Source organism: Amblyomma mixtum, chromosome 2 (assembly GCF_055824585.1).
Source record: "Amblyomma mixtum isolate Tamu chromosome 2, ASM5582458v1, whole genome shotgun sequence".
Taxonomy (NCBI): domain Eukaryota; kingdom Metazoa; phylum Arthropoda; class Arachnida; order Ixodida; family Ixodidae; genus Amblyomma; species Amblyomma mixtum.
The window spans coordinates 245,062,785-245,134,873 of NC_143013.1; the positions used below are offsets into that span (position 1 = coordinate 245,062,785).

General features: G+C 48.7%; 1 protein-coding gene and 2 non-coding genes across 3 annotated transcripts; 1 reads left to right on the forward strand and 2 right to left on the reverse strand.

Moving 5' to 3' along the window:
• The first annotated feature begins 990 nt into the window (after positions 1-990).
• On the forward strand, positions 991-24,078 carry LOC149363306 (serine/threonine-protein kinase PLK1-like). Its single transcript, XM_089573452.1, is given in 8 exon segments — positions 991-1,102; positions 10,733-11,046; positions 13,786-13,985; positions 15,141-15,260; positions 16,190-16,270; positions 17,734-17,943; positions 17,946-18,009; positions 20,355-24,078. Coding segments are annotated over 7 exon segments (1,251 nt in total). The 5' UTR covers positions 991-1,102; positions 10,733-10,744; the 3' UTR covers positions 20,629-24,078.
• An 11,855-nt stretch (positions 24,079-35,933) lies between these two features.
• Positions 35,934-36,005, reverse strand: TRNAQ-UUG (transfer RNA glutamine (anticodon UUG)). Its single transcript has one exon. It is a non-coding gene; the product is annotated as a tRNA-Gln (tRNA).
• Positions 36,006-36,011: 6 nt separating this feature from the next.
• TRNAE-CUC (transfer RNA glutamic acid (anticodon CUC)) lies at positions 36,012-36,083 on the reverse strand. Its single transcript has one exon. It is a non-coding gene; the product is annotated as a tRNA-Glu (tRNA).
• Between the last annotated feature and the right edge of the window lie 36,006 nt (positions 36,084-72,089).

Here is a 72,089-nt window from a genome sequence, read left to right on the forward strand (position 1 = left end):
AGCAGTAATCCCCATTTCATTCAGTACCGTATAAAGCGAAGAAGCATCATTTGGGAGCAACTGCATCGGTTCACCGTCCATTATCAAGAAAAGAGTTTGTGTTCCTTAGTATGTCCTAGTATTGGTTTTTGGTTTTATATGACTTAACGTACTGTAAAATATTTTGTTCGTCGGAAGGAGCTTCGTGCTAAGAGGTCACGTTAATCTGTCACTTGTTTACTTGTTAATGCTGCCATTCAGGTCTTGAGGACGCGCATGAAACGCGTGCGGGCCTCACTGAATAAAACAGCTGGAAGTAGCGGCCGTCCTTGTCTGTCTGCTTGTGTTCGTGTCAAATTGTAGCGCTTTTGAAATGACGTATACGCACCAACTATCCCGATCCACCACCCTACAGAAAATGGCCTCAGTAAAAGAAAACAAGGGGAGGATGGCCGCTGGTTTGCTTCGAAGAAGTTGAAGCACACGCTGCGGCGAAGGCGCGTGATGCCACGGTGACAAAAGCGCTCGCGGAAGGCGGTGAACCAGTGTTCGAAAACCATTGGCCGGTGGCCGCTGGTGCTTTGAACTGCGAAAAGCGGTTCACTAGAACACGATGGCATCCGCAGTTCCGGAAAGGTCTTCTGACACCAACAAGGACGTCCCGGACGTCATCATTGATACTCGAGGCAAGAAGGAGTACGTCCGCGGCAAATTCCTAGGCAAGGTAAGCACTTTGACCATCTGCACCGAACTGGTCGATTCCACAGACCATGCTCTTTTAGTTCTCGGCACTGTTACGTTCTGTGCGAGCCGATTGAGACGCGCGCCGGCGTTCTGGGGCAGCGGAGTGAGACGCGCGCCGGCGTTCCGGACCAGCAGAGTGGGACGCGTGCCGGCGTTCTAGACGAGCCGAGTGGGACGCGCGCCGGCGTTCGGGGATGCTATATAAAGGCCACGGCAGAGCGCTGCGCCGTTCTTTCCTGCCCGTCTGCCGAGTTGGAAAGAAGGCGTTCCAGACAACCTTCGGTGTCGCCGCTTGCTCGTCGTTCGTCGATTCGCCCGAAAACGTAACAGCTGGCGGCAGTGGTGGGATCGACGACTCCGGGTTCCGCGGCGGTTGTCGGTGAGTGCCTGAGAGGTCTGTTTTAAGGCGAAAGCTTTTAATGTCTCATCGTTGTTAGCAGCAGTTGTCGACAGAGAATGTCACGCTTTTCAGTTGGTCGAAACGGTCGTGACGTCACAGTGCGCCCATTTCAAACGGGGCCAATTGTACTTTGGCTAGTAACCATGCAACCAATTGAAGGGACCATATAGTGATGCTCCAAGTAAGTGGGACTGAGCTTAGTTAATTGCTTAATTACCCAAATTAGCCTAATTAACTTCTCTAGTAAGGCCATATAAATAAATAAAACCTAGTAAGAAATTGGTCGAGCTCGGGAATCGAACTCCGGTCTTCGGAGTGCGAGACGAGCATACTATCCATTCCGCCATGCCAGCTCGATGGTTTGGAATGAACAAAGGTACGTCTAGTGAATACGGTGTCTTCGCTCACTGCCATCCTCCTCCCTTCCCTTCCGGCGAGGTTTAGGTGTCCACCGAGATATGACAGAGAAATACATTTCCTCTCCTCAAAAACCAATTTACCGACGAGCGAGGCGTAGAACCGAATGGGCGATGGCGTTCTATGGACTCCCTGGCAGCGTTGCAAGACGCTCTCGCGTTCCACTCTTAGAGGCGAAGCTTAACATCTTAACCACACATCAGTGACCACACTTTAGGTCAAAAAAGTGCACCCCCCCCCCCCCCTGAATTTTGACGGGTGTCCACCGAGATATGTGAGACAGTTACTGCGTAATTTTCTTTCCTCAAATACAATTTTCATTTTCTTCATTACGGGCCATCTTCGTCTTTCTTCTTTCACTCCCACTTCCTCCGTTCCTCTACGGTGCGGTTCAGGTGTCCACCGAGATGACAGAGATTTACTGCGCCATTTCCTTTCCTCAAAAACCGTTGCGTTCAAACGGCAAGGCATCGCGCCGAACGGGTGGTGGCGTTCCGTGGACTCCCTGGCAGCGCTACAACACGCTGTCGCGTTCCACTCCTAAAGGCGAAGCTTAAGCTTAAGCTTCATTAGCAGTTAATTAGTATTCAGGCATTACTCATAATCAGTAATTAATCATTAATTAGTTATTTGTCATCACTTAGTAATTAGTACTCAATTACATGTGACGCCACCAGTGCCACAGAAGCACTGAAAGTGGTGCGGAAAACGCTTTCGCCTCTACGCACTTTAGACAGTCAAAGTGCCCCCTGACTTTTTGTTCACCAGGTAGCTTGAAAGGTGAAAATAGACTGTCACTGACTAGAAAGGGCAGTGGGTGGAAAGCAGCCAGATTTTTTTCCTCGTAAAATTTTCGGTCGTAGCAAGATGGATCTCGGTGCGATTGTTAAGCCCGAATTAATGCTCTTAGCCGAAGAGTTGGGCGTAAAGGTGGCGAAAGCCATGAGAAAGCCCGAGATCATCTCGGCCATCGAAAAGTGTGGCGCGGACGCCGATGAAATTTTAGAATCTTGGACCGAGGTGCAGAGGAAACGGAAGAAAGAAGAACTTGAGCTAGAAATGCTTAAGCAAAAGGTTAAGAAGGACGAGGAAGCCATGGCGGTCGATATATCGACAAAATTGGACATGCGAAGTCTCTTGAAGCCCTTTTGCGTCGGGGGAGACATAGGTCTCTACCTAGTAAATTTTGAGCGGGTGTGCAGAAAAGGGGGCTTCGTGGAGTCGAGCTGGCCACAAAGGCTTCTGAGCTTGCTGCCAGCGGAAGTGGCTGACGTTTTGGCAAGGTTAGATTGCAAAGAGGCGGATGATTACTCGTCCGTAAAAACCTGCCTACTGAAGAAGTTCAGGCTGTCCCCTGAGGTTTTTCGTGTAAAGTTTCGAGAGGCAAGGAAACAGCCGGAAGAAAGCTATGCCGAGTTCGCTTACAAGTTAATGGGCTTTCTAGAGAGTTGGCTCCGTGGTGTAGACTCTTATGAGGACCGCGAAAAGGTGCTAGCGCAGATTGCACTTGAGCAGTTTTTCTATTCTATTCCTTCATCCCTGAAGGATTGGATTCAGGACAGGCCAGATGTAAAAACCGTACAAGTGGCGGCAGATTACGCAGACCTGTATTGCTCCAGACACGAGAAAACGTTTAATAACGAAAAGCCTAGCTTTGTCCGAAGCCACGAGCGAGGAACGGTTCGTGCGTTGTCTAAAAACGCAGAGCGTTCGACGCATGTTCCACCTTCAAAGGAAGCGTTGGATCCAGAAAAGCAAAAGCTAAAAACAAAGTCGTTTGAAGCAAGAAAGCCTATTCTTTGCTACAAATGTGACCAGCCGGGTCATGTGGCTTCAGGCTGTCGTGGGCCTAAAGTGTCACCGGTTAACTTGTGCATGGATAAGGCAGAAGACCTGCTTAGGCCATACTTGTACGACATAGAAGAAAATGCAAGGCAAGGCTTTAAGAGACACAGGAGCCACACACGACCTGGTTCATTCCTCGCTAGTGAAGCAAGACGATTTCACAGGCAACTGCGTGTGGGTTCGACAGGCCCTGGAAGATCGTACAATCAGCTTGTCAGTAGCCAGAGTAAAACTAGACGGGCCTTTCGGTGTAGTAGACACGGAGGCAGCAGTGCCCGACGGGGTATTGCCAAACTGCCCGTACATTCTTTCGAACAGAACGGCAAGGCAGCTCGATGACACTCGGGCGTCTCGCTTGACATGAATCCCGTTCTAGTAGTCACTCGCTCCATGACGTCAGCGAACGGCTCTGAGCCGCAAACGCTCGTGACGAGGGCAGAAGCTGATAAGTCAGATAACGAAACGGCAGAAGGGACGCCGGAGGATAAGCTCGAAGAAGCCGACGTAACCACGCTTGTTTCGCCGGAAAGCGCGAACTTCCGTGCTCTGGTAAATGTTAAGGCCACACTTACCAGAGAACAGGCCACGGACCCAACGCTAGGAAAATGTCGAGATAGCCTGGGAAAAAATGTAACACCAAACATCTCGTTTTATGCGAAGAACGGTATTATTTATCGCCACTTTAAGGACAAAGGAGGGAATGAAGTAGACGAGCTGGTAGTTCCATGCAAGTACAGGCGTGGAACTTGCTCATAAGGAAGGATGGTCGGGGCACTTAGGAGTCACGAAAACGAAGTGCAGGCTATTGGCAGAGTATTATTGGCCCGATTGTTTGAAGGACGTTGAGGAGTTCGTTCATTCGTGTGACACGTGTCAGAGGACGGGACGTCCGAACGAGCGACGAAAGGCACCCCTTACCCTGGTGCCGATGGTGCTGGTGGTGATGTTGAACGGCATCACCATCCAGCCGTTCAAACACGAAGTCCTTTGCGACATCCTCCCGCCCGACCTCTTGCGTCGGCTCACCTACTCTGCCTTCGGCGGCCGGCCATACGATGCGCTGCGTGCGGCCGTCTTGGCCGACTTCGGCGCCTACTTCGTTCCGCCGCCGCTCTACGACGCAGCGGACCCGTTTTCGCCGCCGCCAGCCTCTGGCCCTGCACCGGCCTCGCTCGCGCCCACGCAGCCTTCATCAGAACTCGGCCCGCCTCAGCAGCCCCTCGCCGCATCGCCGCCACTCCCGTCCAGCGTCTCCAGCCCGGCTGTCTCTCTCGACGCCACACCTGGTGGGATCCGCACGAGCTTCGCCTCGCGTCCTTCTCCCACTACTATCGTACCCGCGTCTCTGGCCCTGCCTCTTTGCGCTTCAGTGGTGTTGTCGCCAGAGCCTCCTGCAGCCAAAGACGACTCTGCGGCAGCAGCCGTGCCGAGGCTTCCGGCATCTCCATCTACCTCGTCACTACCGCCAACAGCTCTGCAGGCCTCTTCTGTGAGGTTGAAGCCGTCGCCCGCTGATGCTAAAGAGCCCTCGACAACGACCAAGCCTGCTTGTCACTCTCCCAGCCCCTCAGAAGGTCCGCAGAGCATTACTCGTCATCAGGAGCAGGATGAGAAAGCCAACCCGATGACAGCAGTAACAAGCACGGCGATCGCCTCCAGCCCCACTTTGCCTGAAACAGTTCCTGACCCAGTGTCAGCGCTTGCTCTCAAGCTCGACCATGCCCACACGCGCATCAGCACGGGCCAGTCGCTCCGGACGGCCACTCCCGCTTTACCCCAGCACCTGGAATTGAACCCAGCAACTTCCTCCGTCATCTCCACAGCTGTCACCGTTGTCTCGTCGGGCACACCTGTGCCAACCCTAGTGGCCGGACCGCACTGCTCGCGCCCTACATCAGGGGCACCTGAGCCATGTCAGCCAGCCATTTCCACCTATTTGGACGACTTGAAGCTGGCGCTACAGCAGCGACACGACACCACGATAAAGACCACATCTGTCCACGGAGCCGTTTCGACCGCTCCCTTGCTTGTGACGGCGTACTCTGTGTGCCAGCTTCCCGCCGACATCAGCTGCAACGGTCCAGCACCAATGCCACTTGTGCCAGCGGGCAGCCCTACAGTCGGTGACGGCCCCACCATGGCCTCCATTGCCCTACTATGCTTTGTCAGCTCGGCACCCTGCATCATTCGCCCATTGCGCAGCAGCCAGGCTCGTCCACCTGAATCCGCGCCCTCCACCCGACGGCTCTTCCCGGACCCTGACATGAACTTACCGGACCCTCCCTCCATCGCGTGACCTCCATCTGTACCCCGTCGGCGCGTACATTTCGCCGTTCCGTCTAGGCGGGGGGCCCTGTAGCGCCCGGCGACGCTATAAAGCGCCGGCGCTGAGATAGGCGTTACAGCGCGCGCTAGAGGAAAATAAAGACGGACAGCGCGTGCTCGTGGCGCACGCCCGGCACGGGCAGTTCGGAACTAGAAGCCTGCCACGCTGGTCGTCTCTGTCTGATGCTCCGCTGCGACCCCGCAAATCCTCAACAATGTCTTTCATCGGGCTGATGAATTACTACCATCAGTACATTGCCAGGTTCTCGGAAAAGGCGAGTCCACTTATGGATGCCCTCAAGGAAAAAAAGCCCAATAACATTGTATGGGACGGTCGTAAGCGTCAAGCGTTTGAGTCCCTGAAGCTGACATTGACAAAGCCTGTGCTGGCCACCCCAGACTACGCGAGGCCTTTCCTGGTGCAGTGCGACGCTAGCGAAAGGTATGGGCGTGGTACTAAGCCAAGAAAACGACAAAAGGGAAGAACACCCGATTTTGTTTGTCAGCAGGAAGCTTATTTCGAGGGAACAAGCTTACAGCACAATTGAAAAAGAATACGCTTGCCTGGTGTGGGCTGTCGAGAATCTTCGCTGTTACCTTTTGGGCTCTGAATTTATTCTAATTACTGACCATCGACCGTTGACATGGCTCCAGCAACTGTCTCAAAAGAACGGCAGATTGCTCCGGTGGAGTTTAACTCTCCAGGAATATGTTTTTGTGGTAAAGCATAACAGAGGTAAACTTCATGCGAACGCAGACTTCTTAAGTCGGGCGCACGAATAAGTACGCCATCTAGAGTTCTTGTTTCTTTTGGCTCATCTGCATCACTGTACATAGTCTCATCAGGCAATCATTCATGCTTATTCCTCTTTTCAAATGTTCACTACTAATCTTTTTCTTTAGAAAAAATCTGGTTGCATTTAGGAAGACTTTTGGGCAGTATAATGAGGCAAACAAAGGCATTTTCGGTGAACAGAATTGACATCTTGGGCGCCTCGGTGGCTTCTGTGGGGCTTGGTTGTTGTTTGTTTCCCCGTCTGCCCAGCCATCAGCCTCTTTCAAGAATGGGACACCGGTGGCTTCGGCCGGAGGTTCAAAAAGACACCGTCGGGAAACCCTTGACGCCTGGCCAGTGCAGTCCACATCTCTTCAACGGCACGGAGGCCGTCACAATGATGTGTGGGTGAATTCATCCTCGTGCTACAACCCCCTCCTCCAGCCAGACCTCGGAACGGTGCGCTGCTGTGCTGTGCTGTGCTGGTGCTTTCGTCTGTGGACTCCGCCGCACCAGATCTCGGAAGCAGGATTTCAACAGCGCCGAACTGGTCGTCATGACTGTTATTGTCGACTTGCGACTGTGGGGGAGCTCTTCACAGCTGTTGGCATAACAGCGAAGAACTTGTTCAGTTTATGTGGTGGCCTCCTAAAAGGGGGAGGAGTAGTTACGTTCTCTGCGAGCCGAGTGAGACGCGCGCCGGCGTTCTGGGCCAGCGGAGTGAGACGCGCGCCGGCGTTCCGGACCAGCCGAGTGGGACGCGTGCCGGCGTTCTAGACGAGCCGAGTGGGACGCGCGCCGGCGTTCGGGGATGCTATATAAAGGCCACGGCAGAGCGCTGCGCCGCTCTTTCCTGCCCGTCTGCCGAGTTGGAATAAAGGCGTTCCAGACAACCTTCGGTGTCGCCGCTTGCTCGTCGTTCGTCGATTCGCCCGAAACGTAACAGCACCCAGAACGCAAGCGACCAATGCTCCTGTGCAGTGCCACGTTTGTGGTTACACTAGGTTGTGTGACGCCATAGTGCTTGCCGGTGTCTTTTTCTAGTCATTTCATTTTCTTGGCTGATATCTGTGCTTTAGGGCTTCGCATTCTACTTCTCCAGCCCGGTACTGTGCGTCACCCCGTTTCGCTGTGCTGCTACCGCGGTCGAGCTGAAAAATTACCAGTTGATTTTATTTCTTTTGACGTCTGTTGACTGAGCACCTCAGCAAAGTTTTAATCTTTCCCCCTTACGATTCTCGCTGTTGATACAATATGACGGCTGTTCCTACCAAATTTGTTTGCAAAGAATTCATCGGAGCCCAGTCGCCATGGAATTGTGTTTAGCACATCTTTTTTATCTGATTAGAGATATGCTGAGTGGTATATTGCTGCAATAGACATAAGATGCATAAAATGTGCGGTACACTTTCGTCTACCGTGATTAGTAGTGAAATGGTGTGCTCGTGCTTATTCCTTTTCTGACAGAAAATCATTTCCTTAAACCTGGTTGCAAACGCAACTTTAAACTTTTTCTTACCTTCAATGTTCCCGCTAAATGAGTGGACTACAAAGTGTCCTACAGAAGTCTTTCTAATTTCTAGGGAGGCTTTGGCAAATGCTACGAGTTTGTGGACAAGAACACCAACGAAGCTTTCGCTGGCAAGGTAGTTTCAAAGGCGCTTCTCGTGAAACCTGTTTACAAAGCAAAGGTTCGTATTATGTATTGAACCATCTTTCTTTCCTGTTTTGATATGGCGATAACTCCTTATCTTGTTCGTGTACATGATTAACTACCTTATGCCTCTTGGTGCTGTGACTGAGTGGGTATGATGCTGAGCTGCTGACCCGGAAGACGAGGGTTCGATCCGTGCGACGGTGGTCACATTTAGATGAAGGCGAAATGCTAGAAGCCCGTGCACTGTGCGATATCAGTGCACGGTAAAGAACCCCAGGTGGTCGAAATTTCTGGAGTCCTTCACTACCGCGCCCCTCATAGCCTGAGCCGCTTAAACCACATAAATCAAACCGAACCAAGGCATGGGTAACATTGCTTATTTACTATCTATTTACGGACGTGTCATAGTGATGGTTCAACAGCGCAAACACGCACAGACCAAGGAGGAGACAAGACACACACAGCGCTGTGCATGCGTGTCTTGTCTCCTTCTTGGTCTGTGTGTGTTTGCGCTGTTGAACCATCACTATGAATTTACACCAACTAGCCCAATCTGCAGTTCTTCTACTGACGTGTCCCTATGACCCATACAATAAGGATAACAGTACAGCTAAGGCATATTTTGGCAAGGCAGTAAAGAACGGTTGAATATTTTACAGCAACATCGATGTGCTGCGGTCCGTATGTACAATCAGCAAGGAATGAAATGAGAATATCTTCCCCGCAGGAAGCTTATTTCTAGCGCAGATTAATTTCAGTTCGAAAGTAGAAGGTTATCTTTCGGAAGTGCTAATCAACGTTGCTTTTATTCTCTCTCCAGGACCTGATATGTTCGTGTATTAGAGTTGGCCTTTCAATTTTCTTGATCACATTTCATTTTTAACTGATAGTACTTATGTAAGCATATCCCCCCCCCCCCCCCTCCCTACACACAAAAAAATTGGTCGCATTTAGTTTTTCCTGTACAGTCCTCCGAATTGCGCTGGAGACGAAATTATAGAGGCCCGTGTACTGTGCGATCTCACTGCACGTTAAAGAACCCCAGGTTGTCGAAATTTCCGGAGACCACTACGGCGTTCCTTCTAGTCTGCATGTCGGAACGTCGAGCAGGGCTGAGTACCGTATCTAGCCTACCGCATTCTCCAAAACAGCGTCTACACCGAGGACCCCGCTCTCCGGCGTATCGTTTGGGCTCCTGCTCACATGCGCCTTGAGGGAAATGAGGCAGCTGACGCCGCCGCCCACGCGCTCTCTCACCGGATATCTCCCTCCGACCCCAACGATCAGGAACTCGAATTCACTCCAGCTTACTCCTTCACGAACACTGTTTTTTCTTTATCAATCTGACTACGGCCTTTATCCCCACCCATGCAAAATACTCTCATAGGCGGAGGAGCGGCTTCCGCTTCGCCTGTATACTATTACTTTGCTGTGCCCGGCAGCTCTCAGACACTTCGACCCTTCTTTCTCGGGCAGGAACACACACAAGAACCGACGCGTCTGTCTGTTGGCTATTGGTTTCCAATATGTCACACCAACTGGCTCAGACACAAGTCCTCCTGCCTCAAAACGGGGTTGTAGTATCTACTTCGAGCTACAGTTATTGGACCTGTGGTCCGCTATTAGACAATTATATTTTAAAATTCTTGTCTTCAAGTCTTGCCGTCGCCCTGCATTTGTGTAGTGTGTCTCCACTTATGATTCATATCTGATGCTCGTTGTCCACAGATGGCCCAGGAAATCCTAATCCAGAAGAACCTCAACCACAAGCATATTGTTGGGTTACAAAGCTACTTCGAGGATGAACACAACGCGTACATCGTCCTTGAGCTGTGCTGCAGGCGGGTATGAACAGCTTCCTTTGTTTCTCGCGGATAGAGTCTTTAGACCTTTGGTCTAGTTGGGTTTCAATCTTAAATTTAGCGGCGCAAGTACACAGTCCATAAGAAAAATTGGAGGTGGCACTTAGGCTGCGCCTTAAAGATAGGATGCGATATCGTTAATGGGTTGATGCCCATACATGTGGAATTCTCGACTTTACATTCATAGAGTCCCTGGGAGTACTCTTACCACTCCGGGCGCAGTGGTGCAACGGTTGAACGATGCGCCACTGCCCTGCGACGGCAGGTGCTGCCACGTGTGGGGATTCTGCGAACTACGTTACTGTTCCCGAGCAACCACTCGCGACCTAGTCATTAATTTAGCAGCCACCTGCCACGATGGTCAACTTGCTCACAATCAGGCGGGTAGGTTGTGTTGATGTTACCATGTCACACGACCTAGGTGGCGCACCGAGGTTGTATTTCCGGGGATTTCTAGCTCACAACGCCGACACTGACGACGCGGGATATTCTGCTTAACGATTGCCTTAACGCTCTCACGTCAAAAAGAACACATGCTCGTGTGTGTTGTCACTGCAATGCAGTGCAGCGAATATTTGACTCTAGTGAAAAAATTCGACTGCTTACTTCAGTACCTTGGGATAACTCGTTAACTCAGGTGTTGCAGTGGGCAGTCATTCAGAGCCGAATGCCTAAAGTGGAGTGCTGCGCGGGGCTAGATAAACTGTTTTGCGGCATTCTTTTTCCAGTCACTCGCGGAAATGCACAGGCGACGGAGCAAGCTTACAGAGGGCGAGGCAAGGTACTTCATCCATCACCTTCTACTCGCCTGCCGATATCTGGGGGAGCAGCGGGTCGTACACAGGGACCTAAAGTTGGGAAACCTACTACTGAACGAGGAGATGGAGCTGAAGGTGGCAGACTTTGGTCTTGCCACCCGCGTCAACTATGATGGCCAGCGCAAGGAGACTTTTTGCGGGACGCCAAACTACATCGCCCCGGAGGTCCTGTTGAAGAAGGGGCACAGCTTCGAAGTGGACGTCTGGTCGATCGGGTGCATTCTGTGAGTTCTGTCACCACCCCGGCGACAGAACTAAAAAAGTACTGTACGTCGTCATGGAAGCCTCCCCACTGCTTTATAAATACTGCTCAGCACCGGTGAAAGCCAGACTAAAAATTTGAAACGAGATCGTCTTCTGATCAAGTATATTTTTTTCTTCTTCTTTTCATGTATTTTTGTGTGTTTGTATCTGTTTGTAAAAGAGGCTCGGTGCTCTGAATATTGTTGCTCTATGTACCCATTTATGTCTTTCTAATTTCATGAGCTTTTATATGAATGTAATTAATTTTTGTTATGCCTGCAATTTTCTTTGAAACTGAATTGCATGGATCCCAACTAGCTTTCAGCTAGGGATCCAGATGTTTTCACAAGCATGCCTTGTATGAATGTTGAGAAATAAAAATTGAATCAATCAATCAATCAATCAATCAATCAATCAATCAATCAATCAATCAATCAATCAATCAATCAATCAATCAATCAATCAATCAATCAATATTTAGATGTCCGTTTACGCAAGATGTATTGCAGTGCAGGTGCCCCTGCGTGTACTGTTTGACAGTTCGAGCATAGAGACTTTTGGAGCGCTATCATTAAATAATTTTCAATAACTGTTCTGGGTTGTCACCGGCAGTATCACAGGAAATTTCGAGATCATGTTAAACCCTCCGAGGAAACTTTCTCGAATATTCTTTCGCAACATCTTAGCATGTTCATATAAGTAAAAGCGCTACTTTACTATGAAAAAAAAAGCTTAAGTACACAAAGCCGTATTACGTTTGACATGTGATTGGGATAAGGAGCGTAACTAAGAAGGATGTCTTTCGGGGATTGTAAAAATGTGACAGATATCTAAACTGTAGCGACTCCGAAATGAAAGCTACTGTGTAAAGAAGTTTAGTGTAGTCTTTGTACGATAATGATCGGTGATAGTATGCATTGCTCACATGATGCGGATTCTAAACCCAAATGAATCTGAAGGCATCGCTAGAGTTTGCCGCGTACCCGCGCTCTATAGAAGGAAGGCATAGTTAATGATTGGACAAATGTTTATTAGACGTAAAGCTGCATTGAAAACACTGCACTAACCTCCACACCTCAGTACAACATACATGTATATCTCTGCAGCTCAATGCGACAGCAGACCAGCTGTACCCAGCAGTACAAGCACTGACTGCACGCGTTCGCGGCGGAGCTAAGACTGCTATGGGTTCTCGAAGGCCACACGACCAACCTAAGGATTGAGTCACGTGGCACACCACAATGGAAGATGGAGAAGACGCGGAGCATATCTGGACGACTCAGACTGCATGTCGACAGCTCTTCGCGTGTTTTCCCGGCAATTGCCGGCGGGCGCAGAAGTAAAAATATCAGGCCCTTCCGATTCTAAAGCGTCAGCTCCCTGTAAAGGCGAGTGACAGAGCTCTGTTCGGGCTGTGACTCGAGAAAATATTCAATTTGCACTCGGATTCGTGGCGTCTTAGGCATTATTTGCTGCTAGGGACCTCGCGCCGAAGCAATGCTCCAGTATCTCACCAAGAGTGGTGCAATGGAAATGCGAAGCAGGAACAGGAAGACCGGATGGCAGGGTGACTGAAAGCGGTCTCGAAAGAGCTTTTGTTCGCAGGCGACAAGCAGAGCAACCGCCCCATTCCTATAACAGAGACTCCACGGGATGTCCCTGTGCAGTAAAAAAGCAACAATGGCCGCGTGCCTAGGGTCGCTCAAGAGATACAATCTTCATATTTCTGACGTCACAAGCTGTTTTGTTCGGTACACTGCATTTTACGCGAATAACTCCGATGTTGAGTGTTTATTGAATTGAATATTTTGTATTAGGCAGTTTGTATTTTTCATTTATTCATTGTCACTTGAGGTATTGCAGTGAATCATGGGGGCATACGTATTCGACTTACCTGATGCCACTACAACGTTTACAAAAGCGAGCACTAAAGATAACTTTTTCTGCAATAAACCATCCGAGCAACATCCTGTTTGAAGAACTTCGCGTAATAAAATTTTCAGCTCTGCGTGGCTATAAAATCTCCGTTCTAGTAAATAGTGTCATAACAACTAACTCCCCACTTCCGTTGAGCTTGTTCACTTTTCCAGTACGCAACACCAAGACATGCGGCTAACGGTAACTTTAACCTACAAATCCATAAGAATAATTACAGTTAGATTATTCGAATCTGTTGGGACGAAGATCTGGAATACATTGCGAATAGAACTAAAGCTTGCCAGAAGTTTTACTTTCTTCGAAGTTTTTTTTTGCACAATGAAGTCATGATGTGATTTCGATACTTTAATTGAATGTTTGTATTTTGTTGAATGCTTTTTGTGTATCTTGTTTAAATGTCAGTTTGCATTTTCCTCATGCGCTTGTCCAAATGTTGTGTTTTTTATTTGAAATAAGACCGGACAATTTCCTTATATTTGTTCACTGTTTTGCGTTCAAAAATTATTCACATATTTCCTATGATGTTGCCCAAATATGCTGTTTTGTATTGGACCGGATGCTAGCATGTAGGCTATCGGTCCAAATAATTTGTACAAAGTTTCCTTGGATGAGCATATAAAGATTATTCGATTGATTGATTGATTGATTGATTGATTGATATTTTCTAGTTTTCCTGGTTATCGCAGATGTGCTCCCTTCCCAAGAATGAGGTGCAGTGCACGTAGGGTATTGCAAATGAAGTGGAGGGCCGTCATTGGTCGCTGAGGTACTGTCCTCTGCAGGTATACGTTGCTTGTGGGGAATCCTCCGTTCGCGGCCTCGAGTGTGGAGGAAACGTACGCCCGGATAAAGGAGAACAGATACAGCATGCCTCCGACGATGAGCTACAAAGCACGTGCCCTGATCCACAGCATCCTCCAGCACGATCCAAAAAGGAGACCCACCATCGAGGACATCCTGGATGATGGTTTTATTACCTCCGGTACGTATTTAAATGCGCATTCTCATTGCAGGGATATTTTGCGCGGAAGTGAGCGACACTGCTGCCGTAAACGTAGATGTACGGGTACATATTAGGGCGCTTTAATTCTTGCACCACAGGCTGTAGGTGTTCTGGGAAATGTTTCTTCCTTAATAGGTGGTAGATGCATTCTGGCTGCCATGTTCTAAAGTCAACTCAACCAAAAATTACTTCTTGAGGGTTGTGTAGAAACCTTTCACAAGGCGTCTCTCATAGCCTTAGTCGCTTTGGGACGTTAACATAAACCAAACCAACCTTTCACTGCCAGACGAAGAACGCAATGCCATTAGAGGAGGTGTATGTGGAACAGCATAGAAATATATTAAAACACTGCGATTAAATGTATGAAACACCGTATGAGGAATGAAATAGAGCAAACTATAACGAATGAGTAGAAAATGGCAAGGTTGAATAATAATAAGCACGTGGTCGGAATAGGAAGGGAGTCACTTTCGCCTCTTCGGAGCTACAGGCGGTAGTAGCTTGGGGCGTCGATGAATGTGTTGCACTTTGTCCCCGACGCAACGATTGCCATTATACCTGCTGAGAGGAAATCGGAGGGTGATTTAGTGCTGTACCTTCATACCGTGTATTAATTTGTAACTTCATATAATTGAAGTATATTCTGATACGAAGCTGCGTGTGTTCATGAGAAAAGAATACACATAGCAGCAGCTCACAATCAAGAGGGTGCTACGTGTTATCACGTGAGATGTAGGCTGACATACTTAAGAAAAATACACCTATTCCAAAAATTTAGCACCGTGAGTCTAGCGATACTGAGGGTGGGACTGCCACCAGAAGTGAACGGCACGCCACTGTGGCCATTACTATGCAAACAGTGGAAAAAAAAAACTAAATATAATAGGTGCGTAACAGGGAAAACGGGGCTGTGTTCGCCGCTTGAGCAAAACAGCCAGTGTCTTGCTGTTCTCTTCGGTCGCAAGACGGTGGCAATGGCAGTGCAATCTCTGCGTACAAATCATTTCGGCAGGGAGATAGACTCTGTTAACTTGTTAGCGAAGGCAGAGTTGCAGCCCTTCACAAAAATCGAAATTTTCGACCATCGTGCTAGGAAGATGGAGCTCTTCGTTGCGGTGCTCTTATCATTTACAGGGCCCCTGCCTTCCCGCCCCCCTACGTCCTGCCTGGTGATACCGCCACGATTTGACACTCTTGACACCACCAGGACCATCGCCGACCGTCCGCCTCTTATGGCAAAAAACGACGAACGAGGTGAGTCCACCAGAAATAATAATCACTGAACGAGAATAGCCTCGTCATCCGAAAACTCTAGAACGTGTGCCGGCCAACTGGATGGGCATGAGTGTCTTGACGAAACGGTACTCGCTGCGGCCTAGGTGTTCACAACCGAAGTCACAAGAATGCACACAATTGCTGTAGGTCACTAGCATTTTCTATGGCGTGTCCACCGCTAATTGGTGTTAGTGATCACAAGCACGAACAGCCGCCGCGGTGGCTCAGTGGTTATGATGCTCGGCTGCTGACCCGAAAGACGCGGGTTCGATCCCGGCCGCGGCGGTAGAATTTCTTTGGAGGAGAAATTCTAGAGGCCCGTGTACTGTGCGATGTCAGTGCACGTTAAAGAACCCCAGGTGGTCGAAATTTCCGGAGCCCTCCACTACGGCGTCTCTCATAGCCTGAATCGCTTTGGGACGTTAAACCCCATAAACCAAACCAAACAAGCACGAACACTTGTTAATTTGTTTAATACGCCAGTTCTGCGCGTTACGAAAGTTGAAACACGCGTATATTCTTCTGGAAAGTGATTCATGGGCGTCGAATGACTAGTACAAATTGGTGCGCCTGTTTCAAATTTCCCCAGATCTTTCGAAGGGTATTGAGGATATTGTGAAGGAGTTTTTTAAAAAAGTTTTTGAGTTGTACCTCAAAGTTATAGAATACCTTTACAATATTCGTCTTCTGGGAACATTTCCTCGCTCAATATCAATCTTTTTCTCTTAAACACATTCTTGGGATTCCTGGAATAGTTATTCATATTCTCTTTAGAACGAGCCATTATTGACGTAGGAATGCACGCTCATGCTGGGCAACAGAAGAAAAAAAGAAATGTAGTAGTCGTACTTCTGGCCCGCTAACCTTTTACAAAAGTGTCACTTTCATTGCGCGCCTTTGCTTTGCAGAGCTGAAGGCCACGATTACTCCTTTGAAGAAGTGTCAGGGAAAGGATGAAAAACCGGCCCAGAGCCTGAAGTCGAAGCTGCGTAAGTAATATTTCTTGTCCCACTTCAGCTGCACTGTGACGGAGCAGACTGTTGCTTCGGTAATTATAAAATGGGACGACAATTTATTTCCCGTAAAAACATATAATCGGAGGATTCTATATACTGTACCCTTTGGCCTTTTAATACTGATCTGGAGAAAAAACGGGCTTACGTGACGCAGCACGCATAATTTATCCCGAAATTGCTTCGCAAATGTAACTGATTAAGCGTTAGGATTAGGCGCGTTTTTCTTATCGTGCCCCAAAAGCATCAAGTGCGTGCGCAGCGCCTTTGTAAACTGTACTATTGTGTCATGTTGAGTTTGAAACCAATACCTTAATTTTATCGTCGATTTCGTTTAAGGTATTGGTTTCCGCTATTTAAACTTTTTTAATAATGCCTTTGTAAAATGAAATTTGTGCCCCCTACGAATGACAATGCTCTTTTCAATGGGGCTGGCTTACCCCAAGAAATTTTTTAACCCCGCCTTCAGCTCGCTATCTGCCGTCCACGGTTTTGTGTTTTCCGTTTACTGCGCTCTTTTCCCCTAGAAAACCAGGGAAGCTCTGTTGTCCATATTACATGCACTGCTCAAGTTCTATTAACGATTACATTTATAAGGTACGCTATATTTGTACGCATAACTTAATTGTAACAAGAGAGTAATTACTCATTGGCATCCACCCGAGCGCAGCCATACGGCTACGAAGGAAATCTATAGAGTTTTGAGTAATTACTTCCTGACTCCAGCTGACTTCCTACTCCACGTTGGAGGGGTTCCCCTAAACATTTGACCACCAGAGTTCCTACTTCGAGTTATTGATCAATTCGCTCTCGCCCTACCATAAGCTTGCATCCCGGTTAGCTCAATTGGTAGATCTGCTCCGGTGAAGCGGTGGTCCCGAGTTAGAACCCCGGACCAGAACGAATTTTATTGCGAAAGCAATACTACTTGCACTTTCACGCCTTTGCCGTGCCGCGGCGGTGACCACCATTGACCTTCATTTGACCTTGATTGCATTAGATTGGATTGGACTGGATTGGATTAGATTAGATTACATTAGATTAGATTACATTGGATTGGATTGGATTGGATAGGATAGGAGTGGATTGGATTGGAATGGAATGGATTGGATTGGTTTGGATTGGATTGTATAACCGATGCATCACCACAAGTCTAACCACAAGCACCACCACCAGCTACACTACCAGCTGTACCATGGGGTAGGTACGGATATTGCTTTCGCAATTACCGGGCTTAACCAAGCTAAGCCACAGCGAATTTTTCTTAAACTACGTAGTTTCTGAGAAAGCTGCATAGCTTTCCTTTGCAGCCGTATGGCTGCGCTTGGGTGGCCGTCAATGAGTAATTAACTCCCTTATTACAAGTCTACTCCACCTTGGGGATTCCCCTAAACATCTCACCGTCACTTATTCGGTGTTTGACTCGCCGCGCTCTGTAGCTGCAATGCTGGGCCCTGGGCAGCAACGAGAAGGGCACCGTGCAGAGCACGTGAAGACGCTGCAGCGTCTCTTGCAGCAGCTCTTGAGTGCGCGGCCCCCCGAGCGCTGCTTCGATCGGCCCGACGAGGCGGAGGACCCTGCCTCCGCGCCAATTTTCTGGATCAGCAAGTGGGTGGACTACACCGACAAGTATGCCATGGGCTACCAGCTAGCGACGGCAGCATTTGATTGCTCTTCAATGACAACACACGTGTTGTCCTGCTCAACAACAACGTGTAAGCACCTCTGCCTGATCTTAAGGTTTCGGTTAAGGATTTGCTCCGCGAAAGTAGAAAAGGGATATGATGCAACATTACGAGGCATTCTTAAGGGGCAGTCACAAGGAATAAAGGAGTTTGAATAAATATAGAACTTCAGCCGCAATAAGCTCGATTCATGTTGGATGAAACTGGGATGATCTGAAACAAGTCCACAATAAGCTCGATTCATGTTAGATGAGACTGGGGTGATTTGAAACAAGTGCGCATTTTCTATTTTTTCTAGTATTAAAAGCATACGGGTGAGCGCACATCTGGACGAATTTATTGGTGAAGGAAAACGGTTCAGAGTTGCTATTTCTGAAGATTTGGTTTTTTTTTCTGCGGCATTGTCGTGGACCCATGTGAAGAGTTGATAAAAGATTTCCGCTACTGTTCTTTATAACCATGACATGCAGCAATTTTTTCAATGACTCTGCATGATAGTACGTCTTTGTAGTAAAACGCATTAGGGTAAAATGGAGAGAAGTCCAGGTAGTCGAAATTATTCCGATGCACTCCACAGTGGCGTTTCTGTTATTGCATGTGCAGTTTTAGGGTGTTAAACGCAATGTAATCTTCTATAATCAATTCTTGATATCCTTGGCGTGATCTTGATAAACTGTAATCTCAACAATTTTTTAAAGTGGTAATGGTAGCCGGAATTTTCCTTTCCAGCCAGATCATGTTCTAAGCATTGCGGAGACCGCACAGGGGCACTTCTGCTGCTTTCCATGCGTGTCATTCAATTTGGCAAAAACTCTCAGGTGATCCTCGGTAGATCGTTGAATGCGTTAGCAGTCTAACGTTCGTTACATCCGAGGTTGGCATATTAAGTTCGTAGTATCCCAGGTCGTACACTTGGGTTCCCTATATCCGAGGTCAACGCATAGAAGTTCTATACATCAGAGGTCAACCAATGAAAGTTCATATATCCAAGGGTGCATACTCAGGTTCGTTGAAATATACCTGCGCTTAAAAGACACGGACTGAAAGATAGAGACACACACACACACAGTGCTGGACTTACAATTGAATTTTTATTCGGGAAACACTGCTCTTTATAGACACCAGCAGCTGATAAAAAATGGAAGATGGTAACTCTTGGATGATAAAAAATCGACAAACTGTCTCGTCACATGTCCAGTCCTACCTTCCCTTTTGCAAAAAACCGACCGACCGACCGACCGACCGACCGACCGACCGACCGACGTATCTTTCCTGTCTCTATCTTTCAGTCCGTGTCTTCTAAGCGCAGGTATATTTCAATATGGTAAACCAACTCGCCCTACAAACCACTCAGGTTCGTTATATGCGATGTAACACGACAGTACGCAATATGCGAGCGTAACACACTTAAGTTCGTTATATCCTAGGTGGCATACCAGGTGACGCGCCACGGGTGGCAGCGTTCGCCATTTCCGTTTGCGCAGGTCCTTGTAATGCTAACGTATTAATAGACCTGTAATCGCGGATGTACTGCATGTACCAGTTAGTTTCCTTATTCCAAAACACTATCTATGCTGTAGATACGCGCCTTCATCTGTGTTTGCTAATGATTTTGTCAGTGTGCTGCTTCATATTCTTCCCTGTCTCCATTGCAATGCTTGTTCTTAGCACTGACGATAAAAATGCTTGCTCTTGGTGCTCGAAACAAGAAAAAAAAAGGCATCAAATGGCTGAGGATATGCAGTGCTGCTAAACAGCCTCACAGCGCATTCAGAACTCAGCGTTTCTTGACGGTAGCAGAGTGAAATCCTTCGGTTATATTACATCCCCGTGGCACCAAGCGGTTGATCCCTCCATCCAGACGGAGATGGGTGTCTTCTGGCTCATTTTCACCAGGCCTTGCCGCCCGATTAATACTCTTTATTGAGCTCCGTAGATTGAGGTTCAACTTTGGCGTCACAAGGAAAGAAAATATATGTTGCCAAAAAGCCCCAAGGCATGGGTGTAACAAGTTCACTAAGAATTATGGCAGGCAAGCTTCATCTCAAGTGTTCGAGGACTCATTCTAGGGTATGGACCTTGGGCATGCAATATTAATGGCTAGATTTCCGGATCTTGCGATGTAGACTGCTTCACCGTATTTCTCTCGTGAAAAAGTGATGTATTTGGCAACGGCAGAGAGCTGTACTATAGTTTCCTGGAACCGCTGCATGCGCAAGTTGATTTTGAGAAATACGGCGTGTTTGTACTTTATAAAAAACATCCCCCACCCCTCCTTTCTGGCAGCTTAAAAAGCAAACTGCTCATTTTGTTGAGGAAAAATTTGCACATTTATGCAATATTACGCCCGCAATGCTGTCACTCGTGTTTTGCAGGAGTATGACGTACGTGGATGAGGACGGTACTGAGCACTACCACACCCTGGAAGACTACCCCTCATCGCTTGAAAAGAAAACCAAGCTGCTGAACTACTTCTCGACTTTCATGGAGCCGAAGTTGCAGAAGACGGGTCGGGACGTCAGTCCGCGCAAGTGCGACAACCTGGTCAGACTGCCCGTGTTGGGATCGTGGTGCCGCACCCGTACAGCCATGTCTTTCTACCTCACTAATGGGATCGTGCAGGTGGTCGTGACCACGTTTATTCTTTAAATGTCTAAAGTGTTCAACTCAAAGTTTTTTTTCGAGAGGATTGCTCTGTTTTAAGCTAGACGTTGTAACGGTAGTCTGCTTAGATTACCGTATCTCGCAGTTATTATAAAAAGTCGAGAAAAATACTGAACGCGGTGACATGTTTGCAAATGAATAGTTGATGCATACAATGAGTTTGGCGAAAGCGTGAAGTCTGCGCGCGACTAAGCATTTTATTGGCATGAGTGGTTAGCCACGTTAGCGCTGTGACATACTGTATGCAAGGCGCGAGCGAACGAGCCAGCAATCCTGGGGCTGAATTCTACGCGAATTCTGTCCAATCGCATTTTCATGTAAATTTGCGTAGTAACAGTCATCTTTTCGATCGTACGAATTTTTTTAGGTTTTCGATGCAGTGAAAGCCGCGTAAGACTCCAAATACGCAATATATGGAAGATGAAACGTCAGCCTCTTCAAGTGCTCGATGTTTTGGGTAAACTTTCATGCGAAAATTTCACTTGTATTCTCGTTGATTTATTTCTGCGTCCATTCTCGTGAAAATGTGTCAGGCATGAGTGCAAGCATCAAAGGTGGATTGGATAACAAGATGCGAAAGTGCAATCCGTGGCACGTCACAGCTCGTTTCCGCTAAATCGGTCGTGCTGAGAGCACAGTGTATTTTTTATTATTGTGGCTTAGATTATACAACCTGCGAATGTTCGGAGCTACTTTATGCGTGACAAATATTTCTGTCAAAGATGGTTTTCATCGCCTAAAGCACAACATCCGTTTCACATAGCGTGTCTTCTGTGCAGGTCAACTTTCTTCAGGACCATACGAAGCTCATTCTGTGTCCTTGCATGGCCGCGGTGACGCATGTCAAACCCACTGACACGTTTCACACATACAGGCTCAAAACACTTCAGCGCGGCTGCCCGCCGAAGCTGCACTCGCTCCTTCAGTACACCCGCACTATCCTGGACAAAATGGCCACTCAGTCTTGCTAGTTGGGCAGGGCCGCTGCTTTACTCGACTGGGTGGATGCAATGGGCCAACCGTGGTTTCACGTGTGATAAAGATTTACTCTAAGGATGCATTTCTACCGCATGTTTCTTTTATTTTCATACTTGCTTTCATTGACACGTGACTCCTTTGTCGGCACACAGTGAGCTGCGCCGCTATCATTATTTCACAGTGCACATGCATGCATCGTGAACTGGGTAGCCCAATTCTAGCATCGCTGCATTTATTTTTCACACATCACCACAATATCGAACAAGCTCTTCCAAGAGGTGTTGTTTGCTTCTTCTGAGCTGAACGCTGTGTTCTGAGCTTGTATTCCGACAGAGACTGCTCGCAAGATTGACTATTCGGCGACCCGCGAGATGCCGATGTCGACAGGTAGCTTGCTACCAGTTGCAGTCTTCTGAGTACGCGTGGCTGCGCCGCTCCGGTGAATGTGGTTGACCGCCTCCGTGGCACCGGCTTCGACTGCTTGGAGGCCAGGTTCGTGGCTGCGCCACCCTCAGAGACTGGGTCAGGTGGCTTCATAGGCGAGGGCCGCGGCGCTTCCATGGTAGAGGTCGGGCGGTTGGGCTGCCCTGGTATACTTGATCAGCTGGCGAGGGCCCAGGGTTGAGGTAGTAAAGAGGCCACGGCTGCTCATCTGTGTTTGGCTAGCTTGCTCCTGAGTGGGCTGGTGCGGCGGCGTACAGGCGGTTAGCTCCGGTGCGGTGTGGCAGGTGGCAGGGATGCCCAGGTGGCAGCAGGGTGGCGGCTTCAGGTCGCGGGCTGGGCGTAGCGGCGGGCCACGGGCGCGGCGCGTTGCCGAAGCTGGATGGTGGCTCTTGTTGGTCGTAGTGGCGAACGATGTCGTTCTGATGCGCCCTGCTTCTGTTCCATCTGCGCTGGAAAAGGTCAACACAGATGTAACCAACTCCCGCAGCGCGTGCTGCGTAGCTGTTCGGCCCTCACGAGAGTCATGAGGGCTAACGCAAGTACAGTCTTACGCAACAGTGATCGGCATGAGCGGCCCGTACGTTCATGCATCTAACGAGACTGCGTGTCGGCCTGCGCCCTCGCTCTAGTCCGCGCAGGCAGATTTTATTTCTGCCTACGGCGCAAGTTGTAGCGGGACGCGGAGTTCGCCGGCTGATCGCAGCGCTCGTTCTCCGACTGCGGCGCGGGTCGGGCTGTGTCCTGAACCCACTCATCTCGCTGCACGTAACGTTTCAGGTCGCATACGTGCACCGGTCCGCCTGTCGGTTTCGACCGCAAGTCCTCGAGCCTGTAAACGAGCGAGGAAAGCTTCTCTCGCACGCGAAACGGCCCGATCCATTTCGGCGCCAATGAGGCCGCGAACTGTCTGCTAGCATCGCTCAGAACGTGTTGGCGCCGAAGCACCAGATCGCCCACTTCGTAGTGAACATCCCGGTGCGAGCGGTCGTACTGTGCTTTCTGCTGCGCCCTAGCTGTGCTCAGGTTTCGGCGAGCCTTGTGTAAGGCCTCCGTCATCTTAGCGCGCAGCTGCGTCGCGTATTCAGCTCGTGCTGACGAAGCGACTGGCGTCTTCCTGCTGTCCGTTAGAACCCGGTCCATCGGATTTAGCAGCTCTCTACCCAGATTGAGAGAAGACGGCGCATACCCAGTCGAGCGGTTAACGGTCGAACGCAAAGCGAACGCGATCTCTGGCAGATAGGAGTCCCAATCTTTGTGCCTCTCAGAGTACGCGACAAGCATGTGCTTGATGTTGCGGTTGACTCGTTCCGTGGGGTTCGACTGAGCATGATAGGTGGTCATTTTCTTGTGCTTAATGCCGAGTGCAGCGCACGAATCTACGAACACCTTCGCAGTGAAGTAGGACGCGTTGTCCGTTATCAGCTGTTCTGGGAAACCGAACCTGGTGAATACGTCCATCAGCTTCTCCATGATCACTCGTGCCGTCAGCTTTCTCAGGGGGAAAAGTTCAACCCACTTGCTGAAGTGATCCGTGACCACCAGCAGGAACTTGTTCCTACTCGGTGTCGTGGGATACGGTCCCATGATGTCACACGCCGCGATTTGCCAGGGAGTCTGGCTGTTAATCGGCTGCATGAGGCCGGGCGGTCGTCCACCCCGGGGCTTCACACTTTGGCACACATGACATGAGCGGGCGTAGCGTGTTACGTTCCTTTTCATGCCAAGCCAGGTAGCAAAGCGACACAACTTAATGTAAGTCTTGGGGCTGCTTGCATGCCCAGCGATGCACGAGTCATGAAAGTAACGTAACAGTGCCGCTCTCAACACTCGCGGTATCACCACCTTGAACGCCTCATTTGTGTCGTTCTCGGAGGGGATATACCTCAGCAGGACGCCGTCGGAATCCAGCAGATAAGAATCCAGCGCGCACACAGCACTACCAGCTGTTTCCAAGCGCTCCGCACCGACAGCAAAACCAGCTGTCCCCGTGTGCGCGGCGGTCCGGCCGCCCGGCGGCCGCCCGGCTCCCGGAGCCCGTCGAACACTTTTCGACAAAATGAATCCATCTGCTGAGCTTCGAGCAACTCCTTTCTGCTGAACGCGATCCCCACGGAACTCGCGTAGTCCACGTGGTTCACGCTCTCGCCTGGGGTCAACGGTCGGTCCGTGTCCCTTACATCGGCTACGGCTGGCGACAATCCCTCACTCTCTCTCTCTGTCGGGCGGTCGGTCGCGTGACCTTCCTCTCTCTGGACAGGCGCTCGCGAGAGTGCGTCAGCCACGGCGTTGTTCTTCCCTTTTCGGTAGCGTACGGTAAAGTCGTAACGCTGCAGCAACAGGGCCCAACGCGCCAGGCGGCCGCTCGGCGCGCTGAGTCGTCACAGCCAGGTAAGCGCCATGTGATCCGTCTCGATCACAAATGCCACCCCGTCGACGTAGTAATCGAACTTCCGCAGAGCAAAAGCTATCGCGAGACATTCCTTCTCTGTCACAGAATAGTTCTTCTCTGCCGGCGTCAGTGAACGGCTCGCGAACGCTACCGGTCGGAGGACGCCTTCATGCTCCTGAAGCAACACTGCTCCTAAGCCCAGGTCGCTTGCGTCGGTTTGAATCACAAACTCCCTGTTTAGGTCGGGTAGCTGCAACTCAGCCGTGTCCGCGAGCACCTTGGTGAGGTTGCGCAGTGCAGCCTCTTGCTCGTGACCCCAATTCCAGCGCTCGCCCTTCTTCAAAAGCTTTGTCAAAGATGCCTGCAGCGCTGCGCAATCCGGGATGAACTGGCGATAAAAGTTAGCCATTCCCAGGAAGCGTCTGAGACCAGCTAGATCTGACGGCGACGGAAACTTAAGCAAAGCCTCGAGTTTATCCTCGCACGGCAGAATGCGGCCTTTGTCGATCGTGAACCCCAACAGTGTTATTCGGGTCGCGGCGATCTGTGCCTTCTTCGGGTTCAAAGTGATTCCCGCGGACCTCAGCCTCTCTAGGATGTCCCTCAAGTGGCGCAGGTGTTCCTCGAACGTTTTCGAGTACACCACGATGTCGTCTAGGTATGCGAGCGCGTGGTGCCACTTCGCATCTCCCAGAACACGGTCCATTAGGCGCTGATAAGTAGCGGGTGCTCCTACCAAGCCAAAAGACATTCTCTTGAATTGGAAAAGACCTCTGTGACAAGTGAAAGCAGTCTTCTCCTTATCACGCTCATCCATTTCAACCTGAAAGTATCCGCGGCTAGCATCGAGCGTAGTAAAGTACTTCGCCCCACCTAGGTTGGACACTAGGGAAGAAATGGTTGGTAGAGGGTACGCATCCTTTTTCGTAACCTCATTCAGTCTGCGGTAGTCAACGCAAAGCCGATATGTATCGTCTTTCTTTGGAACTAAGACTACCGGGAAGCCTCAAGGGCTGTTAGACCTCTCAACAACGCCAGTATCGATAAGTTCGTCTAAGGCGCCGTCTAGTGCTTTTCTCTTAGCCAAGCTGATTGGTCTAGGATTGCACTTCCATGGCAGTGCATCACCCGTGTCTATTCTGTGCCTCACTAGTGTAGTGAGGCCAGACCGGTCCGTGAATGTCGCGTTGCATTCGTAGAGGAGAGATGACAAACGTGCCTTCTCCCTCTCCGATACGCTGTTCACCTCCGACAACAAAGGGTGCATTGCCCTCCCTGGCACGGTAGAACAGCTTTCTACCGCGACAACATTCTCTGTGGGCCCTCTCTCAGCGGCGACTGTCCGCCCGCATGCTTGTTTCCGGGCCGGCGGGGGTGATTTTCCACGGTCACTCCCCGCTAGCTCCGCGTTCGGAGCCGTAACTGACTGCGAGGCCGCGGGCGCTTTTGCAAAAAGCTTCAAGGCGCCGGTGGTGCGTTCTCGATAGCCTCCGCTGGCTATGTCTATCACAATGCCTGTCTTGGCTAGGAAGTCTCGCCCAAGAATTACAGGAACGGATAAACAGGGAAGATGAACGAGGCGTTGTCGCCGCACGCGTCTTTCCCAGCGAACCACTATCCTAGCTGCACCGCTTGATTGCGCTGTGCCGCTCGCGAGGCGAAAAGTGGTATCGCACTCTCTCAACCGGATTTTGTTCTGGCGGAGATGGTGTAGCACCTCGTCACCGAACAAAGAGGCGCTTGCCCCTGTATCGAGTAACGCGGTGAATTTCTTTCGAGCTATCGTTAGCTCAATGAACGGCGCTGGCAAGTCAACAGAACTTCCTACGCGACATGCCAAGGGCGCTAATAAACCGGGGTTCTCTGTGTACGCCGCGCGGGATCGCAGGTCGATCCCCGGCGGCTGTTGCCGTTTCCCGACCGTGTTTGGTCACGGGCGGGGAGGCGGCCACAGTCGCGGGCGAAGTGCCCCGGTTGGTCACACCTGTAGCAGCGGTTGCTCGGGCTCCGACGGGCTAGGCGCTGGTCGCCACGTTCCGGTCGGTCGTTTCGATCTCGATCTCGCGGTGCGGACGGTGGGGGCCGCTCGTGCGGCCGCGTGTCGGCCTCGCGATCTCGGCTACAGGTGTTCCGCTCTGCGGCAGCGTGTGCTGTACGCAGCGCGTAGCTGAATGGGTCCAAAGCGCGGTCGGACAATTCCCAACCCCTCGGGACACGCTCGTCAGCAAACTGTGCTGTCGCTTCAGCTCTAGACGGACTACGCGCTGAGCTGCCATTCCACGCGCAGCGCGGCTCCAGTGACTGCGATGCAGGTGGCGGCGGCCGATACGCTCGCGCAGAGAGGATGTCTCCCTGAATGCGCTTCGCCTCAGCTGCTAGCTCGTCCAGGTCTCTAAACCTGCCTCCTCTCAGGTAGGCCGCGAAAGTCGGGTGCGCTTGTCGTGTGACACGCTCAACTTTCTCCGTGTTTGTGGCGCGAGGGTCAGCGAGGCGATACAGTTCGTCCATCGCTCGGACGTACTCTAACAAAGACTCGTCGGGGTGCTGGGTGCGGAGTTCCAGCTCCCTCCTCAAACGCCACTCGTAGTTTGCGGGGAGGAATTCGTCGCGGAAGCTTGCGCTAAACTCCTCCATTGTCCTCGCTCGGTTGCCGGTTAGTCGGTACCAGCGGGCCGCTTGCTCCGTCAAAGAGACAGGCACAACACGCGCGAGCAGTTCGGCGTCTGCAATTCCTGTCGCTTGCTGATAATACAGCAGACGGTCGAGGTACTCATTAGCCCCTGTTCTGTCATGGTACCCCGTGTAGGTAGGTACGTCTATCCTAAGACGGGGTGCCTGGGCCGGGGCTTGCAAATTGTTTTGCAACATACCCGCTAAGCTCTGCATAACTTGCATCGCGTTCTGCAAGAGCACCTCGGATGACTGCGGACTAACGCCCCCGGAGTTGGGCGCAGCCGCTGATGGTGTCGAACAATGAGGCCTAGGCGCCCCATTGTGCGCACCACGGAGCGGCGAGGTGCCCGATGTGGTGCCCTCCGTACCAGGCCTAAGTCCTGCCGACGCGCCCGGGAATGCAACTCGGCTATTCCGCGTGGAACACTCAAGATTTACGCCTTCCAAAGGCAAGTCAAGTAGGGAGCCCTGGCTCTGTGCCGCTAGCTCTGACAGCATGAACAAAGACTGGAAGTCAGGCCTATCAGCTACCATCCTTTGTTAGCGCGTCGACAGTCGTTCGCTCCAACAAAGTACACTGCTCAATGCCTAGTTCGCCCCACGTTCAGGTGCCAAGATATGGGGTCACTCGCGTGCAGCCGGCCGGGAAGGCGCGCTTCCGTGCCAGCTATGCGCGGGCGTTCTCGTGTCCCCAACCCGTGGAGCAAAGTCACAGCCACGGCGGGTTCGCACGAAGTAGGCAACGAACAGAGTACGCTAGGAAACCGTTTATTTACCTAGCGCAAGGCAAAGCACACTGCGGAAGAATGTTTTATCCGATAATAGATGGTTCAGCAGCTTACCAGGTCGTCGTCGACCGGCGATGGATAGTCCGGAGAGGCGCGGGCAGAGCGGGGTCGGCGGGGCAGAGCGGCCGTAGCACCGCGGCGAGAGGCTTGACTCGAGAGCCTTTGTTCCCGCGTGAGCTCTCCTTAAACCCCTCCGACATTGCCTCCCCCTTGAGCAACTGGTTGCAATCAAGAGTCGTTCACCCCGTCCCTAAGGCGCCAGGGCGTAGGCGTGATGTCACGTCCGAGCTGAGGGTGAGGAGAGTGGCCGCGTGCCCCCCTCTCCCCACGCCCGGCGGCGGGCGCTTCGTCGCGTGACTCATCGCGGGGCGGCGAGGGATATCTGTATATCCCACAGGTTGCACGACACCTTTGTGCGGCAGTATCTATCAACTTATTGCTGTGTAATGGGCAACGTACACTTAGACGGGGCAGCTAGAGTGACGAACACTCAGACTAGCTTAATATTTGTGCCCTTTCACTAAGTATGTTAAGGAAAGCTTTTCAGAGCTATCAGGTCGCATTCGGAGTGTACGTTATGGTGCTAATCAGCGCTGCATTAAAGGCTTAAATTTTTACCGTGTTTATTACAATTCGTTTGGTATTTCCTGTTTCTGTCACCGGGCTAGTTTATATCGCACTCTTGCATATACGCAGAAAATATGTAAATTTGAATGTAAGCGTACCAATTTTGCTTTTCATTTGGGTTATCTTTAATGGCTTCCAGGAGTATTTCTTTCTTATATAGCTCTCAACACTGTTGTATTTTGAGCATAGTTTTGGTTATTGTGAAAATAAAAGTGAAATAAGCTGCACTTTATGATTTACTATCTGCTTTGCCGCCGCGGTGGCTCAGTGGCTATGGTGCTCGGCTGCTGACCCAAAAGACGCGGGTTCGATCCCGTCCGCGGCGGCTAGAATTTCTTTGGAGGAGAAATTCTAGAGGCCCGTGTACTGTGCGATGTCAGTGCACGTTAAAGAACCCCAGGTGGTCGAAATTTCCGGAGCCCTTCACTACGGCGTCTCTCATAGCCTTAGTCGCTTTGGGACGTTAAACCCCACAAAACCAAACCAAACTATCTGCTTTGCCGTGGTATTTTGATTAGGCTACGGGAGATTTTTCCGCCGCCAAGAGTTACAGCGTCGCTGTGCACAGCATAAACTGCAGGGCGTAGTTAAACGCTACAAATGCAATTAAAGTAATTATAGGAATGATAATAAGGAATGGGTTGGAGAGACTTGGGACAGGCCTTTGCCCTGCAATTGGCGTAGTTAGGTTGATGATGATGACGACGAATAAGGGAGTATTAGCATTCACCCAAGTGCAGTAATACGGCGGAAAAGGAAAGCTATACACTTTTCACAGAAGCCGCGTTGCTAAACAAAAATTCGTCCTGGTCTGGGGTATAGCTGTGCAGCTTTCCTATGTAGTGGTATGGCTGCTCTTATATACTAATCGGTAAATAACCAATATTACAAATAAACCTAAACATTTGGCTAACGAAGCAACAATAAGTAATTTATTGCACTCTCAGCATGAGATATTTCGTGCGGTGGGATACACGCATAATCACTGCGTATGTCGAACTTACTTTGGAGGAGAAATTCTAGAGGCCCGTGTACTGTGCGATGTCAGTGCACGTTAAAGAACCCAGGTGGTCGAAATTTCCGGAGCCCTCCACTATGGCATCTCTCATAGGCTTAGTCGCGTTGGGACGTTAAACCCCATAAACCAAACCAAACCAAACCGAACTTTGAATTACGCTCTTTACATCTGAAAGCAATTAACCGAATGAGAGAACTTTAATAGGGCCGTTTGTGTTCCACTTTGCGTTTAAACTTACTGTCGATCCATTTTCATGAAAGATAACATTAGTTTTTGAGGAAAGGAAACGGCGCAGTAATTGTCTCGCATCTGGGTGGCCACCCGAACAGGAAGGAAGGTCGGTGTGAAAAAGAAAGAGAAAGAGGTGCCATAGTGGAGGTCTCCGGAATAATTTCAACCACATATTTAAGGTGCACTTACATTGCACTTCATAGGAGTATCTGTTCTCGATCACCTTTCCGTTGCACATTAAAGTTTATTTCATCCATCCATCCTAGCCACGGCGTTGCTTTGATAGGCAAATTGCAAGCGACCATTGTACTGTGCGATATCAACGCACGTAAAAAAACCGCAGATGGTCTAAATTTCCGGAGTCCTTCACTACGGCGTAGCCCGAGTCGCTTTGGAAACCCGATACCAAATGTGAAGGCGAATCTTTCTCAAGAGTACCGAAATTTTTCGCCCGAATATAACCCTGTAGAAAAAAAAGTGGTAGTTTTGTAACGCAGTTAAACAGAGGAGACGTGCGACAGCATGTGTTCATTCTTCGCCTCTTTCATTTCTAGCATGTGAATGTACTCGCAAGAGCACTTCACACTCTTCATCTTCACACTTGGCGGCAGCTGGCGCGACGCCCTCCTTCCATTGGCTACAGCTGGCGCTACGCTCCTCCGAACTTAACTGGTACATGCAGTACATCCGCGATTACAGGTCTGTTAATACGTTAGCATTACAAGGACCTGCGCAAACGGAAATGGCGAACGCTGCCACCCGTGGCGCGTCACCTGGTATGCCACCTAGGATATAACGAACTTAAGTGTGTTACGCTCGGATATTGCGTACTGTCGTGTTACATCGCATATAACGAACCTGAGTGGTTTGTAGGGCGAGTTGGTTTACCATATTGAAATATACCTGCGCTTAGAAGACACGGACTGAAAGATAGAGACAGGAAAGATACGTCGGTCGGTCGGTCGGTCGGTCGGTCGGTCGGTCGGTCGGTCGGTCGGTCGGTCGGTCGGTCGGTCGGTCGGTCGGTCGGTCGGTCGGTCGGTCGGTCGGTCGGTCGGTCGGTCGGTCGGTCGGTCGGTCGGTCGGTCGGTCGGTCGGTCGGTCGGTCGGTCGGTCGGTCGGTCGGTCGGTCGGTCGGTCGGTCGGTCGGTCGGTCGGTCGGTCGGTCGGTCGGTCGGTCGGTCGGTCGGTCGGTCGGTCGGTCGGTCGGTCGGTCGGTCGGTCGGTCGGTCGGTCGGTCGGTCGGTCGGTCGGTCGGTCGGTCGGTCGGTCGGTCGGTCGGTCGGTCGGTCGGTCGGTCGGTCGGTCGGTCGGTCGGTCGGTCGGTCGGTCGGTCGGTCGGTCGGTCGGTCGGTCGGTCGGTCGGTCGGTCGGTCGGTCGGTCGGTCGGTCGGTCGGTCGGTCGGTCGGTCGGTCGGTCGGTCGGTCGGTCGGTCGGTCGGTCGGTCGGTCGGTCGGTCGGTCGGTCGGTCGGTCGGTCGGTCGGTCGGTCGGTCGGTCGGTCGGTCGGTCGGTCGGTCGGTCGGTCGGTCGGTCGGTCGGTCGGTCGGTCGGTCGGTCGGTCGGTCGGTCGGTCGGTCGGTCGGTCGGTCGGTCGGTCGGTCGGTCGGTCGGTCGGTCGGTCGGTCGGTCGGTCGGTCGGTCGGTCGGTCGGTCGGTCGGTCGGTCGGTCGGTCGGTCGGTCGGTCGGTCGGTCGGTCGGTCGGTCGGTCGGTCGGTCGGTCGGTCGGTCGGTCGGTCGGTCGGTCGGTCGGTCGGTCGGTCGGTCGGTCGGTCGGTCGGTCGGTCGGTCGGTCGGTCGGTCGGTCGGTCGGTCGGTCGGTCGGTCGGTCGGTCGGTCGGTCGGTCGGTCGGTCGGTCGGTCGGTCGGTCGGTCGGTCGGTCGGTCGGTCGGTCGGTCGGTCGGTCGGTCGGTCGGTCGGTCGGTCGGTCGGTCGGTCGGTCGGTCGGTCGGTCGGTCGGTCGGTCGGTCGGTCGGTCGGTCGGTCGGTCGGTCCCATTGATGCCATTGATGCCATTGATGTGTCCAGCAAGAAGTGAAGGAGATACGGCGTCATTCTTTTCCTCAAAAACCACTAACCGCCAACAAACAGCTCCCACTGTAAAAGGAGCCAGTAGGAAAGCAACTACGAAATACACCTGATCCGTTAGTCCGGCCGTGCACACCATCACAACCGGCCGGTCTGCGAGTGTTATGGGCCTTAGGAACATTTGAGAGAGAGAAAAAAACTGTATTATACAAGGAATTCGGGGCACGCCCCAGGGTCCCCGCACGACCCTACTGCACTCAAGTGTTTATGTTCCTAAGGTCCATAACACTGGCAGCCCGGCCGGTTGCGATGGTCTGCACGGCCGGGTCCTCCGAGCGCAGCAGGGTCTCCCATGCAGTGGCATCTTGCGGGAACCCAGGCGCCTGCCTCAAATTTCTTTCTGATAATAAAGTTTATTTTTCTCTCTCTCAGCCCCAATACAGAAGGAAGATCACAAAAATTAGTAGACACAATGCAAGTCAGCAAAACAGTATTTGACCTACAAGAAGGCACAAATTATAGTTTGTGAGGAGACTCGGAAGTACACGAAGCGCAAAGCAATCTGCCGCACACAAATATAGACTAAACGAAGCCCACCTGCACTGACAAGATTGAAACCACTCTGTAAAAGAGCTTTATCAAGGGCGATCAAACAGTCGTTATCACTATAATACGGTTAATTAACGAAATACAAGAATTAAGCCGCCACTACGGCACTTGAGCAGTGTAGAGAATTGCATTGAAAATGACGCCTACTGCATGTAATTTGAGCAAAAGCTATAAAAAGTATAAGTGAAGTGAAGGCTTAATCTTCCTTTTGCTTTGAAGGTCAGGCCTTGCCCACACAGGCGAAGCCTTCAAAAATTCGCCTAAAGGCTTATTAGGATGCTCTCCCCGTGGCAATCTCTGGCAAAAGGCGAAACAAGTGCAAGCTGTCTCACTACACAATCGCGTAATCCGAACGGCCCTGAAAAGACCATGTCAGATATTAAGCTGATAAGAACAAATACAAACGGTTTGAAAATCCAAAAGATTGACACATAATTGGGGAGAGACTACACTCAGCAAATAAATAGGAGCTACCGGGACCACACTCTGGGCATGGTTCCAATCTGCGCTAGTTACTTCGGCGACTCTGACAAATATAGTGAATGCAAAATGAGCCGCCTTACAGAATCACTCCAGAGGCATAACACTTGGATTCCTCAGCGTAAGTCTATAATTTAAATATCAAAATTGTTCAAAATTTTAATTCTTTAATTCAACCTTTTGGTTCTGCATTTTCACTACGGTTGGCTGAGCGCTGTGCCGTACATGACCGGAAGATTCTATTGTCGAAAGCGTGAGACAACTTCTGGCCGCCATGACTTGACTTGGCGCAGCGTCACGCCCCTGTGCGGTCCTGACGGGCTGTGGTAGAAATAATGGGAAAGCATTATTAGTCCCGTTACGAAAAAGGCCGGTGGCGTGTGTGTGTGTTCTCGCACGTGGTACGGAACGTACCAGCGATGACAAGTAGGGTGACGTTATCAAGCGGCCGCATGACGCACGCAGCGAGTCGATCACCGCCACTTCAGACATTAGAAGGTTATAGCATAGCGCGATCCACTGCCGTGATCAGCTTGCGTGAGGCGCCACTGCGCGTGCGCAGAAACCATGGGGACGCCAGATGGCGCCACGTTCCCGCCAGCTGCGTGCGTGCCTGCTCGTGTGTAGTATGCGTACCTGCTCGTATGGGACCAATCAGTTCGTATGTAGTGGTACCCCGCAAAAGCGGATTCGAAGAAAATTTATTGAAACCATGTTACTGTTTGGATGCAAACACATGGTTCTCCAGTACAGAGCAGACAAAACAACACACTTAAAGGGAAACTGCAGCACTTTTTTGGGAATTTCTCGATATTCAAGGATTCAAATTTATAAAGGCTACATGTAAAGCATGCCAAGTGGTTTTGCACTGGCATTTAAAATATTGACATTATAGACGATTGAATTTTGCGCTTCTCCTCAATGCACCGGAGGAATGCAGGGAAACTCAGCGTGACGTCACGGAAGGTATGATTTCAAATTACCGTTGTCGTCAGCCACACCCTGTCCTGACTCGTTAGACGCTGCCGAACAACTCTCGGCAGGGTTCGCCTTCGATGGCATTGGTTTTTTTCCTTCAAAGCAGGCGTTTTTGCCTTGGAAATGTACTGATACCTTCGATGACGTCATCATGCGCCCCCCACTTGGCGTTGTGCGCTGCGGAAAAGCTTGAAGGGCGTCCGGATTTTAACCAGCGATTACTTCATTATTTAAAGTGCTAGCCCAAAAAGACTTGGCATGCTTCACGTGCAAGTTTCACACATTCGACCCTCTTGAGCTCGTTGATTTCTAAAACCTATGCAGTTTTCCTTTAACTTAAATTCCTTTATACAAGCAACAACGAGATTTTCTTGATGCAGTAAATAAGACGTGGTCTAATACAGCAATGGAGCCGGGGATATTTGGGCTGATTCAAAGAAGCTGCACAATCCTAGGGTGTATGATCAAGCAGCGCCCTGCTGGGATTTGATGCTCTCAGCAGTGCATTGGCTTTAAACAAGAATTTAAGTTCAGGCAAGGTCACAATGGCGTCATGATGCAGAAGACAAAGCACACACTATTAGGAAGCGCTTGCCACAGTGGATTCTCGCGTGAATCCCCATTTGGAAGTGCCTGTGCGTCTACCATGCGTTTCGTTCGAGGGCCACCCTCTCCTGCGTAATATGTAAGTACGTGGCGCGTCGGCCACCGCCGAAGGCAGGCGTCTTCGCCAAGAATGAAAAGTTGCACGTCAAGGAAGCACTACATTACAACGCTGCTAGCTTGGGCATCAGGGGTTGCATGAAGCGAAGCGGTGTCTGCCCCTGTGTGGCTATGTTGCGATTCTCTCAACGAGCGCAATCATAAACTTTAGGATCCACTGAAATGCTCCCCTTGGGGCGGTTGCTCGTGACGCGGAGAAAGAGAACGCTCGTGCGACCAAGCGGAGAAGCGTGCGCGCCACTACGCATTCGTCCAACACATGTTTGCTCGTCTCTGGGAGCCCATAGTGAACACATGTGTCATCCCGCACAACCACCCACCTACTCAGGCGGACTTTTGTGGGAAGGACTCCCCACGCGATGCGCTAGCGGAAATCTTTTACCGCATCGGGCAGGTCGGGACTATGGACTTCTATCCATGCTGGGCTTGAGAGAACAGCCGGGCGAGGCCCAGGTGGGAGCGCGCTCAACGAGAGTGCCTTGCACAATCGCTACGCAGTCATGTCTTCCCACTCGTCATCCGGGAAGACTTACTCCAACTGAGTGGACATTCGTATGGCCCCAACATAGAAAGGCTTGGAAGTCTCCGCAGCAGGGCCTCCGTTGCCGAGGCCACGAGGCGCGAGCACTCACTCATTTTGGCTCACGACTCATCTAGGCTCACTAATTCGGGCCTACACGCGCAATTCAACTTATGGCTCACTCAGGTTTACCTTGACTCAGGACTTCTATAAACTCGCAAATCGTGCAGCTGAATTGTTTCTACGTCCAAAGGCCCAAGTTACGCGCCTAAAACGCCAAAAAAGTTGTTAAAGATACGGTGATGCGTTCTAGCCGGTAGCCAGGCCTGGCTGAAAGGCCTGAGGCCTGTAGTTGCCGCTCGCGGGACGTACAGATCTAAGGCTGCCGCATATGTTCTGCAACCAACTAAAAAACAGCCAAGGAAGAACTGGAGCAACCACGGTACAGCAAACTACATGTGATATACAACGAAACCAGCAGCTGCGACTAATCAACTTTTCTCTCCATTTAGTGATGTTCTACTGATGTCCAAATGTTCTGGGAACAGATGGCGGTTTAGTTGCGAAAAACAGAACGCCCCTAGCAACCTTCCTTGTCCGAGATAACTCGCGATTTCTTGAAAACTTAGATAAAAAAGGCCGCAAGCACAACCGGACGGGCATTTGCAAGTGGTAGACAGATGATAAAGAACAAACGGTGTCACATTGATCTTTATGAGGATGACTAGCGAAAAACGAGACAGGCGGGGATTTTTGTGGCTGCATACTCGAAGTTGAAAAAAAAAATCGGAAGAAAAAGATCAGGTCTCACCGAGACTCGAACTCGGATCGCTGGATTCAAAGTCCAGAGTGCTCACCATTACACCATGAGACCGACTCATTCCGACGCCGGGAATCGAACCCGGGCCTCCTGGGTGAGAGCCAGGTATCCTATCCACTAGACCACGCCGGAGACGCTCGTCACCGCAGCTGCGGGACGTTTTCTCAAGACGCGGATGCACGCGCGGCCGCGTCGAAACGACGGAGCGGCGGTGTAGCAAAAGCAGCTGTTGTGCGTGGGTCAAGTGCTCGTCAGTTTATTACCGTCCGCGGCGTCGTCACCCTTAGAGGTTGGCGGCTGATTTCTCCCTTGAGCTACGAGATCGGCGAGGCGATGTTACCGGACCTCACTGTGAATCATTGTGTTACGCTAGACATACATCAACGCAAACGAAATAAAGCCCTTCATGTTTTTTTTTTTACTGAGCAGCGAATTGCAAAATGCAATGAGTTAAAACATTCCATTATCTAGTTCGCAAGGCTCGAAACTACAGGTTCACTTCACACTTGTAGCCAAACCTTTAAGCAGCTCAGCATCCTTTCCGTCGAACATCCCTGAGTTCATGTGATTGGCCATTCATGGTACTTATTTGTTACAGTTGTATCAGTGAAAGGCTGACCATTAAATGCAAGCTGCAAAATAGGCCCTCCTTTATTTTTTTTTCTTATTTCGGGCTGCTTCCAAGATGCATTTATTTTCAGTCACTTGATGTTGTGTATGGAACCATTGCATGGTTTCTATGACTTGTAGTTTAGAGCCCGTGGAAGCCTTGTTAATGACGCAAACCCGTAGGCGTGAGAGCTTTAACTGCACAACGATGTTGGCCGGGGTCAAAGCCGAATCTGCACTGACGTAGTGTGCACGGCTAGGGCGCAGCAAAGTTGAGCTTATTGAGCATTGCGATTTTAATTAGGAGTTTCCATGGCACAAGTCACCTGAGCCTAAACCTCATTTAGATTTAGGTCTTTTAAAACTTGACGCCTGAATATGGATGCGCAACACGGTTGGCAGGTGGCAAAGTGGAGAGAGGGAAATCTCCATCTTTACTCTCAGAGCGGAGGGAAGACGAAGAGAGGGTTTCGTCTTACTTGCCTGGGGTACGGCGGGAAATAACAAGCGCCGACCAATCGTTAAACACAAACAAAAACAAAAAGAGCCACGTCCCCCAGGTGTGCCTGGGGGACGTGGCTGGGGTCATCGATGAGGTCGCCGCCTGGCACGCCACCTACGGCACTCGAGGGTGCCGCGGAGCACCGTAGCGCTCGCGCAGAGCATCCGCCAACACTGTGTACGTACCCAGAATTGTTCGAGGGGCACTTACATACAGCAGCAGCTCCACAGCTGGCTCGAGCAGCTTTGCGTTGAGTAGCTGGGCTCTTTGTTGGCCGGTCCAGCCGTTCGCCGTGGCGTTGGCGTCAAGCTGGAACTGGTAGATACCCCACGAGAAGGTGCCGTCGAAGGTAGGCTTATCAGTGGGCAATTCCAGCGGCCCCAATAGACAAACCTGGAGAGACGCGTCCGCGTCAAGCGTACCATTTTCGGTTGCGGCCGCAAGCCCGACGGGAGCGGGTGCGAGGTCGGTGGTGGCGTACGAAGGCCCAGGTCCAACGCGGCTCAGGTCTGCCGGCACAAAACCGCGGACCTCGCGCTGGAGCGCACCAACCTCCTTCTAAATGTGCGCAGCCAACAGGGCGCTGAACATGTCCAGTCGATGGGCGACCCATTCGACGCCGGCAGCAGGGAGAAGTCCATGCCGTCAGAACGGCCGGGGCTATCCCACCGCTGCCCCAAACAAGCTACGGAGAAAATCTTTTTGTGTCTTGTTTATTTAATTATTTGTTTATAAACAAATAATTAATAAACAATACACGGGGAAGCTCTCGGCCAGCGGCCATTTCCGTCCGATCGTGATGTCCTCAAGCGTAATGGCACGTACCCACGGCGGGTTATTGGGGCCATTTTCATCTGTATTGTTGTTGTTGCCTCTGCAGCGATGGCACTTACTCACGGTGTGGGATTGGCCAGGGTTTGGATCTGTATTATCCTGCTCGCACTCTCTCGCACTTCTTCGCCTTTGATGAGGTACGTTCCCATTCTCCTTCTTTGGCCGCTACATTGTACTGCACCTCGTTATAACGAAGTCGAATGTACCCTGCGATTGCTTCCTTACAACCATTCACTCGTTAAGCGGGAAGTAAAGTCGTCTTCGACCGCCTCATGCCAACAGGCTCATCCACCAACGTGGAGATCGCGGACAACATAACTTACTTTTGTTCAGTCGTTGAGGTGTGCCGGCGCAGTTGTGGCCAGGGTACTTGGGCATCCCAAACGGGGGCTTCGTCCTTACAAAACAAGTGCTCGCGGCGGAATCGCGGCCGTGCTCCCGCTGCTACCATGGCCCGTATCGGCTTCAGCGCCTCGAAGACGTGGCTAAAAAACTGCAACACGTGTATTTCTGTTTACACTGTTTCTTCAATGCAGCCTTAGATGCGCGTACCGAGCGCCTCCGATGAAGCTGAATATGGGGCCACAAACCGAATATGTCAGCGTTGCCAACGCGCAGCTGTTTGTTTCGTGGCCCGCACAGGCTTAAAGGGTCTTAGAGGAATGATGTCCCAGAGATTAGCCCCGTTTCTTATCGCTGAACACGATACGGACCTCAGTGAATGCGGGCTAGGAATGGCAATTCCTTCATGAGCACCCATCTTGGTGGGTTTCCCGCCTGACGCACAATCGCGCTGTTCACAACGACACTACTGGACGACTTCTCATGAAAGCAGTGTCTGTGGTGTAGAGCAAATACTCTACAAAGAAGGCTATGGCTTCTTTGTCAATGGCTGCCTTTTGGTGAATGGAATAAGTCTTCCTCTTTCTTTTCCCACTGCTGTCTCTCATCTTGGCCTCGTAAAACGAGCGGGCGTCTGTACTGTCAAGCAGACGGTGCGGGCAGGGTGTCCTTTTATTTTTCTATTTAAAACCCTCTCTGACATAAGTGCTGTAAAGCGCACTAAACGCATTATCAAACAGTGAAACCACACGTCGAGTCCCCGAAGGTCTAAACGGAATAAAAAAATGCGAGGACACTTTGGCAACTAAAGTGTTGAGAGGCGAAAGCCGAGGACACTATGCCGTGATGACTTCCGGTGGATGTGACGTCACATCGTTCCCGTGGCTATATTGATACCCAAATTATACATCTTTCAAGAATCCTAAGTGTTAATTACGCTTAATTACACATTTTTATATCTAACTTGGCTCAAATCTGTCGTTTTTCCGACCATTCGTTGACAATTTTCACTATGCCGTGATGACTTCGGGTGGATGTTGCGTCACACGGTTACCGTGCTATATCGACGTCTGCGTTATTTCGAAGCAATTTCGACATTTTTTACTATAATTAATTAAATAATTAATCTACAGTCATCAAGCTTGGCTTCTAGGCTCAACTTTTCCTCCTCTGAAGCAACCATTCGTTTTCTCCTATCTTTTTTAGTTCCCGAGTTAACACGGTGCCAAATATGCGACACCCTCTGCTAATGGACAACAGTATGAGCCATTAAAGGCTTTCGCCTTAAGACGGTACATGGCATCTCAGAAGCACAGCTCTCTCATAGCGAGCCGTGTGCAGAGAGGATATTGGAAAACGGGAGAACTCCAATGTCTGGCAATCTCGCCGAGGCGCAGCAGGCCATGCGCACTGCGCTTCGCGACATTATTCAGCGTACCGCCGACTAAAGTTATGGTGAAGATGAGCGCGTCGGCATCGTCATTTTGTCACCGCAAAGCCGATGAATCGTGCAGCGAACATGCGGGCATCGCTTGAGATGGGATAAGTTTAGCGCATGCTTGGTGCCGTGTATAACAGAGTGGGCTATGTAAGGCAGTTTACATTTGCCGCATCAAATGGCTACTGAACGGCTGTGCACCGTTATAAATAAATATATTCTTAGCGAAATAGACAACGCAGTTGATATCAGGCTTGTTGTATTCCTTTGTATAAAAATTGTAATTAGTAAAAACCAGATACCAATACATGGTCTTGTATAAGGGCCTCTAACGTTAATAACTATTCATTTGTTACATCTATTATTTACTTTTAAAGTGTTCAGTTCTAGCGTGGTTTGGCTCTATGAATTACGAAGGTCTCAACCCAGGAAAAAGAAACGACGCGAATACTTGCGCGTTTCGTGAGATCAATAGAAACAAGACAAAACGGAAGAGTAGCATGAGTAAAATGTCATTGCGGCAGGTGCTGAGGTAGGGGACGGCTCGCTGTACACACTTTTTTTTTTTTTGCATTCTAAGGCATAATTAGACGAACGTCGCATGGTAATCAGAACACGAGTGCGACGGATTAGCCTCGCTGCTTTCCTTTGCCTAATGGAAAAAGCACTTGCACAAGAGAAGGCCATGGCACCGGATCGCCTCCATCGCTATGTCTGACACCTTTCCCTGCTTTTATTCTAATTCCATTGCTCATTAGGGCACGTGCCAATCAGGTACACCCAAAAGTGGAACGCTAGCTCTCTGTTTTGTCAATATTTGGGAAAAACGTTACCCGAAATACCCTCTAATCTCCAGGAAGGCAGTTTTTATTGAAGCTCAGTTCCGGGGGAAAAATCGGAAGTAGGAAATCTTTATTTTTTTTAAAGCGTATTTCAGTTACAGCGTCACATTTCAGGCTCTAAAAAAAGACACTGAAGCTGAAGACCTGGTAAACATTTTGGAACTACGCCTGACTGCGATCAATAATCTTCTACTCTGTTTAAAGAAATACTGAGGACCCACTGAAGCTGGCCTGTACTGGTAGAGCATCGCGTTCCAATGAAAAGGCACTACTTTAACTGAGAACGGGTCTTTTATAAGCTGGAAAAGCTAAAATATTCTATATAGTCATTGCCACCACCGGGCGTTCTCGCAGGCAAACTGCCGTGCGTCAAGACTGAAGTTCGTTTGTAAACGGTGACCACGGAGTCTTTTTCGGGCTTGTCATTACTGGTTTCAGTCGAGCAGAGGGTCACGGCCTCCTGTATATGGGACAATAAACCCGTGTGTCCTCACAAATGTAGTGAAAAATTTACAGCCTCGGTTAGCTGTGTTAAAGAAACAACTGTGGAAATGAAAAGAAGCATGACAACAACAAGAGGTGAAACGATTTTCAGCTTTCTTAGTTTGTCTGCACCGGTAGATCCTTTCCGTCGGTGCAGTGCATTCGTACGCCACTGAAACTCAACATCCTCAGCTACGCTGAAGCGTAATTACAGCGCACTCGCCCACAGACGTCTTTGTTGGCCCTTCTACTCCTTTTTAAGCTCAGTCGATTGCTGTGCGATTCGCCATTTAATTTAACTGCGAGGATACTCGAACTCGTCTTTTACTCAGCGCTCCCGGTCACGCCCAGCTCACCGATCAGTCGGAACGTCAGGTTTTCAAACAGCCAGGCCAAATGCTCTCCGCTCTGACTGAAGGATATGGATTCCTCGTAAGTTTGTGACGCGAACCCGGTGTCATCAGTTTCACCGCGGCTTGAAGGATCACTTCTTCTGTTACTCTCGCTGCATCGTCGCTTCATGATCGATCAGAGAAGATGTGGCGAACACTCTACCTGCTGCCGTGAAAGGCTGCGTTACGAGCCGGGCCTCGTGTGCTCCACTCAGCGGTCGATACGAGTGCATGATCGCCGAGAAAGGAGGAGCAGAAACAGCCCAAGAAACCCAAGAAGGATTGCCCCCCCCCCCCCCCCCCCCCCCTCATTTTTCGTGCGTACATGTTTGGTAGAAAGTTACGCTGTTCAACGAAAGTGTTATCGTGACCGTCCGTATGAACTGGTTAAGAGATCCGTTATAGTTCATTCATGCTGTGAAAAGAGAAAAAAAAAAAGAGATGGCATATCCTGCACCGCAGTCAACAGCACTTCGTTTTTAGGCCACTTGCTCTGCCTCCCACATGAGCGTAGTCGTGGTTTAACCTACTGGTAATCAATTATGCGCATCGTGACACACCTCAAACTCTGCCTTGAACGAGGTTTTCAAATACATCTGCAGTGCCTTTCACTGGAATTTTAGCTGGCCAGAAAGTAAGACCTTTGAAGCGGATGGCTAGATCGTGTTTAATACAGCCGCCGACTAAACCATAGGACGGGGGTTTTGTTTTCAGTGCCTTTTCTTTTTTATACAAATCTTTTGCACTCCATTTCACGAAACATGAGCGACTAAATTGTTTCATTGAAGCGCACAGCAGTACGGAGTCCTGATTTCGGGGCTGTTGATTGCTTCGCGTACTGTTTCATCGAAAATGCTATACGTCGAAACCTTACTTTAACTTCGGGCCCTTTGCATGTTACAGGTGGCATGAGTTGTTTGCGGCAACGAGTGGCTAGTATTGTGCACGTATATGGTTTTAGTTTGTCAGCGTTGACGACTTGCCCGATTTTGGAAAAGAAAACTGCGTGCAATCGGAATCGCCGAAGGTTCTATTTAATTGCAGTTTTATAGGTATTAGGTGGGCTGAAAACATGTGGTCGCCCTCTAAATGCACCACTTAATAATGTTTTGTTTCCTCTATGTTTACTTGCTGGAACATTTTCCCGTTTTCACTGTTGCACATACAGAAGAATTTTTGTAATAAGGGAGTAATTACTCATTGGCATCCACCCAAGCGCAGCCATACGGTTACAGAGGAAAACTTTCCTCTGTAGTCGCATGGCGGCGCTTGGGTGGGTGCCATTGAGCATATATTCCCTTGATACAAATAAACTCCACCTTGGGGGATTCCCCTAAACATGTGATCAGAGAAGAATTTTATCCAGAAAATGAGATCGAGTGAGCCTGATGCGCTTTTTTTTTCTGGGTAACGTTTTCCTATCTTCTGCTTTTAGGTCACTTCAAGATTATATGTTGAGTAGTATAACACAGTAGCACTTTGGTGGAATGCGAATGATGATTGTCGATCCCTGCAAATAAATAATATCAAATAAGTAAGACCTTTCATTTAGTATTCTGTATAATTGTACTATTCCGATGGAAAGGAACGCTAAGAACGCGAGGCCTACTCTCTCTCCGTTGTTCGAATTTAGTTTCATCGCGCTTTTATTTCGGTCTTCGCAGAAGGACGCTAGAGTCTTCCAGGATACATTCCAGGACGACTGTAACGTCTTTCTCGTACCATAGCTGCCAATTCACAAAAAGGTTTTCTTAAAATGGCATTAAAATGTTCCTAATAGGACAAATACTTATTCGTCAACGTAAAAGAGGTTCTCCTTCGAAAAACTTCGTGTATTTCGCTTTGCAGGAAACCTGCAAAACAAGCGTGTAAAGCACTCATTATAACTGGCTGTTAACTGCATAGTCAGCTGGTTGCTCAAAAAATTTCTATGGTGCAGATAAAAAAGCAGATATTCAGTGTGTATACTTTGCCACTTGGACACCTTTTAGTCTTACATGTTGTGTGGAATATAAAATTTAACGACTCAATACCTATCAAGAAACGAAAATAAGTTTTCTTTTAGGATAGAAATGCAGCACGTTATGTAATATCAGGATACCTGACATTTAATTCGCTTTTATCGAATAACTGGAAGGGCTTTCATTGAAATGGACCATTTTTTTCATGTTTTATTTTTAGACGCAATGGGCGCATTTTGCCTTTCATCACTATCGCGAAGAAGAGCACGTTACTAGGAGTTTTCATTAAAGAAAATTTTTCATGTAATTTTCTTTTTATAGTGTTCGACAACCTTGGTACGTCGTGGACGATGTACCAGGATTGAAACTATACCTCACACCAAAAGGTCACGCTGGGTCATGCTTCACGCCATACGAGAACATACACGCACCCACTACAGCTGCTACGACCACCTGTCGGCTGCCGACTGCACACTGCCGACTCCGGCCTTATGCAACCAATTAGATCGCGTGAACGCACTCCGGTCTGGCCCCTCGTCCGCGCCCGGTTTTGTTCGTCTGGAGACCCTTAGCGAGGAGCTGTTTACTGTTCATCCAGGTCATTTCCCTTAATCTTCGGGGTGGTGGCGAGGGCGTAGATTTCACACCACTTGGAGCATGATAAGTATATAGGCCTAGCTGTGGCTCTGCCGGGCCTTCAGAAAGTATCAGCGCACTAACGACTGCATCGCTTCTCTTGTTTCTATGCATTGCACTTGTTCTCTTTTTCCCTCGATGAAGAGGCGTTCTGCGTTGGTAAATTTTATTCTGACACATTAAGTGTGGCAAAATCAGCAGTGACTTTGTTTTGTACATTCTACAGCGCGTGGAAGTACACGCCACCTGAGAGAAAAAAAAAGAAATTATGGCTCTGAATTATAACTTTCATTATGCTATGAATACATGACAAAGCGACAATTTTTCTACAAAAAAACAAACAAATGTTCTGCACCTATTTTTTCTCAGCCGTAGGATTTGAGAACATAGCGCTCATTCTTTTCTGCGTTTGCAATGTCCTTTTTTGCCAAACCTAAATATCGCCACCGGATCATATATTATCGCATGGTTGCAAAGACAGTGCTCAATTCAGGCAGGCGGGAAATAGAGGGGAGGATTTTGCAGAGCTTTGAACCATTGGGTACTTCTATACTTCCCATAATCAGACGCGGTCCCCGTCATCAGTCGAGTCGAAAATAGTGGTGCAAGCAAAATTTGAGCCGTACTTCCATATTTAATCTCACTAGAGGCGAAAGCGCCAGCATCTCCTGCCTTTTCATATCTGTCGCATCACTGACAACCAACTTGTTCAAATGCACACATTGCTAGCTTTTCGTCTTTCTGCAAAGGGAATGTTAAGGCATAGACCGTTGGGGACACTCAACCAATAGACACTCTTCAAGAGCCCATTGGCACTGTGTTAAGTGATTCGGGGAAATTTTAGACTTTTCACTGAATGTTCGGCTTCGAATAGGGGTGAAAGTGAACCTACAGGAGTTTTCAATGAACTTTAGTAATTAGCTAGAAGCAAAGAGAAAATTTACCGTTAAAGATATTTAAACAAACAAACAAACAAACAAACAAACAAACAAACAAACAAACAAACAAACAAACAAACAAGCAAGCAAGCAAGCAAGCAAGCAAGCAAACAAACAAACAAACAAACAAACAAAACTTTCGAGCCTCCATATGTGCGAATATTTATTTATTTATTCGCCTGGCTGACACTCACCGAGACCAAGCTGGTCTGGCACCCACTGTCATTATGTCTTGCTTTGCCGTGTTTTTATTCGTGTAATTGTTGCCGTTTTTCTTTCTTTTCTGACACGCGAAGCGGTGACACTCATTAGCCACGGGTGTCGTCTTGGCGCAAGAGGCGGGTTGAGCTGCCACTCCCAGTCATTTGTTACGCGAGAACGGCTGCACAGCCTCGACTGCGTCTTCGACTCAGGTGTAATCGAACCTACGGTTACACGGAACAGAACCTTCTTTAGTTCTCCCGCTGAAGTCGGCAGGAGCTCTCGTCAGAGTCGCTTCTGCATGTTTTTGCTGTAGCTTGCCAGCTATAGCCAGTCTTTTCTTTTTTGTCATACGGGCTAGGCGGAGACATTCTTATCTCTTTTCTCGCTTCTCTAAACCGACCAGCGAACTTGAACGAAACGTTGTCCACGCCTTGTCCTTTGGCCGCGGTAACACTTTCCGAGCTCTCGCTAATTAATTAGCCCTGATCTCGGGCCGGCGAATTCATTCGTTCTCCGGCCTCTTTCTGCTGCTTTGGCCTCCTGCTATTGGTCTTCACCAGCTTCAGCAGTTTTTACCCGTAAGCGCTTCCTTTTAGACCACCTTCTTTGTTTTCCTTCAGTTCTATTTTTCTAAAGCTATTGATATAATACATTGCAATCAGGTGGGCTTGGGCTTGTCATTAGATTATCTTACCAGTAGATAATGAATGACTAGGATAGAGACAGGATGCAGATTGGCTTGCCGGCAGCTAGCACACGTCAGGGTTAAGCGGACATGAACAGAAAAGATAGAGAGACGAAAGGATAGGTAGGGAGGTCAACCAGGCCAGATAAAGGAGGGAGATAAACTAAGCAGAAGCAGAGGAAGGTGACGAATTCCGCTCAGTCCGTAGTATAAAACATGTCCACATTTTCCCCACTTTGTTTTGTAGTTGGTTATAGCGTACGTTATGATAATGATGTACACAAGTGCAGCTCAGCTACAAATCCTGTAAGAAAACTGGTTAGCGATAAAATCGTCACATTTTTTTTCTCTCCTCAGAGGATACAGACATCTTTATAGCTGTATTCCTCTTACTACCTGATGAATTGAAAGCCCTTTAGGATCATTTATAACATGGCTTTGACAGCTGCTTCATCCTTTTTTAAAATAATGAACAATATTTTGTCCTGGCAGGTCACGCAACGCATACCGAGGTAGTCGGTTATACCTGGGGTAATCTTGACAATCTTCACAATGATCCACTCTTCGTCTCAGTTTGGGATCGTACACGTGCCCTCCTCTGTCAGCCCAAGAATCGTTACCTTAGTTTACTCTGCGATAACATGTACAGCCTGCAGCCAAAAGCCCAAGCGTATGCTGTTCTTCACCCTGCCGCCTCCACCAGCTCAACTGATTCGCACCAGTTGCGCTTGGGTGCTCTGAGGTCCTCTGAGGTCAATTTCGTTTTTGACGCACCACACTTCGGACATATTGCTTCTCCGCTATCAAGGCTGAAAGGCCATTCCGGCTTGCCCCCGCTTCCTCCTCTCCTTCTAACACCCGAACCGGACAATGCTTTTAGCATCTCGGTGCTTTAAGTTGAGGTGTGTACTCTATTTAAACCTGCATTGCCGGTTCGAGAAAGGTTATTAAAAGTACTCTTACCAGTCTGCCAGAGTTGGTACTTCATTCTAAGTCGGCACTTCATAATAAATCCGAAAACCACTAAGGGACCTACCTCCTCTTCTGCAGCGAGTTGAGTATGCTCGGTATTCGGTACACGCTGACGACATCGTCATGAGGATTTTGTGGTTAACCAACTATAGTGGAAGATCTACTCGAGGTAACTGCACGTGTTTTGTGGTACACGCGCTTTGTCGTTCTGCACTGTTCTCCAGGTAAATCCTACCCGATCCACTTGGAAGGCGGCTCCACGGGCCACGAATAGGGGAGAGTAGAGTAGCGTAGTCTGATCGGCCAGGCGCTCGAGGAAGCTCCGAGCATAGAGCGCCTGGACGTTAGGTGCCCTCCCAGGAGGCCCTATAGACTTTTGTTGTCTTTTTGACCTTTTTGAGTATAGTTTACTCCTACTACTCTTCCTTGATAAGCAACGGCCCTTGTAGGACTGCTGAACAGGGCCGCCTACTCGTGCATACTGAGCTCTTAATAAAATTCAGCCGAGCTCAACTGTTCTTGTGCTTCAATCAATACAGAATACAAGTGAGAACACACAGGCAATGGTAGAAACTTCGTGAAAATTCTTCCAGGAACAACAGTAGAACGTATAAAAATAAATCATTACTCTAGTAAATTGAATCTAGCTGCGCGCAGCCCGACGGCAAAGGAATGTTTGTTCGTCTTACTCGCTTTCTCTTAGTCAACAACGGCAGTTCGCAGCGTTATCAATAAGGATCGTTGAAGAGCCCTACTAAGACTATCCGCAAAACAGAGCAGAAAAGGGTCGATTGCTCGCTTTCGGGGATGAAATATTCAAACGCAGCCTTTGAGAAAGAACGCTTCGACCAGTCGAAGATAAAAAAAAGGAAAAAGAAATAACATTACAGTCAGTATTTACTCCGGCAGAATGGATCGCGCGGCGGCGTCTGGCGCTCTCCCTACTGAGAGAAGCTGGAATCGCTGCATATAGTCCCTGGCTCCTGGAGAGCAGATTATAAGCAAAAAAAAAAAAAAAATTTGCTTCGCGCCAGACTCTTCCTACAGAATTGAACTGCTTACATTTTCTATGCCAAGGTTTTTATTTTCATCTTGTTTTGCTTTTAATGGTCAATCCGGAAGTAGTCAGCTTCAAAGAATAAAATATCTGTTTGGCTAGTAACGTATTACAATGAAGTGCACAGTGCTTGCGTTATACAGCGACTGTTTTGCTACTCCCTAGAATAGGTGTTGGTGCATAAAACTATGGTTATTATTTTCTTTGCAGCAAAACTCACGGACACAAAGAAAAGGGAAAACGGCCTGCTAAGTGGCAGCGAAAGTGGAGGAACAGCTACTTGCTCTGCGCGGGAGGCGACAAAATGCAAAGGAAAAAGAACGTAAAAAAATGAGCGCTGAAGGTAGAATTTCGGTAACGTGCACCTCTTCTTCAAAATCACTGTACTGTAAGCAAACCTTATCTGACTTCAAATATAGCGTCAAATGCATTGCTATTAAATCCAATACTCTAAAACGACACTTGGTCTTTATACAGTAACAAGAGTAGACTGGCGTGTTTTGACGGGCGTTAGTTCGATTATGACGCTGCAGGGCGTTTCGCTGCTTCGTCCGAGTAGCATGTATAGCGCTAAGTGAAATGCGGTGGCTGGTGAGTCCATACTTATCCGTACAGCTGTAGAAATCGACTCAGCAAGTGCAGCAAGCATTACAAGCTGTCGCTGGGTGCAGGAAACAGATAAACACGGTATTTACACAAAAAGTATTTCAGCAGAAGTTCAAAAAATGCAAATGAACGTACTTCAGTTAACATTTGTTGGCAATGAAGTGTTCCTTGGGTAACGTCGTGCGGGCTGTTTGTATGACCACATCCAGCTCCAGCGCTTTTATTGCAGAAGACGCAATCAGTCTCAGCTATTTTCAAACAAAGAGGGAGACTAGCAGAAAGGTGAAAACGGTGAACGGGGCGGACAGTTAGTTATTCAGCCATACTGTACGGTATGCAGTTATCCGGTATGGGCGTAATCTATATGCCTGCTACAACATCTCTCTAGTATAGTTATGGCTGTAAAATGGAGGGGAAAATATACCCAGGAGGAACATTGCGGCATGGTACGTCCCCGTATTAAGGCGAAAGCCTTTAATGCCTCATCGTTGTCGACAGAAGGTTGTCAGCAGAGGTGTCACGCTTTTTCTAGTCAGACAAGAGAAAAAATCTTTATGCACGATGGGCTTCGAACCACCATCCTTCCGTTCCGCAGCTGAGCGTGCTAATGGCTACGCTAATTCCTGCCAACGCATATGTAGTTCTCCTTGTCTAGGACGCTGGAAAGTGTTTGCAGAAAGGCATCAAATCAGACCGATGCCTCCCAAACGCCCTCCAGTGTCTCCAGCATTTAATATTAACAAACAATTGTGCACTTAATTAACATCTTAACCACACATCAGTGACACAAGCAGCAACACCGCGCTGAAGGCTTTCGCCTCACCGCACTTTAGGTCAACAAAGTGCCCCCCTGAATTTTTAGGAGATGGCGCTGCGTACGGTGAATTGTACAGAATTCAGGCATGTTACTGCAATGGTGGTTAGGGCTGTGGGATTAGTAATGTTAAATCATTTAAATCATGGGCCACTGGATGGGCCACTCTTCAAGCTGCTATTGAGCGGCTTTTGCTCCCATACACCTCAAACATGTGTGTAAGCATGTTTCTTTGAAATAAATTCAAATTCAAATTCATTTTGTTGTGGTCGCGCCACACAGTTTTTTCATACCATTCGCGCCTCACTGCGCCTGAACAGCGCTCAGCGAGCAAGAGTAGCTACGTGACATGTTGCGAACGGACACAGCGCTTAACAGGGCTCCTACATACGCTGCTCAACCAAATTGACTTCGAACCAGACGTGAAAGGAACTTGCATTCTGCGTGAACAATCTGCTCTCCTGCAACGAATCGTAGGCAATCTGTGCTCCTAACATAGCCGCTGTGTTTCACTGCTAGATGCATAGCAAGCTTCGTTTCTAGTTATATGTCTCTTCGTTGCCGTAGTGAAGGGCTATTCGGTAAGTGGTTGCTGGAAGATCTTTAATGATTTGAGGAGAGAAAAAGTTCATGTCACTCGCTGTCAAATCTGATGCAACTTTCATGTGGTTGTGGTCGCGCTACGCAGTTTGTTTATTTTGAGCGCAAATCTTCATTCATGCGCTATTCCCGCGTATCTGCTGTGCAGTGATCAGAGCACCAGCTCATAGAACGATAAATGAAAGGTCAGACCGTGATTAGGCTCAGCGTGTTCAACAACCTAGCCACGAATTCGCAAGAATTCTTCGGTTCCGCTGTATGCACCCATCAGCTCCTGGTGACGGACAAGAATCACGAATCTGATGTGCACCGCGGACAGAAATACGCTAATGCGATCCTAGATAAAACGATTGAATGCACTAGCAGCCAGACGTTCGTTACCCCTAACTTTTTGGTTACCTTTCTAGCTCGCTCCATATTTCGCGCTCCCCTCGCTTCCGCTCCCATTGTACCGTTGTTACCGTCTTGTTTTCAAAGTTCCAAATCGTAGTAAGAGCAATAGTGTCTTAAGTTTCTTTTTTCTAGGCAATCAAGTGGCACAGCAATATTAGCAGAGCTTTCGCCTTTCGTGCGGGCATGGAAGTGGCAACGACAGCTGATTGATATCAAAAAGCTTTTTCGTAAACGGTAGCCAGTCGAGCATAACTTAAACAAAACTCTCCTTTCCAGCGCAGCGAAAAGGTGAAAGCTACAACGCAGGGTTGGTAGACCACTCTGTAGCAACGACATCCCTGCAAAAAGTCACGCGTAAAGAATGGGAAGTTTCCTTGAATGCCCATCCTCGCCCTCCCTTACGTTATCTTAAAAAAAGAGGCGATCGATATGCATAGTTAGGCCAAATGCAAATTTACTGCTCTAGCACTTCGACTTCCAGTTCTCCGGTCTTGGGATCCTTTGTTCGTTGATGAAAGTCGTTTGGAAAGCGATACTGGGTTAATACCAGTGTGTGCGGAATTGGTCATTCTCTACTTCACAATTCTGAATCTTTGGATGTCCTCATAGCTCCCCCAGCGCAGTGGTGTAGCTCTTAAGCGGTGCATCATTGCCCTGTGATGGCGGATGATGCCATAGAGGAGGCTGGTGTGACCCAAGTTGCTCTTCCGGGGCAACCTCTCGGCTTCAGACATCGGAGGTTTGCGAGAATGCGATTATATCGTTGTGCCACCGCACTAAAAATAAATTAACGCAAAATACCATCAAGTAGAGGCAGGCCAATATCGTGTTCAAAAAAGCAAAAAATTAACTAGAGAATTTTTATTGAGTTTAACGTCCCTAAGGGAGAGAAGCTATGAAGACACCGCAGTTCATGGAGGGCGCACCAGATATGAGGTTATTTCTCGTGAACTGACATGGAACAGCACACGAGCCTCTAGAATTTAGCCTACGTCGAAATGCTACCGCCACGGCCGGGATCGAAAACGCGAAAAAATAACCCAGGTTAAAACCCTCTTGTAGGACACTGAGGAAAAGTGGAAGTTGGCGTGCATCGACAGATTATCGCAATATAACGAAAAACAAGCCACTTTAAGCGATGACGGAGGTTTTTCATGGTAGATAACACCAAGAAATGGGACACTGAAGTCCCATTTCGCAAATAAATTGCGGTGCGTCGACACAGTATTCTTGGCGCGGATCCTGGAAACTTGGCATCCACTTCAAAACGCAGATCATGGAGTCTTTCCCGGTATAGATGTGATGTCACGAGTCACGAAACATAGCTTACAGCAGGAGTTATATTTTGTTTTTTTTTGGGGGGGGGGGGGGGTGTGGGGGGTGGGGGGGGGGTGCATAGCTTTACATGAAAGCACATATATTATAGAGAAAAAAAAAAGCTATTCCTGAACTACGTGCAATTTAAGATCCGACTTGTCGTCGTGCTTTAAACCAGCGTTAATTGTCCATGCCAAGCAATACAAAGTTTGAATAGGGCGGAATAGGAAATGCAAAGAGCGAACAGAAATACAAGAAGACAGAAAGAGGAGAGAGCGAAGAACACTGGCAATACGAACAGACAAAACATCACGGCACTTCATGGGGAGCCAGGCAAACAATACTTACTATTTTTAACTAGACTAACCGCGTTCATTAGGGCCTAGGCAGCACAGAAATAAGACTCGACAAAGTTTCACTAAACACTCAGTAGCGAGGCAATGGCTGAGGAAAAAGAAAGCTTCTCGAACACAAGAGTAGAAAGTGTAAGTCAGTGCTCGAGTCGTTAAGTACATCGAGTGCACCATGTCAGCTAGTAATGCCTGGAAATTACAAGAAATCTTTATAGAATAAAACTGGCTTTGTTGTAGAATTTGCGTGGCCAAGAAAAACATCAAGCAGCTGGAGCACGCGTGGAGGAAAGAAAATGAAATCTACCAAAGAAAAACCGCTCAAGAGAAGCCGGCAAGCCTAACGACATAAAAAAACGCAAAAAGAACGCTATTTTGCAGACCGGTATTGCGATGGGCGCAAAAGAAAAAAGATGGTCGCGTCCCTTACGTACGTCTTAATTAGGGACGGTGCGCACCAGTGAAAGCCATAAGCACGGTTGAGTGTAGAAAAGCGTAGTAGAAATAGAGACAGGCAGCGATGACCATTACCTGAGCTGTACTGCACCGATGTGCAAAGGAAGGAGGTCGTTTACGGCCTTGCACAATTGCACACAGGACACCAGTCCTCTTGTGCGACGTGCTACCTGTAACAAGAAAAAAATAAAGAGAGCCGGAAACCTTGAAAATAAAGCAACGAATAAGAAAGAAAAGAGGCAACGGATTGGAAAAATGCACATAGGCTGCTGCTTCCACACTTTCAATGGGGCTCCGGGGAGTGCTTGAGAATATAGATGCTCGCTGTTTCGCGACTGGCTTGTACATCATGGCAAACGACGCCATTCGGAAACGCCGCCGCCCTACCTGGGAATGCGCTGCGCTCGCAAGAACAGGTAGAACCCTCGCAAAAGGAAAGATGGCTGTGGACGGTGTATTGCTGCGCACAAACGGAACAGCGTTGATACTATTATCATTGTGACTCTTCGCGTAGTTTCACTCACTTCTTAAATAAACAGAGGCGATGCAAGCTGCTCATTTTTTTGTCCAACGCTCGTTTTTGTACTTACTTGTCTCGGCAGCTTCCTTACCCGATTAGGATCACGTAATCTATTCTTTGAAATCAAAGAAAGCAAGCCAGAGAATTGAAGTATACATTTTAAATGTGAAAAAACATACTCGAGAAATAAACGAAGTATTAAGAAACAAAAGAATGAAGAGACTCAAGTTTTTGTTTTATTAATACATTTTGTTTTAAAAGCGCTCGCCAGGGACTGGTATGCATTTCTGGAATTCTTGCTAATCAATTTTGAATATATTGTAACAAATCGAACCGGAATCAAAAGGGCTAGGCACAGGCCGCAAGCAGAGAAGCAGAGTCCCAGCTTCGAGAGCACCCGAGTCCATCACTTCTTCGTCCTCTAGGCGCCGCCCGGGGACTCCTGGCGGCATTATTCCCACTCTCCCCAAAAAAGAAAGCAATAACGTGAGCGCACTTTGAACGAACGGGACGAAGTAATTATCATCATCATCATCAGCCTGACTACGCCCCCTGCAGGGCAAAGGCCTCTCCCATGTCTCTCCAATTAACCCTGTAATCCGCCAGCCGCGGCCATCATATTCTCGAAAACTTCTTAATCTCATCCGCCCACCTAATTTTCTGCCACCCCCTGCTATGCTTGCCTTCTCTTGGAATCCACTCCGTTACCCTTAAGGACCAGCGATTATCTTGCCTTCGCATTACATGCCCTGCCCAAGCCCACTTCTTCCTCTTTATTTCAACAAGGATATCATTAACGCGCGTTTGTTGTCTCACCAACTCCGCCCGCTTTCGATCTCTTAACATCACACCTATCATTTTTCTTTCCATAGCTCGCTGCGTTGTCCTTAACTTACGCTGAACCCTCTTTGTTAGCCTCCACGTTTCTGCCTCATAGGTGAGTACCGGTAAGATACTCCTGTTGTATACTTTTCTCTTGAGGGATATTGGTAAACTGCCATTCATGATCTGAGATAACCTGCCATATGCGCACCACCCCATTCTTATTCTAGTTATTTTCCTCTCATGATCTGGATCAGCTGTCACTACCTGCCCTGAGCAGACATATTATCTTACTACTTCCAGCACCTGGCTACCAATTGCGAACTGCTGTTCCCTTGCCAGGCTGTTGAACATTACTTTGGTTTTCTGCATGTTAATTTTTAGCCCGACCGTTCTGCTCTGCCTATCTAATTCATTGACCATGCTTTGCAGCCCATGTCCTGAGTTACTTAGCAACGGAATGTCATCAGCGAATTGCAAGTTACTTAGGTATTCTCCAATAACTCTAATCCCCAACTGTTCCCATTTCAGGCCCCGGAATACCTCCTTTAAACAGGCAGTAAATAACAGGCGAGATCGTGTCTCCCTGCCTGACACCTTTCCTTATTGGAATTTTATTGCTGACTTTATGGAGAACTATGGTAGCTGTGAAATCGTTATAAATATCTTCCAATATTTTCACATAACACTCTTCGACACCCTGATTCCGCCTGCATGACTGCTGAGGTTTCTACTGAGTCGAATGCTTTCTCGCAATCAACGAACGCTATATATAGGGGCTGGTTATATTCTGCGCACCAGGAAAACGTGCAACAAAATAGAAATTTTTTTGCGTATAAGTGAGTAAAAGTTTGGTTATGGGACAGAACATTACTGCCTGGGTCAGCCCAGCGACCTTTGTCATGAAAAATGGTCTCCGATAGTATTTTTTGTCCTGCAGAGGGATTGAAACGCCGCCTCGATAGGACCCATGCGAGCGCGATCACGCTAAGAGGTGAGGCTTCAAGAGACGCAGCAGAGATAAACCCTTTGATTGCCTCATACCACTAAATAGTGAAACCGTGGCGACTTGACCACATTTATCGAAGATAATTGCCCTCAGTTTCTTGCCAATATATCAGCTTCACTTCCCTCTGTGGTACATGACCGGGAAAAGGCAGTGTTTTCTGCACTGAAAAAATCCAGCTCCAATGACAGATGCACGCATCCGGGTTGTCCTGCAAACATTTTTACGTCAATAGAGAAGGCTGCTCTCTCTTCCGGTTATTTTTGGTAGTGCGAGGTGCCTATATACTGAAAAAATCGTGACCCATAAATGCGCTGCAGATTTCGACTGCAGAGGTGATGCAGTCTCTAGTGGCACTTCAGTGTCCTTAAATATCATTCAACTTTGTTCAAATGTTTCCCTAGGTCAGGCATTTGCTGTACTGCCACTACCACTATTGCTCGTCAAGAAATTTCTGCCTCTATACATCATTAAAACTGAAATTTTCGTGTAAGTTTGAACAGGGTGATGCAAATTCCGCTGCTGCGCTCAGATATTTTGGACCATCTTACAAAACCTAAAAATTATGCAAAATCATCGCGCGAAGGTGCTGTCTTCTACCTACATTGTGGGCAGTCACTGAGTTCAAAACAAAAGCCCACATACGCACTCCTGTCAAGAACAGTGAAAAGGTTGCAATGTGAGTATTAAAAAACAAGGACGCTCTCGACAATTTTCTTGCAAACACAAACAGTGAATCGTAGCATGACCTGTCTTACAGCGTTCTTTGTAGCTCCAGTGTGCGCTGACGGATCCCTGTATACATTTTACTTTTATTGATTTTGCTTGCATTAATTTAAACATCCGGGTGTGATGGTTTATTACCTTTTTTTCTAACCATTTGAAATTCCAACTAACTCTTAGTTGCAATTAGACTTCCTGGTATTGCATTTGGTAACTTCCTACCACCCTCGCTGGACGATACTGGTATTACGCCACGACGCTATAGCACCTCTTGCAAATCGCAGACGCATTCTCGTCTTACAGATCAACACTTCAGGGTGGATTTGTAAAGGCTGACAGAAAAAGAGAGTCAGCTTGGTCCCGAAGGAGGTCGTCTGCGATAAGCTGGGTTTTCGCTATACGTGCTCCACCCGTTTTTTGTACCATTTACAAAGAAAGTGGAAAAAATATTGAGATTACAGACGCTGGTGGTCGTTTATCCACAGCTCCAGGCAGCCAGTGAGATCACTGACGCACAGAGCTCGGACAAATGGTGACGAGCATTGCGCGCAACTACAACCAGAGGAACCCCGGAAGGACGCTGTAATCCAAGAGAGATGTATAGAAGGATCTACTGAGATCTTTCGTGGTGCTTCGAGGGAGTGCGGGCTCAGGAGATGTCAGGATAAGGATTCTTTTTTTTTTTCGGAGCTCTTCGTCCGGGGCTAATATATGACCGTGCCGCAATATACATGAGACAGTAGCTGAGTTTGTGTCTTGATACTTGCCGATACTTGGGGTCTGGCATCACTCTCTCAGGCTCTGTCGTGCTGCCGACCGTGCCGAACCATATCAACGGTGATGATGGGGTCCCTTCTCATCGCTTCTCCGAAGCCGCTCGTTCTCATAAATACGCAATGTGTGCCTTGTCACGGAGAGCATAAGGAGTGGCACACCGTATGCAATAAGAAGAGATTAGAGAGGACAAAGGTAAGGCAACCGTTGAGGTTCAAAATCTCTTGTTAATACAGCTAGCACATTCGCTGGTTCTGTCTATAAGAACGTGCTACTGATGCTACACGCAGCACGGCGTCCGCGTTGGCTTCTAAGCTTGCGACGAACCACACAAACGAACGAGAAACAAACATTACTTTATACTGATCACAGAACTACCCCGAACATTAATGCTCGGATTTTTCCTCCTCTTCGAGAACAAAGAAGTTACGGTGGGTAGTATCTTAGGCAGAAAAGTCCACAAGGGCGCAGGTACTCCTCATACAGAGGTGGATCACATGACCGCGGATGCCGCATTCGTGGGAGCACCTATTATGCCTTCTTATCTTACTTATGACTCAGACTGATGTGACAATACTTTGCAAATACACCATGCTGGTAGTTTCCGTTGTTAAGCAGTGTGAACATATAAAGCCAAAGTCAACGCCCTCGACCTCCTCCAGGAAATATCTGGAATATATTTATTTGTGGAAAACACATTGGCATAACGACAAAACACTAACGCACGGGTGCGCTGAACTTGTCCAGCATTCTTGGAGAAGCATTTTGAATGTTGGAATTTTGTAAGGTGGTATCGACTAGTTAAGACTGCCATAGAAAACCAAAGGCGAACGTTTTTGACGATAGCAAGAACGTTAATAGCAAAAAAAAAAAAAAGCGAGTTTGGCTGCTTCAGTGAAATCTTCCAAGGTACTAAAAAACTGTGGTCGTGAACTCTTTCGTGTTAAAAAATGCTTTTATTTAGAATTGCTGAATATTAAATATCAAGGAGCACGTTTCGACGTTTGAAATTGTGTCATGCGTTTCGTAGATTGGTTCCATACGCGAGCGCACCAACAGCATGCGCTAACATGTGTATGAAGGGCCTGTTTCGTAATATTATGGCCGGGACTGCAGAGAGTCTGGTGTGGAAAAAACAATGTCAGTTATATCGCGCTCACACAATAAGCAAAACTCTGAAAATGTGGCTGCAAAAAAATGCAGAGTTCATTCGCTTGCTCATGGAAAAGCCTGGAAATCGTTGTGAAAGGCCATTAGCCGCCAGTTGCATAAAGTATGCCAGGTAAACGACCGAAAGTCCACATTTCTGAAAATCGCCGCGCCTTATATGCCTGTTATTACTTCTTTGGAGGGCGACAGAACAGTAGTAGCAAAGTTCGATCAGGCACTAAGAGGCTTCTGGGCGCTACAAAGCCATGTGTTATCTCATCCTCCGAGGCTATAGACAGCCTCGCAGAGGCTACAAGTTAGGCCGCGAGTGATTTCGAAGATGAGTTGCAGGCCCCAGGAGACTGAAAACAGGCCCCCACCAACCGGCTGCTGCGAACTAAGCATTTACGTAGGCCACTGCCCTTAGGGCGTCAGTTTACGAAGCTTTGAGTCGATTTTTGGAAACAATGAGGGCGCGTTCAACTTCTACGAGCTTCAGATTCCATGTTTCACAAGCGACATGTACTCAAACGCGGCGTGAGTTTGCTCCAATTACACGAATTCGGCCTCTACAGTATGAAGCAGCGGTGCAGCGTATCTCTCTCGCATCACAACAGACACATTACAGCTAGTTAGATGAGAAGCTCGGGCAGCTTCATCTACGCAATCATTACCGAGGATGCTGATAGAACCACGTAATTGTTTCAAAAGTAGTTTTGTGGCATATTTCACTTCCACGGGGACTGTGTTTTCGCTATTTCGCAGACCCAGTACTCACGGCATCCGTACTGTAATGATGGCGCTGCGCGGGGGCCTTCGAAAAAGCCCACATTTGAAGGGTTCCCCATTATTAAAGGTGCCATTTGCTGTAGAGTTGGAAGCTCTTCGTAAGTAACCGCTATGATCTGGGTTATCGTTATATTTTACTGCAATTCTGTTGCACTTTTCTGAGTGCCTTGGAAACTTGCTAAATAGAGACGAGACTGTCGCGCCTCTTTGTTCTCCGGCCGAAGACATACATGCTCGCTGTTGAGTCCACATCTTGCTGTCACAGCTGCCCGATCAAAGAAACGTGCAAAAATGGTGAAAGCAGAAACAATTGAATTATTTAATGCTCACCATAATCCCTCAAATTTCTGTTGGCTACTTTTCAGCGGCCACCGACATGACGAAACATATACGCATATATGCATTGTATGCCCAAGAAAATACAAATGACCGTCATTTTTTGTTCCGCATAAGTTTTATTTACGGCGCACGCTAAGTCTTTGTTACAGAAAATAAACAAGTGTGCTGTCTGGGTTTCTGTGCTGTAATTTATTCGAATTAACAAAAACATATGCAAGCTACGCAACTGACGCAAGACCGCGGTCAATTTAAAAACGGCGTGTTTTTCATAATCCCAACACTAAAAGTGACATGGCGTGCTCTTTCAGACAACACGGCCTAATATCATTTAAAAACTAACCTTGTTCCAGATGAAAATGTTGACCGCAGTTTTGTATGGAATGGACATTCCACGTTTTGGTTAAACCGAAGCATGTGCTTTCAACATTGCAGCAAACTCACCAGCTGCCTCAACAAATTTTCTCGCGTCAAAAGAAATTGTTGGGACAGCATCTCTGACAATATATTTTTTGGAGCACGGGAGTATTAAAAAACACTCAACGAAAATTCAAGAACGCACTGAGATGACCGAAAGCAGAAGCACTTGCCTCTTTCTTCTCCTTTAGCCTTGAATATGCTGAGCTCGAGACCATCAAAGAGGGGAATGTGTGCCCTTAGTGGAATTAGTATTTGTCATTTGAAATGCCTTGTATAGCCCCTCCTGCTTGGGCCAACATATTGGCCTGCAGTATTTTGAAATAAATAAATAAATGTCGTCTGCAAGAAAGCGTTGAAAAACTTGACCACTGCAGACTCATTGGGCAAGACAGCAGGGCAAAATCCTAGATGTCTGCCTTACACACAACTGCTGTGGCGGACACCGACGCAGTATTTACTTGCGTGAGAGTTCCGCGTGGCTTCAACTGGTCCTTCTGGGGCAACAGAAGGCCCCAGAAGGCTGTATTTATGTTGTAAATATCGCTTGCACCCACTTTGTGAAGCATAGGAAAACTTGCGATGGCATCAAGCCTCTCATCGCCCTCTACAACCTCTTCAAAGTGGTGCGCAATGCTGCTATGACTCAGCTTGCGACCCGCCGTTTGACCCTACGACAGCCCCAAAGAAGGATGCTGCGCTAAGAAAGCGCCTGCGGGATTTTCTCGCGCTTCGCTGGGTAGGGATGACCTTCCCGCGGAGGGACGCCTGATAACAGCGACCGACGACGGACGGAACCAAGGGCGCCCATTCGGGGGAATAAAAGGACGGAGCCAGAAAATAATTACCCGTTTTCGTCAGGAGCCGGCCCCACTGCAGAGAGCTCGCCGCAGTTGAACTCCACGGCCTCGCAAGGACCACATGTGTTTTCGGTGACACGGAGCCGCTTGCACCACTGTTGCCGCACTACAGGAATTCGCAGCGAACTTGCAATTTCTCTTCTCCCGTTCCCACGGGATGACTCTGCAACGAGTGACTCCGCCTGCTATAGTGCTGTGCAACTTTGATTGGTTCCCATCCCGGAGAAATATGCCTTGTGTTGGATTGGCCACCGCCTGATGGAGGGGCGGAACCTTAGCGGATTTAAGTACGGTGCTAAGTGCTAAAGGACGCTCTGGGGTCTGTCGAAACTCTCTCAATTTTTAATTCTTCATTCTTTGCTCTTCTTTTTTCGGTATGTAAATAAGTTTCGTAAAAGTGCCATTAAACCCGCTTGTTTACCAAACTTCAAAGCTTCAGACTTTCCTCAGCCTGAAAACTCAACACTCTACCACACGAAGCCCGGGTTTGAGATAGCCTGTGCGCTGCGACAGTGCCTACTTTGTTTCCTACACATCGACAGCATAAATTCGTAATTCCTACAGCCTTCTCTGCCAAGAAATCAACTTTGATGCCAGATACGAAGACACTATGACCCTATTGAATCTTAAGAGGGTTTCAAATTGGGCTAGTTGGTAGTTAACATGGTCACACATAATTGCGCTTTTGAAAAAGACTTGGAACCACATAGGGACGACACAAACTCTGATGCGCAAACTGTCAACTGAAGTTTTATTGAGATGAGCACACATATATAAGCTTCACACGTCATAACAGAAATCACCAAAAAACACAGTTAAGCAGCAGTTTTGCAATCATGTCAAAAAGCATAAAAAAGATTTTGTTCCAGCTGATTGGATTACATTCGCGAATAATGATCCATGAATTGCATTTCCTGTTTGGAAAGCAAAACCGAGGGGTCACTTACACAAGTCCCTTTTGCCGATTCCATGCAGTAAGCTTCCCACAGCTCCCTGATTGCTTTATCTCTGGATTTCAGTAGAACTGTTGTCTGTTGGAAGTGGGGTTTGCAGCTATCGCACCTAGCGCAATGCGCCGCTAGATTTCCAGGTGAGTTAATCTGGCGACAGTTGCGGTTCTGCTCTCTTAGTCTTTCATTTAGACATCTGCCCGTCTGGCCCACATATGCTCGGCCGCAAGATAGCGGTATCTTGTAAACCACACCTTCACAGCACTCGACGAACCTGTTTGTGTGCCTGACGCCACAAGATTGCTCTTCTCTGGGACTAAGAGAGCACAACCGCAACTGTCGCCAGATTAACTCACCTGGAAATCTGGCGGCGCATTGCGCCTGGTGCGATAGCCGCAAACCCCACTTCCAACAGACCACAGTTCTGGGGAAATCCAGAGATAAGGCAATCAGGGAGCTGTGGGAAGCTTACTGCATGGAATCGGGAAGAGGGACTAGTGTAAGGGACCCCTCGGGTTTGCTTTCCAAAAAGGAAATGCAACTCTTGGATCAGTATTAACGAATAGAATCCAATCAGCTGGGACAAAATCTTTTTTTTTTTATGCTTTTTAACATGATTGCAAAACTGCTGCTTAACTGCGTTTTTTGGTGATTTCTGTTATGACATGTGAAGCTTATATATGTGTGCTCATCGCAATAAAGCTTCAGTTGACAGTTTGCACATCAGAGTTTGTGTCGTCCCTGTGTTATTCCAAGTCTTTTTCAAAAGCGCAATTATGTGTGACCTATTGAATCTGTACAGGAATCGATTTCCTGATGCCTCTTTCTACGTACTGAGCGAGAAGGACTCACACGTGTCCTTTCTGCATGTCGTTCACCGAGAGATAGGAGTCGTCAACGGATGGTTTGCACTGATCTACGGACTGGATGGCCAACCAGAGGGCCGGGCCTGCTCGAAACGCTACCTTACACAGCTGGCGCAGGTTTTCTTCCTGTTCCTGCAAGCCTGGCTGCCACTTTTTCTAAATAGCGACCGCGTGAGATCGCGTACTTATAAATACCCACTGCACGCTTCAACGTAAATGCCGGAACAATAAGAAAGGCCTAAGGCCCAAGGGCGACATTTGCACCGAGCTGCGCTGAGCTGTGCGACGTCTTCTTTATTTTGCAATACGTGATTAAGTGTTCAAAACCATTCTTCACTGTATTTGGACGTCCTTACAGGCCAGAGGTAGATTGCAAAAAGTGGACCGCAAAGTTTGCAACCTGCCTATCACTTTTCTATTGTGACGTTGTGTGTTTAAGGTAGAGAGGCACATTTCGATGTGGCGGAAGCTGTTAGCCTTTTTGCGCCCCTTTATCTTACCCCACTGACAACGATGATTTGTGGATAGTTCAATACACACAAAAAATATACGCACACGCACATACATTAAAGACACAGGTATAAATACCTGGCAGCCCGCTTTCACAGCTCCTCTTCCAGTTTATGCATAGACCTAATAAAAGAGGAGTGCTTAGTTTTCTGCTGCAAAACGAAAAAGGGTCGTTAACAACACTTTTGTTTATGGGGCTTAGTTTTTTGATGTGGGCTTATATCAGACACCATTACAGTAAAATGGCGGCCATTTTTTCTTGGGTTCATTACCAAGCCCCTGCGCAGCTCACAACTCCCAGCAGCGCTCTTTGATTCGGAATTCAATGCACTGAGGTGAGACAGACGCTTCATTTTATTTTCTTTTTCATGCCCAGTGGCGCACACAGAGAAGTTTCCAACAGAACTGAGTACACTCGAGTTCCATGCGACTGCTTCAGACGCCCTCCGCTTGCTTGCACTGTTTCCGCCGAAGGAATCTTCGCTATGAATAGTGTTTTTTTTAACCATACTAGAGCCTCTCTGTTCCCAGAAAACGCTGCTATTTCTTGTCTCGGGAACAACGAGCTGGATGCACGTGGGCTGCCTCTAAGTAAGCTTGGGGGCGGTTAAAACCGTGAGCATTGTCGAGATCAGCGGCTGTTGAACAATGCCGAAGTGCCTCGAACCACACATTCCTCCCACACGTCGCGGCCCGTGAAGGCGCTTTCCTCGTAAAAAGCGTGGGCTTTCATTTCTGAGCGTGCTTCCAACGCTACGCCCCTGAAAAGCGTCGTAACGCCTTGCTCTTTCACGTGTGCCTAACGAAGTCTACCACTCCACACTTCATACCCTCGGCTTCCTTTCTGCTGAGCTAGGTTATTTCCTTCACAGTTTTGCAGGTCAACCGGTTAATCTTCGTTAGCAGCCATCATGCATGAACAAGATTCACGCTCCCTATCCTAACACCCTTCCCACTTCACGCCCTTCTCCCCCACACGGGGCATTCGTCCTCTGATGAAGACCCTATTTAAAAGTCTCCAATGATGAGCGCTTTGCCTAGACGAAGACAAGTACTCTTGTCGAAACGTTGGCAAGCACCCCGAGGCTTTCCCGTCCTTTGTTCACTTTGTGAGGGTCGAAAAACCATCTACGTGCCCTTTCTCAACTAACGATGTCTATGGAACGCGCCTCTCTATACACATTTTTCTTTTTTCTGTCGTCGTGTAGAATTTTTTCACAGTCGAGTGGCGCGTGGCTGAGCAACACCATTCGCAACAGATGTGTCGGTAAGTAGGTTTGTGTGTGGCCCTCATACGGTGAAATTATTTGTAATTTTCGCGTTTTGAGCGCTGCGTTCTTGTATTGCGGCCCGCTTTTCCGCCTGAGATGCGAAGTGTAAGGTGGGCAACCAACATTTCTCAAACGCCCAGGATATGATAATTGCAGTCCGGAAATATGAGTATTTTTTTGGTGCGTTTGAATACGCTGTGTGGTGGCTAATTTCGAGCATGGAGGAAAGTATAATTTAACGATGAGTATAGATGGTTAGAGCCTTCGTCGCTGGAATGGGTTCTTCTGTGTCTTGAGTTCACTATTGCGGATGCTAAAGGTGCTTAAATTTGTTTTACCAAGCGGTGAAGGGCATGGAAATCTGCTGGCGTTTTTTGAACCACCACTGTAAATCTGGCTCATGCTGACACGCGTCTCTCGGAGAGCTTCTCAAGAGAAAGAAAACGACGCGACTTGGACAATACTGTCAAGATAATAGCGCAGGTTCTAATAACAGTCGAGAAACAGCTTTATACGGCCTCAAATTTCCGTTCATATTTGTCGGGCCTGCGATTTCTTTCTCAAATGTATGTGGAGGAATTCTCTATTGACAGGTACAGGAAGACATGATCGTTCCGTTTCTATTTCCGCAACAGTCTGTCAAGCCAGTGCGGAAAGACGATATAATAGAAGAAAAAATCACAGAGGTAGAGATAAAGGATTTATTTCCCGTATTGGAGCTCGTATCTCCCAACACATGAGCGGTATGGACAACGACCAGTGGCCACAGTATTTGGCGGAGTGCAGTCCGAGGAGCGGCCCAGCTGTCCCAAAAATAGGGCACTCGGGTGGGTAGGGATCTGCGTTTTCGGTAGTGTGGTGGCTGTATGGCACGTAGGCAGGTCCAATATGTGTGTGTATTGTCAGGCTAGGCGTCACGTACCTGACAGCTGGGGTGGCTTGAGTACGTGGTGGTTGTACGTACAGGTGACACGGTCAAGAGTTTATTTGCGCTTGTCTAGTGAAAATAGTTTACACTGTGGAAGATGTGGAGAAGGGGGAAGAAGGAGGCGGTGAGTGTGTCGTAGTTCTTCCTTTCTCTTCGGAGTTTTCGGTGCATAGACCTCCCATCCTTCGTGTTATAATCATTCGGCCGAGGGGAAGAGTTTCTCGGGGACACGTCGCGAGAGGACGCGCATTCCCGTTCGTTTCGTTCTATTCCCTAGTGATCGGGGCCCCATTCCAGAAGTACGTGCAGGTTTGGGTATTGGTGGCGCTAGGTGTTTAGATAGCCGTGGTAATGACCCCGGAGCATGTTAGTAGCGAAGTCACGGAGGGCGTTCTGGCTGTCCGTGCGCAAGGTGACGGCGCTAGTTTGGTGAGGGCGGCGAAAGATGCTTTCTGCGATTGCTTGTGTTTCAGCTGACGTCGGATCGGGAACGCCGGTAGTGTAGCGTACATCCTGGAGGAGGAGGCCTACAGACGAAGTTGTAGCGATGGATTCGGCGAAGGTTTCGTCTGTATAGTAGGTGTCATGGGTTGTCTTGAGATGACGTGCTCTTGCTTCTCGGCGAGCAGATTAGATCTCCGGGTCCATCTTGCGGGGAATAGGCAGGATGGTGACTCGGGGTAGATGACCCCACGGGGGTTGAAAATCGGGGAATTGTGCCAGGTGCGACGTGCTGTGTCCAAGTATTTCTAGTATGGCACGGTCTAGACGTGAGGTGGTCAAGCGGGGGTGCTGAGCTTCGTGTTGCGCTGCAGTCTTCTGTAGCGTGTCGTGCAAGGCGGTCAGTTGAATGGAATAGGAAGGTATGCTTTTAGAGATTTTAGTGCGCTAGCAGTGAAGCCCACATTCACGATAAAAGACGTTTGTCGTTCTGGTCCTCCGGTTTACAGAGGTAGGTGCCCACCTGCCACGGGGGGCAGGTGATAATGCTCCACTGGACTGTGGGCAACCTACCCTATTGACTCGAACTTGAGCATGGGGAACTGTGGGCCATTCAGCTTCCTAATGGTGTCATTGTGGTAACTGATTACATGTCACCTGATGCAAGTGACATTGTAATCACTTACCAAGATCTTCCAATAGGGTTAAGGAATGAAGCAATGCTTTTGGGTGGTGACTTTAACAAAGATTTCGGCAACTATGTACAAGATTTGGAAGGCCGGTGCTTGCAGTTTGCATTTAAGTACACGCGAGAATATGGTTACTACGCAGCATAAAAGGTGCATGCATTTAGTGTGTCACAAAGAATCTATGATTTCGTATGTTTCATGCGTGTCTAATTGGTTTATTGATCACGAAACAGTCTTTGTAACCTTTACGTGTAACCGTGACTTATACGCATGCATAGAACGACTGTAATAAACGCTGTGTCATGTATGCACTATGCTTCATCCGTGCTATGCAAACACGCAGAACACACATGATACACTTGATATACCACTTTAATCACATTGCTATATAATAAGTAACGGAGCACAACGGTAATAAACAATGTAAAACTAAGAAAAACAATACAAAACCACTATAAATAATGCAAAGCAACGTCCATGCAGTGCTAGCGCACCTATTTGGTATTTGGCCTAACTACGAAAATCAACCATCATTTTTTAGAGGTGTGTTCTTCCTAAGAAAAATATTAAAAACATGGCGATGAACAAAAAATTATTTCAAGGCTGAATTTTACACTCTGCAACAGACCCTTCAAGAGAGTAAATTAGCTGATAACGTTTGCCACCTAGCCGTCAAAAGGGAGCAAATCACCTGCACTACAGGACGTTTTTGTCAAGAAATTATCGCAGATTGTACAGAGATACCTTGAACAGTGAACCCAATATAATTTCTCCAGAAGGTAGTAGCTCATAACAGATAATTTGCTGTCGTGTATGACTGACATCTATAATGTCAGTCACGCATGTTGTGAAGTGCGTTTTTGCGCGAAAGTGTGTTATATGCATGTGGCGAGGCTCACGACCGACTGGATAACTACTAATTTAGATATGCTTTTGAATCAAACCGCTGCATCACTATTTTCATTATCAGCCCAGCCATGACCACGGTAGTTTAATTGTCCTCACCCAATGACCGTCAATAATCTCTTCCTGCGGGAGCTGATTTTTGCACTGTCCTTCCTCTCTTAGCCTTTGCTGCCGCCTGGAGTTATGATTACGAATTTCGTTACTATTAGGCTTATACAAAATCTTTGAACTTTTTGTTCGCTACAGGATTGATACGGTTCTATTAACATGTTCGCACATGAAAAGAAAAGCCTAGACAAGCGTAGAGATATCACATGACAATTTGATGATCCGATACCTTATCCTAAGAAACTCTACCATTGAATAGGACTTGCACAGTGTCCACCGCAAGGAATAACTAAACACTCAGAAAACAATTTATATCCAGAAAAAAAAAACAGCGTGAAACAAGGAAACCGCCGGGGTTACTTCGGTCTCCGCGTCCAGCGTGAGCTTCCCAACTGCCTCTCCCGGTAAACCAAGCTTATTTTCGGCGGAACATTCGTGCATTATTGTTAGCGTGTGCAGAGACTCCTGTAGCTGCGTCGGTGGGTTCAGAAGCTGGACCGTTCGTAATATGCTTGCTCAAGAGCGCGCCCTACTTGTCTCTTGCACTTGCCGCAACGCACAAAGGGAATGTATTAGAAGCGGGATGTCAGGCGATATGGTCACGAGAAAGACTGATGGGAAGAGCTAAATCCGGAGCATCCCACAATGCTTACAGGTCGGCTTGCCAACGTGGAAACAGCCAGGCCCGAAGTTGTGCTTGCTGTCGACAGCTGCGTTCAGAGGCGTTGTTCACGGGGTGACTGCGGGTGAAAGGTATTACTTTTTTCGTTGGAAGTGATAGTGTTCTACGGGTGACTTCTTTTTCTCGATGGCGCCTACGTACTCGACCATTATTTCCGTTTGAGGCTGTTGTATCGTCCCAATGAGTACTGTTCAACTACTCAGCCATTACGCACGTGTAACCTGCCCCGATTAGCGCAACCTCTAGTGCCTCGCTCTCCCATGCAACTTCTATCATTGTATCAATGCAGGAATAGGCTTAACACTAACATCTCCCATTATCTTCGTCCACAATTTCGTTCCCCGTACGGATCCTTTCAGAAAGGATTCGAACGGATTCCAGGAGGATCCTTCCAGAAAATAGAACACTAGATGGGCATTACACCAGCCATGATGAACAAAAGTTGTCGCCATTGCTGACAACAAAAGAAGCTGGAGTCGGAATAGGCGAAGATGGGCTCGCGGGGCAACTTTTGCCGGTAATCAAAACGGCGTCGCTTGTCCAGCTTGTGGGGTTAAAATCGGGGAAGATAAACACGTTCTCCCCGTTTAAGCGCGGCTGACACAGTTCAAAACCGCGCTTACCCCACCCCGTGGTCGCGTACGCTACTGAGCGCACGCCGACCACGGCGGGCCTTGCTCTGCGGGAACAAAGGAACGACTCACTGGCTGACACAAACAAGGCATTTATTGCTATAACAACAATAACGCCAGCTAGCAACAAAATACACTGAGGAATCTAGGATGTCCGACTCACCAGCACGGCTACGAGCGAACGTCCGCCCACGGTAGGGCAAAGGGAACTCCGAGGTCGAGCGGGACGGGCTCGGCGGGAGTAAGTTCCGACCGAGAGGCGCCCGTCGACGAAGAGCGAAACGTCTGCTCGCTTCCCGATCCCAGAGAGAAGAGACCCCGTCGCTCCCCGCGAGCGCGCAGCAAAACGCCATCCGTGGCGCTGGTGTCGCTGCGACGCGAGCGCCCTCCCTTGTTAGTTACAGTAACCGAACCGAGAGGAGTGCTTTTCGGGGGGGGCAGCTAACAACAGTGGGGTGCGTTGAGGGAAAGCGAACGCAGGGGACGAAGGCGTCCCCACATCCCCCCAACCTTAAATAGACCCACGCGCCTGCAAGTTACATGCTATGGAGGAGTCTCCTGGTCTTCATGCACTTGAGGCAGGTCGTGCAGCGGAGGTCACGCCGACAGAGTGCACGCAGTCTTCCGCGGTATTCCGAAGGCGACGTGAAGGTCTCCGCTGGGACGGCTCGCATGGCCCGCGGACTATGTGTCCGCAGGCCCGCGAAGAGGAGGGCCGGTTGACCACTGCAGGCCAAGATTCCGCAGTAGTCGCCAGGGTAACAGCAGCCGGAGGTGGCTGCTGTCTGGTCTCGCCACGGATGGATGCGGCGAACAGGATACAGGCCGCTCCGTCGCAGCAGGCGGCAGCGAGACGATGTGCACAAGACAGCAAGCCGCAGTGGCTCCGCTGGATCTGAAAGATTGCCAAAACACACTCCGCATGCCTTTAACGTAGGTCACGGGAGGGGAAACGGCGTACACAAGGGCCTCGTGGCTCAAATGCTCAACTCGCTAGCAAAACGTGTCGGGCGGCTGTGCAACACAAAGTTCGAGTGAACAAAGCCCTTTCTTGAGTTGAACGAGAATGCTCAATTCATGCGAGGTTAAAAAAAAACGGGTGGCCAGCAAAGTGCGCCCCCTCTCAACACCACGGTCCGGTGGTCGTGTCACTTTTGACAAGGTGCAGGCAGCTATGAATAGCCTTAGGCCTCACTACCACAGTGAAGGTCGACGACCCCCAACAAAAGAAAGACCCGAAACGGGTTTCGTGCGCGCAGCCGCGAGGAGACATCAGCGTTGTGGGGTGGTCCTCCTCGCTCACTGCACGAAGCAGCTGCTGAGTGATCGGCGCCCACCGTATCGGACGGTGTCGGAACGCCCGGTGCCGAGCTGCAATACCAGCGAGCTCGTTACGGCACCCGTGGCCCCAGGCCACCCGGCTCCCAGAGCCGCGACTCCCAGAGTCGAAAAAGAGACAGCGAGAAAATATATACAGAAAACTCGGACCACCCACGCGGCTTCCGTACTCACTCGGTTCGGGCTCGGCAACTCCGCGGGCGCTAGGCCTCGCGCTCCCTCGATGCGGACCAAGTGGTTCTTGAAGAAACTCCAGGAAGAAAACTTCACAAAAAAAACATGCTGAGCATGTCGAAAAGTTCAAACATGCTGCAGCGCAATACACCTCGCACTCAAGAAAGCATGCCGCAGGTCTTAGCGATCAAAATTCACTCTAGGCCTAGCACTTGTCAAGTCCGGACAAAGAGCGTTCCTCGAACCGAACAGACTGTCGTCCAATGTTCCAAGAGCAGGCCCCACGTTGGGCGCCAGATGTGGGGTTGAAATCGGGGAGATATAAACGTTCTCCCCGTTTAAGCGCGGCTGACACAGTTCAAAACCGCGCGGACCCCACCCCGTGGTCGCGTACGCTACTGAGCGCACGCCGACCACGGCGGGCCTTGCTCTGCGGGAACAAAGGAACGACACACTGGCTGACACAAACAAGGCATTTATTGCTATAACAACAATAACGCCAGCTAGCAACAAAATACACTGAGGAATCTAGGATGTCCGACTCACCAGCACGGCTACGAGCGAACGTCCGCCCACGGTAGGGCAAAGGGAACTCCGAGGTCGAGCGGGACGGGCTCGGCGGGAGTAAGTTCCGACCGAGAGGCGCCCGTCGACGAAGAGCGAAGCTGCGAGCGAAACGTCTGCTCGCTTCCCGATCCCAGAGAGAAGAGACCCCGTCGCTCCCCGCGAGCGCGCAGCAAAACGCCATCCGTGGCGCTGGTGTCGCTGCGACGCGAGCGCCCTCCCTTGTTAGTTACAGTAACCGAACCGAGAGGAGTGCTTTTCGGGGGGGGGCAGCTAACAACAGTGGGGTGCGTTGAGGGAAAGCGAACGCAGGGGACGAAGGCGTCCCCACAAGCTGTACAAAAAGCAAACTTCTCGCAATTTTGCAAGAAGCACCGCCGGCAGGAAACGGTTGCATAACCTCATTGCAACAATTTTTTTTATAGAAATAGCCCCGATAACTCATATTTTGGGTGTTAAATTTTGAACGATATTTTTTTGATAAAGGTTAGTAATCTTCACAAAGACTCATGTTTTATCTCACATGAAAAAACCCAGGCGTAAGCCATTCCCTTTGAACGGCAGCCAGTCCCTAGTCTAGCTATGTTAAACAAACCTAGCGTACAGAATGTGTAGCTCCCGTACACTTCCGTCTAAAAGTTGCTGCTTGCATTAACTGGTCTCAGTTCTTGAAATAATTTGTGGATTTTCTTGCCTGTGTAACATCTAACTACGCTGCTCCACATTCACTACCCTGTGTGTACCGAATAATTCGGCTTTCTAAATTCACCTCTTTGTCATTACCAAACAATGCTTGTTCGTAGTTCTTTGTTAGCCATTGAGTCTCGGCTTCTTGTTCGACCCACCACTGCATAATATCACAGTCTTGAGGTTTTCGAATCCCTGTTTAGAATAGTGCCTACAAAACTCGTGCAAGTGAAAAAAAGAAAGGCACGTACTCCTCTTGCCTCAAGGTTGAGATAAGGCAACGATAGGTGTACAGGACCTCACACTTACCCTCGTCAGTTTACTGAAGCTACTCATGGGTTAACCTCAGCCATATTAAAGAGATGGCACATTCTCGAGGACACCCATTCTTTGTCAGAGATGTCCTTTTGTTGCGGAAACTAAACTGTCGGAAAGATTGGGTGCCCTCAAGGATGTGTCATCTCTTTAATGTGGGCGAGGTTAGCCTGTGAGTAGCTTCAGTAACTCATGACGATGAGGGTAAGGTCCTTTTGTTTTGGAAAACTAAACTAGTCAACACGGATGTTTCAATTTTCTGATTTACTACAACAACGGCACTGCTTGCCACTTAGAGGCCCCTGCACTCTGCGCTAGTTCTAAAAGCCGCCGCCCTTTCTCCCACCTTTCGGCCTTCTATATAGCATGCCTTAATACCATTCAAAAATACCACGATATTGCTGTGTTACGACATACCGCGCCTCCGAAGTCGACCTCGCTTTTTTAGTATAAAGTTTGTTCAAGAGATGACAGAGTCCTAAAGGCTATGCTATAGCTGAAACCACGGAACGACCAGGCGGCCAGTGTTCAGAAGGTACCACGAAAGTTAGAACGACCACAAAGTTATAAATAAATCGTTTCATTAAATAAGATACTTTCGATTGCAGAGGGGCTTCGCACTAACACTGCACACATCTGATATCAAGACCGGCTTGCTTGACCGACCGGCAACCTTGAGTGGGCGGCATGAAAGCATCGACACAGAGGCATAGTGCATAACCCATTAGCGGAAAGGTGCAAGCACTCAGCCGCAAAGACAGGGACCTATGGAGTAACTAGGAGCGTTGCCAGGAGTGCCTAATTTTGTCTCCCAGAAGTTCTGCAATACACGCAGCGGAATTACGAATACAATCTGCCGAATATAGTTGCATCTCACGGCGGGATAGTTTCCAAGGAGGACTAGAAGTCGGGATCCTGTTAGGAAAGATGAATTGCGAGCAGTGCGAGATTTCCATCCCGAAAGATGAGCGGAGCGCGATTACCAACACGTTCGTTCCAGTCGATCGAGATTATATGCAGCTGTTAGCAGTAGCCAGAAGAAGGTACTTTGGTGGGCCAACTAATGTGCCCGTCTCTTTGCAACGCTCAACATGCATGCGCATCCACCTGCTTTACTTCAGAGAGATTCAAAATCGGTACTTTACAGTTCAGTCTCCGACTCTCGAAAGCTATCACTACTTTGTAGCTATGAAATTATTAGACTGCCGCTTCTTTCAGAAGATTAGAATTGGTAAGTCATGGGATGGAAA